Raw genomic sequence first — 72089 nt, forward strand, 5'->3', positions numbered from 1 at the left:
GATCGTAGTTCGTTCCGTGTACGTCTTCCTAGGCGTGATTTGCACAGCAGGAAATTGTGGTGGTCTGTTTTGGGGGGCAACATCGTCACCAGTCAACCGAGAAAACCAAGGCTGCACTTTTGCAGGAGTGATTGTGGAAACTATGTTTGCGTAACGCACTCCATATGACTGAATAATGTCAGTGGCTTTCTTCTGCAACAGTAGCGGTGACAAGTTGCAAGCGTTCCTTTTTTGTGCTGTGAGCGTCGGCTGTGCCTGATGTTGAGCGCTAGGCCTACGTAGCTTGTGCCCGTCTGGCCAGACGCCGTGCCAGATTGTGCTCGCGTGTGTAGGGTGTTGTTTTGGTCGCATACGGGCGGCTGGCCGTACAGCGTTACGCGTCACTAAGCGTCGGGTAATACTTCACTAATAACTGTAGAAGGTACCCTTCTTTACTGATTCGTATCGGCTGCGCATGTTGCTCTGGGCCGTAGAGGTACAGCCGGAGCAACAATGTTTTTTTTTTTTTTTTTTTTTTTTAAACCAGAGCGTTTTACCTCTACCTGTCAGCGGATCTTTCGTTGCGTTCGGGACAAGCAAACTCCCAAAGCGACTGGGGATGGGAAGGGCGCTTTTCACTCATGGAGCACAGTGTAGACGGCGGGGCGATAGGCCGCTATTACCCTGCATTCCCCACACCAATACTTCTTTCTCCGTGCCCCGCATGCACGAACGGGCGCGTCGGCGGGACGGCTTTGTCGTCTGTTTTAGCGACACTTGTTTTGTGCCGGTTTTGGCGCTGCTTCGCCTCCAGTGCACCCTTATTTCGCATGGCTTGAATAACTTTTTCGACAGAACCTGCTGGTAACCCGGACCCGACGGAATTGCGTGAGCGTAGCGGAAAGATATGTTAAGGATTGGTTTGCAGGAAGAGAAAACAAAATGTAGAGACCACATACAAGCACCTGGCCGCTAGAGAAACGCTACTGTTTGAGCATTCCTTGCCACGAACGGGACTACGTTTCCTAAATTTGTAAATACCAATTCCGTTGTGTTTTAAGAGGCAATAAAAATGCGGAAGGATCAACTGAATCTGATAAATAGCGATTATAAAAGTTGCTTTAGCTTTCTCGCAATTCTGAAACTTTCTCAATGTATCAATGTGACAGCGGTGCACGTTCCCAGAATTTATTACGTGTCGGGGCATCCGCGTGTTCCCGAAGCGCGATCGAAGCTGTCTTCCTTTTTCTCGGGCTCGCGCAATCGTCGCACAATGTAGCCGGTGTCACAAATGTAGCAATGGTCCAGGCTACCAGGAAATTTTGTACACTACCCGAGGGAACCTTTCTGAGTCACACGTGCCGAAGCCTGCCTTCGTTCTTTTGGCGGTTATTGCACTTCCCACATAAGCGGCAGTACTTTGGGAGAGCCGTTCTGAAAACGTGCGAAAATGCACTCACACAGAAGAGCGAGCATAGAAGCAAAGTGGAGGCTAGAAATCAATCCTTTTCTGTGAAATCGAGCTGCGAATTCTCTATTATAGAGAGGGCAATGTAAATTCTGTCATACTTCCGTGATCCCAGAGTGCATTTTGAATGCCGATACCCTTTTTTCGTATACGCTTACGGTGCAGTGTTGGTGTGTCTTCCAGTATGTATCCGTCTGTCAGTATGCCCCGAGAACTCGTCAATGGCGGTCACCGCATGCACTTTCTGGATTTCAGTTTTACGACGCTCACCAAGCCCATCAAAACACGCTGGTGCTCCTTTCTGAGCCAGAGCCGCCATCCTATGTCTGCCGAGTTTAAGCGAATCATCATCTGCTTGACAGCCACCACCTCGTTCCTTAGCTTGGGCGTTCCCTAGCTTGGGCGGAGGGACGTGAAGGACGTGCACAACGAAGGAGCGCAGAAACCGAACCAAAGATTCGCTTACATTCGGCACACATAGGACGGCAGCTGTGGCTCAGAAAGGAGGACAAACGTGTTATGATGGACGTGATGAGCGTCGCAGGAATGAAATCCGGAAAGGGCATGGGGTAACCGATATTGACGAGTTCTCGGGGGATACTGGCAGACGGAGACATACTGGAAGACACCAACACTTCACCGTCAGCGTGGACGAAAAAAGGCTATCGGCCTTCGAAATGCACTCTGTGATCACGAAAGTATGACAGAATTTACATTGCCCTCTTTATAATAGTTAATTCGTTGCTCGATTTTATAGAAAAAGATTAATTTCTAGCCTCCACTTTGCTTCTATGCTCGCTCTCTGTGTGCATGCATTTTCACACGTTTTCACAACGGCTCTTCCAGAGTACTGCCGGTTAAGTGGGAAGTGCAATAACTGCCAGAAGAACGAAGGCAGACTTCCGCACGTGTGATCAGAAAGGCGGGGCCACGATTCTTCAAACTGAAATTGCGTCTTTAAAAAGCACAAAAATATAGGTTTCGCCTTTATCCCGTGAAGCATAAGAAGCGTACGAGAGCAACGATGCGGCCGTCCCTGGGTAGCGGGTAATCAATCTATTCGCGTATCGGGTTTCCGCGGCTCCCCCTTCACCATGGGATTAACCTTTCCAACCCACGTGGATGGGCCAGAAACAAGCTCCCTTCTGTTCTGCTCTATATTGCTGTCCGTAAATTTAACCTCGCCTGTCTCCCTCTCTTTCTAACAGCTAGTCCCGTATGACCCCACGCTTTAGCACACACAAGGCGTTATGAACAGAGGCTCTAAAGAGTGCGATGGGAGCTGCATAAAGCAGCTGGCCTGATAAGCTACGCAGGACGTTTTCAATAAACTTCAATGTTTCACCTGCTGTTACGGCTCCTCGCATGAAGCGATAAACGGCTCCGTTTAAAGACGATTAACACCAGTAAGTGTCTGAACAAGCAAATATCCGCAAGTATGCAATGCCTTCTGGTTTTGGAATTGCATTTTCCTCCATAAACTGGTTTGCAATGTTTCAAGCATTTACATGCTCATGGTCTAACTTATGTTTACACAATTGCAGTGATTTTTGTGCAACTGAAAGGTGCTCGGCCATTTTCGCATATAAACCATAAAAAAGAAAAGCCCATCAGCTAGCCCATCCGCAGCACTCGCTGGTACCAGTTAACCACAATGGTGTATATGTTCAGTACCAAGTTGGCAACCACGAAAGTCATGTTGAACTTGCAGCAGCACGTGCACCAGCAGCGACTGTCGGGGTAATTGCATCTTTGTTTAGCTTGTGGATGCTCTTCGGAATAAGACATATTCCACGGCGCAAGTCTGCCCACGATGAGCCGTAACGAACGAAGAGAAAATGTTTCCTTCACAAAAGGCAGCTTTGACCTTTCCCGTTGTTAACCAACTGAAGCGCATGTTTACATAAGAGCCAGTGCACTTCATTTTGATCGTTCAATCACTAACAATATTTTTGGCCAACCAATGGGCGAGGTTCTTTTCTTGAAAGCTTCCTTTAAAGATTCCTTTCTTTAAAGCTTCCTTTAAACTGAACTGGTGGGGTAAACAGAACAAACTTCCACACTTCCCTCAGTTCGATTTCAAGTCTGCCGTTTATGAGAGAGAAAGAGTTGAAGTTAAAATATATGTACCTAACGAAGGGCTGTCACGTACAAGCGAACGGTAACTTCGTTGGAAATAGCCAGCATCATACCCAAGCCTTCCCTCGGCTAAATTCTATCAGTTTCGTGGCATCTTTTCTCTTGGGGTTGGCGACGTGCCGGGTCTCCTTTCCTTTTCAGAAAAAAGCAAAAGAGACGCAACCGAATTTTCAACAAAATGTGTCTCTCTTCAGACCTGCTGCGTGTACACGTACCGTTGAACTAAAAACAACATCATCGGAGCGGGCGGAACGGTTTCGGGTTAGCAGAAAAAGACCTTTGCACTGTACTGACACAAACTAGCACCCGCCCACTTCTTTCCCAGATACGTTTTGCCGGAATTGAACAAACTATACCGGGAGCACCGCAAACGCCTTCTTTAGGTTCTAAAGCGACTCGTGTGTGTTGCGTTCACAGAGTAAAAAAATTGTGTTGTTAGTGAAGACAAGAATTGAAAATAATAACTGCTTAACGGTGCGGACCCCAGACAAGAAGAGATAGCATGAAAGACGGAGTACTCAGATAGACATATCCAGTGAGTGCAAACAAGCCGCACCGTTTTGTCTTTCAAGCACAGAAGTTAAGAATATTTGGCAAAGACTCTTAATGTGGGGATTTTCGATAAAAACAGGATTCCACTAGTATTAGTGGCATCTTCACCGTTGCCCCTATTCTTAAACCCCCCGTCCACTTCACTGGCCTTGGTCTTGTTTGCACAACCGTGGCAGCGTCAAAAATAGAAAATGAAAGCATTAATACGCGGAAAGGCAAGCGCAATCGGGGAGCAGAGAAGAAACCCCAGAGACATGACCACGAAGAATCGGCAGGCTTTCCCACGTGGGTCAGCTCGGAGTTCGATACAATGACACCAGCGCGCATTCCCATTTTTATGAGCAGGTGTTGTTGTTGTCCCGGATGCGTTGTTCAGGGCCTCCATTTGCCGCTGTAAATAAGATGACCGACCAAGATTCGGTCTCGGTGACTGTAGATACGACCTTGCGGGAAAGAGAGGTGATTCATGGGGAAGGGAAGAAGCCGAGTTCCCTGAATCGAGCTTCTGGGGATAGTTGCGCGGTTCGAAATGGGTAACCTGCATACTTTGACCTGGGCCAGTTAGGGATAAATATGGGGAACTACCACTTTTCGTAACTTAACTACGTGCTCAAAAAATATCATTGCCCGCATTATATGAACCAGTCCGTACACCTGCACAAGCGAAATGGAAGCACTAACGAAACGCCGGTGCTTTCTTAAGAAGATCGTAAATAAGTCTCCCTAAGTACCGGTGACTGTATCCTAATTTCTCTATTTTGTGGCAGATACGCTTTGTGTCTATCGGCTTTATCCCCACATCCGCATCATGGGAGGAAGAGCTGTAATGTAGTGAGGCATGCATTGTCAATCATGTTTATTTCTTGTGTAAGGCGCTCCTTCTTTTCCGTTTCCACCGAGGAAAAAGGCCTCTACCATTCACTAACCTGGTTCTCAAGAAAGGTAGCCCTATGTTCACGTAAAAATGGAACCGGAAATGCGTCTTCCTGTGACCAAGTGTGCACTCTTATTCACGTGGTTCTGGCATTCCACCAACGCGACAAATTTTGTAGCGCGAGCTACACTGAGCAGTTTCGCGTGACTATTGGAGAGCCGTGTTGCGCATGCGCGAGGAGCAGTGACGTCACACGGTGCACAGAACTTTTCTCGCCGTCCCGCGTCTCTCATACACCTCTCACGCCCAGCATCTTCGCCGACCTCTGGTCTGCACGTAGCGGTCCGGTCCACTTCATGATCGTGTGTAAGGTGGCCGGGTGTGAAACCGATGGCTCGTGCGTCGCAGCAACACCTGTGTGCGCCTGTGGAACCCGCTTAGCTCTGGAGCGATTGGTGACTCTGAGCCGGAGCCGCTTCATAAATATACATGTGTCACATAAGGCGTATACCGCGTGTTGGGTCATTCAAGCAGCAGTAAGCATGATAATCAAGCTAATCCTAGACAACCAGGAAGCTAAGAATAACCAGCTAAACTTTAGCTGACGCTCCGTATACCATGGCATAGCCCAGATAAGCCACTGCTGATTTTTAAACGTCACAATGGAGGTTCCTTTAGAACCTGAAAGCGACACCGTTTTTGATTGTGACTTCGCTTATTTTGTAATTAATTTTTATTGTAACAACATTTACTGTTCTTTATTCCTTCCCTTAGGTTAAATTTCTCTAATAAAACTTCTCGCTTGGCTTACCCTCACTCACGTTTTGTTCTCACTTGCATCATTGTTTCTTGCTTTCTTCGTTTGTTCGTATTTTATTTCTTACAATTTATCTTTTATCATTTCCACGGGGAATTACTTCTTCTTTCTTCCTTCGTCAGATCCTTCCACCACACTACGGTTGCTTTTTCGTTAATTCGTATTATTCCGCCGAGACGTTTGTACAGAACAGCGCAGGTCCCACTAAAAGATCCTGGGAACGATGATGCTGATGATGATAATGACAGTAAATAATATACGTATGTAAGTATGATTTTTGACGTAAATCAGTCGCATTGATAACAGGCTCTAACTTGCTTTGGGTCAAAGCTGGCTACTACGCCTACTCCAAGCGAATACGAAGAAGGTTGAATGGCGTCTTGGTTCGCTGCATGCATGTTTTCGTTACCGCTGCTTCTCCTGACTTGTTAGCCGCCGTCTTCGGACACATTTACAATTGTCCCTGCGCGATGGGTATATCCATCCGGAAGCAGGCTTTCCATCGCGGCTCCACACTGCCGCCGCAGCGGACAAGAGATCATTAACCCCAAGCCAGCCTGATCTCCGAGGCGTAGGGTTTCGCACTAGTCGGCCCAGGTATGCACACTCGGTAATGAGTTCCACAAATTGCATCGAGCAAGGTAGACCTGCAAGCAGTATTACATTTTTAAAAGCGGAAGTGTTTCATTCCCGGATACACAAAAATTTCACCGACGTCGCATCCGTCACGGAAATGCCGTCAGTACAGCGTAGCAAGGTGCCTGTAGAGGGTGCACAAATCCACACAGTGTCGTCTTGCGGGGAAGCAACCTTTAGTACTAATGAGTACGTTGTACTTAGGCTTACTCGTTTTTTGGCTTTATATTTTAACACGAAAGCGTTTTGTACCGGTATACACCAAGATTTCGCTGACGTCATATCCGTCACGGAAATGACGCCAGCACACCTTTCCCGAAGCGACCCGCCAATAGGACGTAGGTAATCAACCACACCCACAAGGCAGCCGCCGACCCGCAAATCTTGCTCATTAGCAGATTTCGCTGCACATTTCATTGATTGATTGTAGGGTTTAACGCACGGACGCAATGCAGGCGATGAGGCGCGCCGTAGTAGATGGCTCCGGAATAATTTTGACCACCTGGGTATGTTTAACGTTCGGCGAAATCTCGTACACAGGGGCGTTTTTGCTTTTCGCCTCCATCAGAAAAGCAGCCGCCGCGGCCGGGAATCGAACCCGCGACGTCGTGCTCGGCGGCGAAAATTTCACTTTCGTGTTTCACCGATTCCTAAGAGCGAGAAATCAACCAAGGTATTTTTTTCTTTTTATGCAGTAATTGGACCGTGAGAACGTTGTTAGTGTTTCTGTTAAACTTTGATTCAGATGAAAAGAAAGGGGGAGCAGGCGAGAGAAAGAGAGAGCTAGGAGCGGTCGGTGGCCAGAGGCGTAAAGAAATGTCGAACACTGAAACGATTATTTCTGCTGTCCGTTTTTTCACCATTCATACGTAAGGACATGCGTCCATGGTCCTGTGTTGCCATCAATGCAGAAAAAAACAATAGTTGTTAAGCAGATCATTGACTTGTGAAAGCAACATTACATTCTCGGTAAGAAGTGGAACTAAGGACGTTTCAGCGCATGCCCTCCACCAGTATTGTAAAATGAGGTTCCCGTGTATAAATTTAAAGGTCATCCAAGCACCATTTGAAATGAACTATGTTTTGTAAAGCATCATCTTGCTACCAGATCACATGCTGTGCTGACCGGTGTGGCACGACATCTACTCTATGAAAAAAAACAATGCGTTCCCGATGCACTTTAATGAAGACTGGGCCATCGCCACTTTCCATTACTTCGGCCTTGAGGAAGGAAGTTTATAGGCAACTCGCGTGTAACACAAGGACGTCACGGCACGTTTTGTACAGCAAAACTGAAGGCGCAACTTTGTTTGCGCCTTGGCAAGCGGTCATTGAAGCTGCCTGCGCCACTTCTGTGATGTAGCAGTGATGTAGTTAGGACGACCCAGCTGAAGTGAGTCGTGGATGAAGAAGTATTTGTTTTGGCTTAGTTGGTTTGATTAAAGGTGTGTCGATTGCATGTCCAGGGAAGTCATTGTGGCTCGTGGCTAGCCGCGGATAAAGATATTAGGCCAGACACCACTGCAAAATAAGGATTTTGCACAATTCGCACGTGCGCTGTAGCCTGCTCTTTTTTGTAAGAGTAAGAAAATCCATTTATATTGTTACAGCGCAGTTTCTACGACGGATGTCTTCCGGGTTTCTAACCCGGACCACGACACGGTCTTGATTGATGAAATGGGTTTATTTACAGTGATGTGACTCAGGAACAGCCAAGCGAACAGATCGGGAAGCGGCCGGCACAGTCGCCACCTGAACCTCCTTTTCTACCAACAACCACAGCGCGCTTGACCAATCCCTTTCCTTTAGAAACCCGGAAGACATCCCTGGTAGAAACTGCGCTGTAACACTATCATGCGGTTGCTTGATTTCGGGGTTTACCGCGTCGAAGCCGCACGGAGGTGTGCCGTGGTGGAGGTCTGCGTATCGAATGTTGATAACTTGGGAACCTATAACGTGAGCCGAAATCTGTACTCACGGGGGTTTTTTTTCTTTTCCTCCCCACTAGAAAAGCAGCCACGGCAGCCGTGACTGAACACGCGTTTCTGGGCTCAAACGCAGAGCGCCTTACCCACTGAGCCACCACCCAGGTCATATCCTACGGTCGTCCTGTGTCGTCTTTTATTCAAATGCCTTTGAAATAGAAGGCACACATCGGCAAAAGTTCACGCTGTGAATTTACGGAACCAAAGTATTTGAACAAAAAGAGAACAACAAAGCATGCTCACAGGGGCACAAGAGCGAGAGAGAGATGGAGACCCAGAGAGAGAGAGAGGGAGAGAGAAAATAAACTTTACTTCGAGCATCAACATATTGGGTGTGGTCCTCAGTCTAGGACATCATTGCAGAGTCCGGCTGCAACGGCCCTTTCAACAAGCCGAAGCTGGGAGTCGGGGCCACTGCTGACGCCTCCTTTGCCCACTGTTAAGGAGAAGAATAATGTTCGATCCTTAGAACCTTGGAGTTTGCCGAGCACTCGCATGAATTGTGGTACAGGGTGACCAAGGGCGCGCAGAATTTGCACAGTAGGAAGTGTTGCGTAGGAAACCGCAAGTGGAGTTTGCTCGCGTGAGGAAAAGTTTTAGGTGGCATTAGGGTGAGCTGCAAGCGGTGGTGCAACGCCGGAAGCCAGAAGAATTCACGAAATTATCACAAAGGTTGCAGTGCAATATTACTACAGTTTAGGGCAATAAATTACTAACTGGGTGAAACAGCTGTTACTGGTTTTTGCATAGTACACTGCGCCGAAATGTATCGGACCCGAAACCAAACTTTTTGGAGTTCATATGGGCAACACAAAAATTTTCAGGTTTTCATTTGTAATATTGAAATGTGATATATAATCCACTTGTTTCCCAGAATAGCACACGAAACACACTCCATTATTATTTTTGAAGGAAGAAAACAAACAAATTTGATGTCACGTGCACACAGTTTGACGAGCTAAACACCCGCTAAAGAAAATCGACCTAGAAGTACGGTCACTCGTGCATTATATGAAGCAGAAATAGTGTCAATGTAAATGGAAAGTTTAAGAAACCTCCGCTGCAGTTGTGAGAAGTCTTCAACTCCCAGGAGCTTCGAAATAAAGCAGGTTCCGTGCGCCAAAGCTCCGGGCCTTCCGGGTAGAATAGATTCGAAGACTTCGTCCAGCAAAATTTTCGCGATACCCCTTTTCTCCTGCGAACAGTTCGGAGCCTAGGTTTAGCCCTCCCGCATTGATTGTTTTTTTTTTATCTTTCCCTGTGCGCTTTTGGTACAAGGAGAAAGCCGCGAATTATTGGCGGAAACTGCAGGTGTTGAAAAGGAACCGTGCACAAAGGGATCTTTGGCAAACCGGAAGAAATGCGGAAAATAAAACGGTGAAGAAAATATAGAAAGTATGAGACGAATTCCGAGCAGCTCTAAAGCGACTGGGGTACGCACTGGCTGGGAAAGAAGTCAAAAGAAGGCGCTTCGTTTACACCTCAAGCGCAAGTTCTTGGCTGGAAAGTAAGGTCTTCAATTTGCAGAAAATGGGTATTATACGTACTATGGTGTTCAACATGACTTGCGACGCTCATTAGTGTTCACCCCTTTGTATAACCTTCGTCTACTGGCCGGGTTTACAGATAAAGTACGCATTAGGTACAAAACGGCCTAGTTAATCACGCCTCATACTCTCGTTTATGCCAATAGTAATTCTCTTGGCGATATAACCGCCTGAGTATGGATGAGCGTTGCAGGTCTAGAGAACGCGATAGCACGCGCGGGAGGCGTAGTAACCACGAAATAAAAATAATACAAACAAGTAACGAGATTTGGTGCATTTGATATTCCAGGTGACAGCTGCAAGCCATGTTTTTCTTGTCTGTGCTTGTAGAAAAACATCCATCTGAGACTAAGAACCCCACGCATTATGTATCGGCAAAAAGAAGCCTAAACGTTTCCTGATTTTCTGACGTAAATTTAGTTTCCTATGATGAATAAAAAAGCAGTTTGTGTGTTCTGGCCTCCTTCGAAGAACAAAACCATGGTAGCTAAAGAATTGCAAGTTATGCCGAAGTTTGTAATAAATTTTTAATATTTCCGCTAGTTTGTCAAGATTATAATATTTTTTACTAAAAAAGGAAGCGCCCGCCTTGAAGGTTTTGAAAATAATTCCAAACAAAAAAGGGTAAGTTGAAGGAGGCGGCCACTGGACGTTGCGGAAGTACGAACGAGCACCGACTTCGGTCTCCTCTCCGGCTATCCAGCACCACTTGACACATACCCCTTCAAGGGGATTGATTCTTATACTTCAGGACATGACATTTCCCCGGTGTCAGCCGATTTGTGACCATATGAATGTACGGACGGCAAAGTAGGGATTGTACACAGTTAAAGGGTGAAAGGAGCCTGAATAAGATTATTGGGTGTTAGAACCCATCAAACAGCCTCAAGGGCCCTGCTAAAACATTTATTCAAATTACTAATCAGTACGCATGGCACCAGTAAGAAGTTTTGTTGTTATCATCGTTCCAAACTGCTACAGTGGTGCCGCGAGGAACTACATATTGAACGATTCAGGATCGACGTGACAAACGTTTCTACTTCGAATAGTTTGTTGGCGATATCTCTTCATTCTATCTTGAAGCCACTGATGTCGGCAGTGCGTAGACGCCGTATATCTCCACGAGATTGTTTTTCTCGTTGTCCTAAAGCGTTAATAAACGACCCCTTTGATTCACTTCCTTTGTTTAAGAATGCAAGGTCTGTTTATGATGCACAAAGTGCCTTTAGTGTAATCGATAATGCTCTCCTGTGCCTTAACCGGATTGCAATAAATAAAACATGTTCTCGGTCCCTCATCGGTGCAAAGCCGGTACCAACCTTCAATATTCCGCACAGAAGGCGAGCATAGCGACAGACCCGCCAGCAGCGGCGATTTTATTGACGGCCGGAGGTAAAATACAGAAGGATGTTTCTGGTTTCAGAATATAAGGGTTGATGGTGTCGAAGAACGGAGGTGAAAGCCAGCCAAATGATGTTTATCGTCCTTGTTTTGTGCGCTATTCTCAATTTTTCAAACTCACAGCTTATCCCCTTGTCCTCGATGTAATGGAAAACCTCAAGGACCAGGACTATGTTGCAATAGCAGCTTTTGGAAACGCTTCAAAGCTTCTTGCACCCCACATTCCTGACCTCCCTAAGCCCATGTGGCTGTGGACGCGTTTGCACCACGGACCTGTCAAGCTATCGGACGTTGTCTTGGGTCAGGAAAGGCAGTTTTCCAAAGTTATCGTTTTTCTCCCTTGGCTGTCCAAAGAGTTCCCCAGTTTTGTAGAGAATATTGCTGCTCAGGCCATTCAAACACACTGGGTAATCTCGAAGGACGTAAATAAGTCGTTCGACTGGATTCCTAAATCGTCAAAGGAGGCATGTCAGGTTGTTTATGTTTCTCCTACGTACATTGAAGAGCCGGTAAATGGATTTACCGATTGCAACCTTGCCCGCAGAAAAACTTCGGTTCCCTCGGAAGTATTCAGGCTTCGTGATGCAGATGCCACAAAGTACCCCAGGAACCTGATGCTTACAATTGTTGGACCGAATGGACGCCTTGACGCAGCTCCGGAGGTGGCTGCACTAATGGAGGCGTACGCCGCTCTGAACACGTCTATAACCGAGACTTACCACAGTTTCCTACCCCTCGGTGAGTACGCGATCCGGTCCAGAAGTGCTGACCTTGACGTGGAACCAAAGCCATTCTTTAAGAAACAAGAGTACAATTTCTATTTTCACGCAAAGTACCCACCTTGTCATATATGCTTGTTTACACGCTTTGTAACTCGAAAGGGATCTTCGCTTGTGCAAGACAACGCAAATCTTGTCAAGCTTATTTTCATCTTCTTCGTGCTCGCACTTGCAATTGTTTTTGTTAGTCGTTGTGTCCACAGCCGCGATTGTCCCACACGAGTGTCGACTATCATCACCTTCTTAGCGTCAACTTTCGTGGGAAGGTCTCCCCAAACACTTCGTACTGCAGGGCCTACTTTGAAAGCATTGCTTAGTTTATGGATGTTTGGGACTCTCATTGTTGGTTTCTATATTCAGTCACACATCACCGCTGATATATATGCACCAAGCTTAAGTCGTGAAGTGGAAGACATTCAAGAATTCGAAAAACTTCTCGAAGCAAGGCGGGTTCTCCCATGTGTGGAATTCAGGTTTTTCATGAATGATCTCCAGCATTTCGAAACCCCTCTTCTGAAGAAGGTGGCGTCTATTATCCATACGCGCCCTAATGATTGCGTTCCTAATCATGAGGACAATGCGTGCTATGGGGTGGTCCACCAAGGAACGCATGTTTACGTCCGTCCATGCTGCAGCTATGATGAGTACGTTGCCCTTCTTCAGGGCGTTGCAAAGGTCCGTGGAAGTTTACAAATGTATCACCGGGTGGTTTCAATGCTCTCTAATTTGCCCCAACGGCGGCAGCACCGCCGTGTTCTATTGGCTATTTCCGAGTCCGGAATGGACTTTCAGCACACCAGGAAAGTGGGTCCTGTGCCCTAAAAGAAGCTAAAGTTCTCATTCCACACCCGTTTTCAAATTATATGTGGGTATTCGCTACCGGATGCCTCAGCGCTATGCTGGTGTTGTGTTTTGAATGGGTTAGTTTTCGAGTATTTCGTAATGTCAGCTTGGGATGTGTCCGTAAAGTTGTAATGTGATTAGCAGAAACCGATCCGCGAAACGCTAGAAAACAATACAGCCATCCTTAACAAACATACTTATTTTGAAACATCAGGCAGGAAGTTTAAAAATCCCCACCGCGTGTCAACATACACCACATTACAGTTTCGTACAAATGACGAGAGCAACCACGTTGTTGCAGACAAGCTGTAGTCGACCATCCTCAAAAAATTCCGCATGTGATTGTTTTGAGAGGCCACCGCACAGTTCTAATTATTGCAGCTGCAGAGGCTGCACCAGATACCACATCAAATTCTAGTGAGGGATGAGAATGGGATGAACATTTTGAAAAAGCTATTATAACACGCATACTACAATATTATTAGGTAAAGGAAGAATGCTCTGTCCGGTTATGGCAATTGACTAATTTCCTATAATGATACCGAGAAAAATTCACGTCTTTGTACTCTGTGAAGAATTCTAACCTGCGAAGCTATAACCAGTCCACGAGATGCACAAAACGCAACACGTTTGTTAGTAATTTGTGATAGAGTACTCAGCACTTCTCCCAATGAAACTTGGATGGACTAGAGATTTACTCTACCATTCTAACTTGCCGCTGTCTGTTCTCTAGCCGCGTCGTAGACATCTTAGTATCTGCGTCACAAACCAACACACTCCGCTCGGCCACTGAGAACACCGGACAGTTAGCATTGGGTTCGGTGGGCGTACACGTTTAAACCTCCCGCCAGCACAATGGACATGCCAGTCAGTGGAGAATGAAACCTATGGCGGTGCGTCCACGCCCCGCCTTCCCTTTCCTCCACTCTGAACCCTTGCCTGCGTAAGCCGGTAACTGGTTATGTGCACGTGCTTAGAAGTGACAGGCAGCGCCAAAATTGCCGCTCCAAAAGCCCTTCTAGGTGAACAAGAAATAATGGCTAAGGCTGAAAGTTGGGCTAGTTGGTGTTGACTTAGATGCATATTACCAGCGAAAAAACAGACAGGGACGAAGAAAGAAGCAGACGGGACACTCGCTGTCCCGTAATGGCTCGTGTTGAATGGCTCGTGTCGAAATTGCTGTTCATCCCGGAGAAATGGACAGCTGCTAGACGAGTTGAAACTTGGGGAGGCAACAGTGGCGGCAGCGGCTTTCAGTTGTTTGCGCAGGCATTCGCTCTGCTGTTCCGGCGAACGCTCACTCAATTCCCACTGTTTTTCCTCGGAGCGAGCGACACGCGTCTGCACTATAGTGACTTAAAACCTGGAAGGACTCGAGCTTTACTATAGTGGACAGACATATGGTTGTCCGTTTCCCTCCCACGTCTTAGGCATCTCACTTTTCGTGTAACACAGCAACCCGAACCCAAAGTGGTCGGCCATTGAGGACAGCTGGCAGGTCGCATTGAGCCTCGAGACTTCCACACTTAAATTTCCCGCCTGCTCCACGCGCACATCATCGATGGCAGCGTAAAGCCCAGCTGTGCATGCCTGACCCCCTGTTTCCAGTGCGCTCATGAACCGACAACCAGTGATGGTCGTGTGCTTATGCATGAAATACACGGGCGAAAATGCCGCGCGCAAAGCCTTTCGTGCTGAACAATTTGGGGCTAGTTGCTGTGGGCAAGGTGCTTTGTTAACGCTTGATAAGAGCGCTACTGCAGTTGAAAGCCAATTGCGCAACTTGTGAAAGAGGCACCGGTTGTGGCGAGGAGAATATCACTAGTGAAAGCGGGCCCGGCGGTTGTGAGGAGAAGCCCCGCAGCGGCGCCGAGTAATTCGGCTTCACCGGAATGACAACTGCGGGAGTTAGAGATACACTAGTTCGCAGTAAAAACGAAATGGAAACGGAAGTGTAGAAGGCAGGTAAAAGCTGGGCAAAATATAGCAAAGGGTATTCCCGTACAAATAGAGCGGCCCTGATATATGTGGTTTTAAGGAATATTCTTACCAAAAAAAGTGGTTACTGTTATGTGTGAATAAACCCTTACTTGTCAAGAGAACAATTAAGGGCATCCAGCAACTGCGGGCGGCCAAAAGCGGAAGCATTTTAAAACCACTTCATCAATTTCTGTTTCTCGAGATCAAAATTGGTTGGAGTGAGCTGTTGTAATCTAGATGCAGCTTTTTACCGAGGCCGATTGCTGGAGTTTGTGGCTATGCACATTGTTGTCTAGATAGAACATCGATATTGTGGTGGGATGCGCCTACCTCCAGAGCACTATCACCTACATGCGGTCAAATCATTCGTTGTCCAGGTTGTGCAGATCATATATAGCTGAATATTTCCATTGGACACAAAATCTGAAAACCGAACATTATCTATAAAGAGAGATAAAGGAAGCATTGGGAAGACGTCGATATTATATCAGCATGTGTCGCTTTTAACGCACTTGCTTTACTTGCATTTTGAGTTACCCTTCGCAGCCTTCTCTTTACGCGGGATCTTGAAGTCAATATTAGTGTACGTCTCATTCGTGCTACGTCCACATCTTACGTGTTTTAGCGCAATTTTTTCAGTGTAACACATCTGAAAGACTTTCGATTTTCGCTCATGTTTACGCCCAATCACCGACAATCATAGATATTTGTAATTATCGACCATGATACCACCTGTGAACTAATCAATGTATAATGCATCATCAACGGCTCACTTTTCAGAGAAATGTTCATGGCTATCAGACAGACCCAACTCTTCCCTCCGTAACAATGCGTGTATGCAAAACCACATTAAGGAGAAAGTAACTAGCATAGTTGGTGAAAAACACATACGTGTTTGTACCTACCTTGTGCGAAGTCTTGCCAGTTCCACTTGCCCTCAGAAATGTCACTTCGATGTCAATTGAGGACGAGGAAACGGAGCGCTTAGTGTAAAAATATGTAACAAACAGAAATATTGTACTCTATTTCGAAAGAAATAGAAATTGTACTTTCTTCATCTTTATCTCGAAAGCTCACATCTTTTGCAAGATAAACACATGTTAACACAAAGCAAGCTATAGTGTACTCTTTAGATAGTTCCCAGCCCAGACAAGGGACGCTACTCCAGAAGGCCCGAGATAGCTCGGTCCCGAGTTTCCAGCTGCTCCAGTTAAAAAAATAGGGATAGTACAGCATCCAACCAATTCATTTCCCTCCTTATCAAATAACTTTGTATTTGGCGCTCTTTGCCCATGTCGGCCTTGCGCCATTAAACTTAAACCATCATCATCATCATCCAACCAATTCAAGCGACACCGGCGCAATCGCGCGAAGCACGCTTAGCATTATCAGCGCGCCCAGTTTAGGCCGCTTACGCTGAAAAAGCACAGCTTGCACGATCATCCGCGCGCAGCGCCGTCTAGAATAGAGTTGCAATGTGCACTCCTTTATGCAAAGTAGACAACCCAGCTATTCCAGTTAAAACTCCGACCTGGCCCCAGCCTTCTTTTAAAGCTCCGCCCTCTAAAAGCGGCGCGCGGCGGCTCCGATTTTTTCGTTGTTCAGTTCTTCCACTGAAATGCGTTTGCTACGCGGTTTGAGGGCGGCTCCAGTGCAGCTCAGCGCAAGCCCAAACCAAGTAAGCGAAGCAGTTCTGTAGCGAAAGGAACGCGCCCTTCGACTACCAAACGCGACTGGATTTGTTTGCGTGCGGACGGCGGGCATCAGACATCGCCCCAGTTTAGCGTGTCATGAGCGTGTTTCAATATTTTCAGACTGCGTTTTACACGTTGAAGGTGTGTCATCTATCTTCGATTGTGTTTTTGCTGTGTATGGATACGGCTACCATGGGAAATATTGTCTTCTTGGTCGCTCCTATCATCCGGACTAGAGCGAGCAGCACTCCGTTCGGACCGAACCCCCCTCCCCCCTCCGAGGACTGTGGCAGCATTTCAATGACGGTGGCCTGGGGACGTCATTCATCCATTGTTTTCTGCAAAGCTTTGCTACCGGAGCATCAAATGCAAGGGACTTCGTGGCTGCGCCGCTACCCCATCGGCGATGTGAACGCCATTGCAGCCATAGTTGGGTGGGGCTTCGGCCGCTACGCCGCGCCCACGCATGGGTTGGCTGTGTGTGATTGACACGAGAACTCGGAAGAAACCCGGGAGAGATATTGCACGGCCGTTGAACTCGTGACTCTCGTTTTGGTGGCTGCTGCGGCGTGGATCATGGTTCACGGTCGCCGTAGCAGGCATATATCTATCCCGGCATAGTCAGGCATATATCTATCCCGACATAGTTTTTCCTTTAGCGGAGGAGGAACTTCAAGCCTTTTTTCTTCTCTCGAAAGTACTGTGCATTGGCTGTGCAGCCATCTGGCGTCTGATCCCTTTTGCGACGTATTTGAGGCGGCTTTCCCTCCCTTACCGCTGAGGAGCAAGTGTTGCGTGCGCTGCGGTTTCACGCGACGGACACCTTCCACTGAAGCGTTGGTAGCGACCGCACCAGCAACCGCCCTCAGTCGACAGTCAGCTGGTGTGTGTGCGCTATAGGATTACTGCAGACAATTTTTTAACCTATTTTTAGGTGGTTAGCCGGACATGGCTTCCGCAGGTTCTACCATGCGTTTATCCGTCTGCGGCCAGAGCGTACGCTTCAGTCGCGATCACTCGATGGAAAGAAGGCTTCTATCGAGTGAACGTGCTTCAGTTATTGTCTGCTAGCAAAACTTTCTAATGTGGCGTTGCATTACCGTGCGCTTCATTGATCGTCAGCGGGGCAGACGGTTTTCTTGAGGTGTTTCGTGTCACACCATTCTTGAGAAAACTTTACACGCAGGATAGTATGTAATAATCAACGGTGTGTGTCTTTATTGGAGCCGATCTTTACGCATTTCAACGAGTTTTGTCCGGCATCTTCGTCGTCTGGCTGCAAGTGGATCATGCAAACCTTGTGAAGGGAAGATTGATACCGAACGAAACATCGTGACGCCAGAAGGAGAATGAAGGTATAGAGTCCATAAAAAAAACCAACGACTGTGCAGAGCTTCGTCGAGCAAGAGCTCTGAAGAGCAAAGTGAAATAAACAAAACAAATTTGAACAGCTGAGGTTGTTGGTATTGCTTTCTTTGTAGCACATGGACAATTGCGTAACTTACCCGCAATTGAGAGCTTTCAGGAGTGCATGGGCTCCGTATTGAAAATTCACAAAACTTTGAATTGGAAAATAAAAGTTGCAGAATAGTTGGACGAGCATCACTCCGGTTACTGCTCGAATTGGCTCCAGCGAGAAGTGGGAATCAACAGTTAAATGAACCAACGAAGTATTTCTTTTTCGTTATTTCAAAAACATTCGACGACAAAAGAAGTATTCCTACAACGAGTCCAAGGGCTGTCTTCTGGGCCTGCCAATCGCACTAGCGGAGCGACGTCTTTCCTTCTCATGGCAGCGAGGGCGTTCTTCGGGTAGTTCGTCATCACGGCATCGAGTCCGAGTCTGAAAAAAAAACGCAGTATTTGTCATGATATGTAAAGTCAGTTAAAGGCTTTTTTATTCCATAACATCGCAGGAACAGAGACGGCCGAATTTTTATTAACCTGCAGGGGTGGCTCAGTGGCTAAAGCGTTGCGCTGCTGAGCACAAGGTCGCGGGTTGGATTCCCGGCCGCCGCGGCCGCTTTTCAAATGGAGGCGAAAAGCAAAAGCGCCCGTGTGTACGAGATATCGGCGCACGTTAAAGATCCCCAGTTGGTCAAAATTAATCCGAAGCCCTCCGCTACGGTGCGCCTCCGCGCCTGCGTTCCGTGGGCGCGTTAAACCCTACAATCGATCAAATCAATTTTTATTCTGTAGATTCCCATTACCCCACTGGATATACTTACGCATCATTGGCTTGAGACAACAGCAAATGAGCAAATACGTACACTCGCGGTATATTTGAAACTCAGATAATTTACACGTTCGGTTATTTCAGAAATAATAAATAATCGCCGCGGTGGCTCAGTGGCTAAGGCGTTGTGCTGCTGAGCTCGAGGGCGCCATTTCGATTCCCGGCTGCTGTGGCCGCTATTCTGATGGAGGCGAAACCACCCGCGTGTTCGAGATTTCGGGGCACGTTAAAGATCACCAGGTGGTCAAGTTTAATCCGGAGCCTTCCACTACGGTGCCCCTCATCGCGTGCTTTGCGTCGGTGCGTTAAACCCCGCAATAAATCAATCAGAAAGAATAAGTAATAAAAGGATAATAAATATCTGTTAAGATTTTGTTGGCCGGCAATTTCTTTAGTGTACTTAAGAGCCGGTTATTTTCAAACTTCGCCATTCTGTTAAAACGTGCTTTTCCCTTGTTCAGACTTAATATATGTATTCTTTTACCGCGAATATAAAAATTTCAGCTGAGGTAAAAAATAAGTTCGAACGAAAGAACACTCTCAGAACCAACTGGCTGCTCTTCTTGTCATAGAGAAATGTATTGAATACACGTATATGTTGCAAGAAAGGCCACCATCCATTCATATGGCCAATAAACTCATGGGCCTTTCACTTCTTCTATCGGCTCATTTTTTGAACCTTCTTTAACCGCAAACCGGACGCACGACATTTCTCGGCGTACCCCAAAAGATGTCGCCGGAGATGTGAGCACGTGCGGGAGTGCAGGGTACCCCGGACAAGAGAAGGAAATGGAATGTTTCATGCCCAGTGTTCTGGCACTTGGACGCAACGACGACGAGTTAGATGAGGACAGTTGTGTTTGGTGTGCGCCAGGACGGGCAACAGTGGACACGGTCGGTGTTCCAATTGTGGCGCTGAAATTCTGCACGTTTAGAGCGGACCATCTCTGGCACTTTAAGCCAAATAAATCAGCTTTTTGGAGGGAGAAGGGTTGTCTCATAACCATGCGTAATGTGTGCACTTGTGTGTGCACTTGTGTGTGCACGTGCACTTGTGTGTGCACGTGTCGGTAAAGAGCATGTCCTGCAATGTGGGCGAGTGTAGTTCGTGCTTTCGCTTTTAAATGGTACTTACAGCTGGGGTAAAGATCGCGGCGTTTCATTTCCACGAACGAATGTTCTTGTTTGTCTGTTCTGAATTCGTGTATCTATACGCGTGTTTTCTTGCTCCCTCCGGCATAAACCATGTTGAAGTTTCGCGTGTGTTTCCCCTTTTCTTTCCTTCTTACTCCAGTGTCACGTTCGTTAGCAGTATGAGTTCAAATGTGCACGTATCACGGTTCAAGCTTTCCCTGTACCGGTCTTCTAGAACAGTTACGGCCAGGCGACCACCTCCGCCCCGAAGGAAGAGTTGTTGTGAGCACTTAATGCAATGAGACCACGTACATCGAGCATTTATAGTCACTGAGCATCGAGTACTATTATGGTGACCGGCGCTTACTAGTTGGTCTCGGCCCTGGCCTCATCTTTTTCTCCTCATAACAATCCTCATCAATATCTACCTCATCTTCCTCTCATCATCATCAGTGTACGATGGTTCGGGGTTCCGGGATGCCCCTAACATTTACGACGCAACTAAAGGATTTTATTAGAAAACCGCACTGCGCCTTATTCTTGGCATGCCGTAGAGAGCTAGTCAATAAGTTAAGGTACAAAAATCCATGATGATGCGATTCAAACGAAGGCCTAATCTTTATTTGCGCTGCCATTTTCTCCAGAGTAGTATATACGGCAACTTCTGGTAGTTTACACTTCGCGACTATTCAACCAAACGGTGTGGTTCTTTAAACTGTAAGGTTTAAACAAATGGGAGGGGGCTTAATTGGAGTAGATAAATGTCTTGCTTGGGTTAAACACAATTTAAACTCGTAAAGGAGTAAACCCGTAAACGAATACTACATAATGCCTTAATTGATTGCACACACAGCGTCATAGATTCTTTCTCAAAGTTACAATATTATAAAGTTCTAATTAATATAACACCCAGTATTGCGACAGTTTGGGTAAAAAAAAATGCTCCGTAAAATAATATATCTTGAACAAGTAACGCATTAGTACACTTGCGAAAAAATACTGACTTGATATCTCGTGCCATGCTGGACTCCTTGTCGAGTGTCCAAGAAAAGCCTTTGTCAACGTAGCCACAGCCAGATTTTCTACCATCACGGCAAGCGACGATGTCTTCTAGCTGGTATCGTGATGTGTGGAGCAGGCAATTGGTGATTCCGCTCCCTAGCCATCGGTGGCCAAGGATTCCATTTTGAGAAAATGCTCTTCCTACTTCGGCCTGGTCGTCAAACTGGTCAAACCCAAATCCTGTGAAAGAGCATCGACATGTTCTGTTAGTGACCGCCACAACGAAGAAAATCGCGGTGGGAAGTAGGGATGTCCATTAAATAACGCTAATTTTACGTCGTGCCTCGCTGGCACGTTCAATAGCTGATGGTGTCAGAGGAGTTGTTTCAGCTGTTGAATAAATGCAGTCGTAAAATAAAAACGGCGCGCAGCAAGCTCGTTGGGCTGAGTAGGCTCGAGAGAACAGCATACTCGCAAAATAATTCCGTCTAGTTGCATATCGGGCCAGCAATATTATTTAACTGGAGCGCATACCCAGTGCATTTGTGTCATTTCACCTATATTTTATAACACCATGTATCACAACTTGAATTCTCTCCTCCATAATGAATGGCGTTCGCTGGAACTGGCCTTCGCCAATAATTAAAATTGATAAAGGCTTAACTTTAATTACCAATTGATCTTTTAAAGATTCACTTCTTCACACACTTAATTTTGCAATAATAGTGGCTCTTGTTTCCGCTTCTTTCTTGCTCGCGCTTTGATAGGTGTGACTGCGTTTCGTGTTTATTTGGTTTTGTAAATGCATTTTCCAGGCCTTTGTCGTGCCTATAACAATTTTTTTTTGTTCTTCAGCTTCGTCATGTTACGTCATTTTTTTTGTATTATTACTGCACTCTCCGCCAAGGACACTGTACTACGGTGGTAAGCACTGCCTTGTAATTAAATGAATAAATAATCTAATTAATTAATTTATTATAATAAATCCTTATTAATTAAACAATAAAATAAATATCTCAACTGTCGTACTCGACTATCGTGGCGCACGTCGTATTTTGGCGTGGAAACGATCAGCGAAATGTACAATTTCTGTGGCGTTCTTTATGCGGCGCTAAAGCTTATGCACTCACCGATTCGCTTCATCCAATGTTGTGAGTTTGTGTCGTTCCGAATGGCGTCTAGTACCCCTCTGAAAATATCCTTGTCCTTTGGTTTTGTGGTGGACACCAGGACGTCGAGTGTATCATTCGGTGAGACTGCCAGAAAACAAAGACGTACTTAATGCTATGGGGTACAGCAAATAGGGGGAACACATGCAGAAACACGGCAAAACAGCCGCTAGTTTAAAGCGAAGCTTTCTATGCCTGACATGCGCCGTAGATCGCGAAGCCGAAACGCAATGCAAGAAAGCCAACTTTGCATAGGGGTTCCACAAAACGAAGATGATGATAAGCAAAGACACATCAAGCGCCTCCAGTGAAGAACGCTTGCCGTGGTGGTAATCGAACCTCGGTGCCTCGCGTTATGAAGCCGACGTCTGTCCGACTACGCCCTTCCGACACGGTTGAAGCAGTTTGCATTTAGACTTTGCCGTTTGTATTTGGAAGCAGTTTGGACTTTGACTCAGGTTGCATGAGCAAAAGCGCCGTTTAACCATGTTTCTCTTATGGAAGGGGGTTTGGCTTTTTTAAGTAAGATTATCTCACGAACTACAATTTCACTAGGGAAAACATAGGGTACTTAGGAGAATATGCATGAATCTATAAATAGGAAATGATAGACTCACTTTTCGCTTCAGCCATCGTCGTCATCATTGTCATCATAATCAGCGTATCAATGTTCACAGGCCGGCGAAAGCTACTCTCAAAGACTCCGAGCCGCACCTATCCTGCGGTGCCCGAGTACACTAGTTGCCCCCGAATTTTTATTTCTTCCCTCCGACGAGCTGATAGTCATGCCCTATACGTCTAGTCTCGTCTCTCGGTGGCCGCTCTGTTATATAAATAGGCCGCCTGATGTCACTTCACATAAAATAAGTGGCCCAAGTGCACTACTCTTTAATTTCAGGTAGGACGTCTTCCACCCGAGATTGTTCCCTCATACAAGACGCTCGTTTACTGTGCCTAAGCTTTGCTCCTATCATCGTTTTTCCACAGCTGATTGGGCTGACCCTCCTGTACTTGAATTGAATGTGTTTAGTAAGCAGCCAAGTTTTATTCCCGCAAGTCATCACCCGAGTACGCATTCGTTGCACGCCATTATGTTCAGTGACAAAGTATAAGCGTTGAACAGATACATTACGAAGCTTGGGGAATGCAATCCAACTCTACAGTGCTGATGCATTCCCAGAAGAAGTTTTCAAGCTCCTCGAGTACGATGCTTCCTCCAACTTTTGCGTTAAGCACGGTTGTGGCGTTGTCCCCTGCCGCTATCGTATCTCTTCATACCTTATGCACCGCTTCCATTCCGTACTTATTTGCTAGTTGCAGCAATGCGTGGCGTGCCTCGAGTGAACTTGACTGCACGTGAGTAAGACAGGTGCACTGCAGCCGTAGAGACCTCTGATTCGGGAGAAGAAGCGGTGTGGGCAGGCAGTGTCGCTGTTAAAGCATCACGCACACAAAGATGGAGAAACGAAGGCGAATAGAGGCAAACACCGCGTCGCAGTAAAATAGCTTCTGAAAGCGACTCGCGGCAAGAAGACGGAGAAACGAAGGCGAATCAACAGGCGGATGTGCAATGTTTCAATAAAGAAGCTGTTATTAAGTATCTATAGGGTTTCGCCTTCAAGGCTGATAAGCAGACTCACGTGAGTGCACGCGTTCCCATTCGTGTGTCCTTCTTATCGCCTTCACCTTTCTTTATTTCATGAACCCCACTTCCCCAGTGCAGGGTAGAAAACCAGGCTCTACACATCGTTGAACTCTCGGTCTTTAAATTTGCCTTTATCCTATCCTCTCCCAGTATTTTGTTTTCATATAAATTTGTCCATCCCCTTCGTTTTCCCTTTCGGGAAGAAATAAAGTTTATTTAGTTCAAATATGAAATTATTCGGCTGTTTTTGTTGTTCTTCGCTCTTAAATGACTGATTGTAGCCATGGAAATCGAGGATTAGGCTCATAAGAGATTTAGAATCCATACCAGTTGCGCGTCAATTGAGCCAACTGCGAGAACAACGAACTTTTGCTCTATTTTAGTGCAGTTATTTTGAAATGCACCAGCTCACCATTTTTCCAGAGATGCCCAATCAGCTTCTTGCCGATGTCGACCCCAGCTTCGTACTGATTGCCTTTATTTATTCCTGAAGTCTTCAGATCCAGAACAAGCAGTGTAATCTTTCCTTTAAGTTTGCCTCCATCTGCAGCGGAAGGGGAGAGCAAGTTTTGTAAGGCGTATTTCTGTAGACTTACAAAGAAGTGCCAAATAAAATTGTATTCAGCACAATGGCACATTGCTAGGAGAATTTTCTTTCACACAACACCTTAATTTTTGGCAAACAATGTTTGTGAACGCCAAATTTTCTGCCCGACATTACTTTTAGCCAACATTTAGACAGTGTTGTTCAGGGGCATGAAAGGGAAGGGGGAATTTGAGCAATGCGCAGATCATATAACAACGGCAAATCTACACCTCGAATATTTCCCTTACAATGTACTTAGAATATAATTTAGCTGTTCATTTATATGTAAAATAATCACAAAGGCATTATTATTAGTAATACAAGCAGTACATGTATTACTTACCAGAAACTCTGAATAATATTCCTGCAAATGGGCTAGCATCATTTGAGGAAATCTGCAACGGCCAACTTCAGAATGCTTACTTAGACCCGTAACGGCGCGCATGTAGTCCAGGTATTCCGTGAATGGAGTACGGCGTGTGCATATTCGGAAGCAGTCACAGGGAACTCCGTGGTACATCTCCGTTGCTCTTCCGCTGCCCGCAAACTGTACGTCGACTTCCAGAGCGTTGGCACCACTTTTTACAAAGGACTCCACATCGCTTATCGAGTTCACCATGTGACCAATCACGTAAAATGGGCGTTGCGTCGCTGCTGAGCTCTACATATAGAAATGGAAAGCCAGTAAGACGTAAGTTGATTCATTTTCCCTCTGTAGCTGCGGTTGGGAAAAGTGAAACTGGGTGGTTTAGTATATTTACGTGACGACGAAGCACAATGCAATATAAAATCCCGCCTGAAACAAATTGGCTAATAAACGCTTTTTCGCAGCGCGAATTTTGCAGAACTAGCCACAAAAATTTAAAGCGCTAACCACATGAAGCGATTTTGCAAGTGATTAGGAAGTGACGCGACTAGCGACGAACTACTTTTCGCCGCGGACCAAATCGCTCATCAAATCGCTTGGTTCTGGATCGCCAGAAAACCTCGCTCACCTCCCGGAAGTGTCCCCAGCGACTAGACAACAGGAGAGTCTTAAGGGGCGAAACTTCCGACTTAGGAAGAGAACGAGGGGAAGGGGTGAGTGGCGGCACACTGTATCCTAGAAAAGTACGACCTTCTGCTGTACGACTGAACTGCGTTTATTTCCAGTATTTTATGACAACTGATTACATAAAAAACCTTACTGCCGTGCGTACTTCAATAATCGTATTGGGCGCTGGGCGGCAACATTAGTAGAGAGTTTTAGCATAGCGTGCTCCGTCCGCTAACGCTACGGCGGCGGGTAGCGGGGCTCGACTGGGGAGAGCAAATTCGTCACGGTGGGGTGGATTAGTTCCGCGCGGCCTGCCTTCGCCAGGCCCGCTCTTTCCCTCCGCTAAGGGGCAACCTCCTCGCACTCCCCGCGCGCGCATGCGCAGTCCGGTCCCGCTACCCGCTAACCTTAGCGTAGCGTACGGGAGCCGCTATGCTAAAACTCTCTAGTATCCCACGTCGCGTCGCTCGCGCGATCGCTCTCGTGTGGCTGCCATAACGAGCGATTGGGACGAGCGATTGCTGATCCCTGTCGCATCGCTCGCCGCGTCACTCGCAAAAGTCGCTGCTTGTGGTTCCTGCTTAACGGTGACACTCAAGGGCCCTGCGAACAAACAGCATCGTATGATTAAATGGACTGATGCCTAAAGATTTCATTTCGCTGTCCCCAGCGTGCAAATGCCTCCACCTTTTCAATCGTGCTCAGATATGCCGCAAGATATACAACATGTTGCAACAAGCTCTTGGAAAGACTGTAGTTAACCTCCACCTTAGTAAACAAGCAGGTGCCCTGCATTCCTTGTTGTCTAACATTATTGCCTTCCTCAGTTGCTCGCGTCATGGTCGTAGTCCCACATACGTGTAGGAGACACCTGCATCGTACAATAGAACGCACTTGATTGATTGATTGATTGATTGATTGATTGATTGATTGATTGATTGATTGATTGATTGATTGATTGATTGATTGATTGATTGATTGATTGATTGATTGATTGATTGATTGATTGATTGATTGATTGCGCCAAAATTACATCTAGGCGCTCGGTCGGGCACTTGTGGACGGCTCCGGAATAATTTTGAACTGGGGATCTTTACCGTGCGCCCAAACATCGACCCACGGATGTTTTCGCTTATTGCCTCAATGGGTTTCGAAAATAATTTCACCACCTTCCCGTAGGGGAACCCTGAGTAGTATTCGAAGCAGCCATGGGGTCAACGGAAGTTCCCATTAGTTTTCAGTTCGTCGTGTCCGTTGACGTTCAGCTTCGCGTGCCTTTGTTGTATCAGTAGCTTCTTGACGTAGTTTGAATGAGTGAAGGACATAAGGCGCGTTCGAAGCACATTCTCCCGTCTCGGTTGGTAACAAAGTGGGAAGAGCGCCACGTACTTCCCGTTGCGGCCAGAGAGTCGTGGGATCGAAACCCGGCGCCGACTAACTATTTCTATTGGACTGCGCTGACGTCACCCCAAACGCTGACGGGTCCGAAGAGACGCGCATGCGCAGTACAGTGCGGACGGCGGACAACGACAACGAGGGAGGGAGGCACACAGCCCCGAGCATGAGATGTTTCGCATTTAATAAATGTTTTCTCTTTCTCTCTCCGTCTCCCTCAGAGAAGTAGCCACAGCGGCCGGGATTGAACGGCTCGGAGGGTTTACCAGAACAACTCCTTAGCCCCTGAGCCACCGCGGCGTGTATAACGCACTTGTGCGGCCATACCGTTACTTGGGCGTTGAAGTTGTCACAACTTGTTGCGATTACGTTACACATGTTCATCATGTCACCGTGCACTGCCCTGGACTAGGTTGCATCGCAGAACAAAGTTTGATACAAAAGAACTGAATGGTTTATTGGCCGATGAAGCTGGCGTCATTTTTCGATGTGGCGTTGGAGTTGGTGCTAAAGGCCTTTGTTTATATAAATTCTGCAACTCTATGTTACACTTGCATAACTACCTCCTGACATCTCCGAAAAGGAAAAAAATTTTATTAGAAAGATATCAACTGTAGCTGCTTTACTTTGAGAAATCGACGTTATATTGAAGGTATAGTTCTTTGTATTTCATTAACGAACTGAACTGTTTTGCGAGTGTTCTTACTTTCCTTTTGAACGGGTTTGCGTGAGTGAGATGATCATGGTTCTCTGAATAGTGCGGTGTTCATTATCCAAATGTGCCCTAATAGAAAATCCAGCGTCGCAACTGAAATATTGAGGAACAACAAGGCTGAAAGTATGGCGCGCGGGAAAGTGGGTTCTAATCCCATGGGATAGAGAGAGAGTTATAGTGAAAAAAAAAAAGAAATTATCTATGCTGGCGCCAACCTAGATTCCGGAATAACGATGAGGCAGTTATTTGGAAAACAACCATGCAAAAGGTCCAGAAATTGAGTATTGGTATTTATGCCTACATAGAAGAGTTCTGTTAAGGGTAAGGCCTTAGATGTGTCATCGAACACGAAAAGTGGCCGTAGTTGCCTTTCGTCATCACATGAATGCTACCAAAATTGAAGCAGGTGCTAAGGTAACATACATAAATAGATAACATTTTCGTTTGCGTGGAATTTGAAACCGGTCGCCAGCGCAGCAACCACCAGGGCTAACCACGGCGCTAACCGAGCAGTGTGGCAGAATGGAACACGAATTAGCCTAATTCGTGTCGCGTGACAGGTGAACGTGACGGCAAGTGCATAAAACAGCTGCGCGCACATGTGAGCTCTTGCTGTGGCGCATCTGCCACTTGAATTGCGATCAGCCTACTTGTCAGGGTAACTCGCATCAAAAGAAGAAACGAAAAGAATAAAGAGTCACAAACACGATGCACCAGTGATGTCTTGGATCATAACTGGTTTTCGCTTTCAAATGACGGAGCAGGCGTAGGTGCGCAAGAAGTTTTTTAACAGCACAGCTGTTAAGGCCAACACAAGTCCGTCCGGAGAACACAGCGCACGTGAGCGCGTGCTTCGCGGTGACCGCCCGGCGTCGCCCAGGCTTCCATGTGGGCTTAATTACGCCATGGATCCGCACCGCCGAAAACCATGACGACGAATTTGTCAAGTCGTCCCTTCACAATGCACACGTTGAACCGGTCCCCGGACCAGCTGACGAAGAAGTTGAGGTCGACCGAGGTGAGGATGCGCCACAAATGGATTTGCCCTCCGCGGCTGTGCCGTCAGAAGATCACGACGAAGGAGGTGACGATGATTGCTACTTAATAAAACACGCTACGTATTTTACTGGTCTTTGCTTTGCAGTGCCGCACAAAACGGCTTTGCACTGGTGGGGTCCGGCTGCTCCATCTCTCACTGGATCCATGGTCAGTGTGGGGAGAAGGTAGGTCGACCCCAGATCTGCTTTTTCTCCAGCCATGAGCACCACTAGTTCAAGCTGCGCCAATTTTATAAACTTCCTTGGGCTACTTATACGCAGTCATTTTGGTCTGTGACTCGATTCAGCACTCCGGCCAAAGTTAAACTGAAATTGCGGAATAGTCTTATATACCCACAGCCAAATCAAATGGTCTAAGTCCGGTGTTAATGTTCATACTTGTCAACATCGTTGAACAAGATGAAGACATTACGCAAATATAAGCCAGGAAATCAATACAGCAGTGATATTTGCAGTGTTCCTTTACAAAAAATCCACGGATGCTTGACGTTTGCGATAGAAAATAAAATACTACATATACTGCAGAAAACCACCGCCTGCTGTTGCCCGCGCTACCTGGCGGCATTTAAAAAAATCAATCGGGATTACCAACGAAAGGTTCCACTAGATAGGTTCCACGTTCCGCTTGGAACGCTGGTGGAGTGTGGCAACGTGGTTCTATAAACATTGTAGTCGGGTGCCTCGATTCACGCGCGTCTCCCCCGGACGGCAGCGCTGGAATCGAGGCACTCGACTTGGAGCAGTGGAACGCGGTAAATTTAAATTGGCTTCAGCAAAGCTCTAGCGTGTTATCTTGGGAGGAACTAGACGGGAGAAGAACCGTCGACTATCGTCTTTCGTCGAGATTTGCAACGAAAAGAGTAGATACGCGGCCAATTTTTTTCTTCGGGTAATCGGTAGTTATATTCCAAGGCAAAATATTTATTTAATCATACTGGAAGAAAGCTGCCACTGACCAGCCACGTTTTACCACATCATGCGTTGTTTATGTGTTTGCAAACCGAGTTAAACAATTTATGACATATGTAGAAGATTGCCATGAACATAGTGAACATCGCAAACATTTGTGCGCGGAAACCAGACACACGAACAGTACTGAAATGCTCACAATTTGTTCAATTTTCCAGATAACACTTCTCTCAGTGATCGATACACTCCACACTCACATGCCGCATTGTGGCCACCGTTGCCAAAACCCCCGAAAAGCGATTAGATCATTAGTAATGGGTTAATTTGTTCAAAGAAAATTAATAAGGCACAAGCCTCTGACAACTGAGATATTGCCGTGGATTGAACATCTATATGCGTGGATCCCCTCCGTTTTTTAACTATAGTATGGCAGAAAATGTCGATAATGCAGCAGATGTATCTTAGTTCCTTCGGTAGGACGAATAATGACCTCCTCTGCTTCGTTTCTTTTGAATGATCAGTATTTTGCAAATTTACAGTTGTCCGTAGTATTTAAACGATACTACTTCTGGTGGGGTAGTTTCCTGTACCACACAAAAAGTAATATCACGCACGATGGCAACAAGTGGGGTAAATCCATGTGTCTGTAATCCATGACATGTTTGAAACCATTAAATGTACGAATCCACAAAAACAAGCTCATTCACACCATACCTATTTACATTTTATAATAACAATTAGGACGCAACTACTTCTGAAATGCAAAAAGAAAGCTTCGCCTTGTTGCGGCATCAAGCGAAAACCAGCACTCTAATAGCACGCGTATAAAGCAAGTAGAAACCGTTGACAGCAGCTACTCACCATTCTGGGCACAAATACAAAAAGGGCAAGGCATGGTAAAACAAAGCGGAAACAGCCACCAGCTGTTTGAGAGGAGTCCATTGCTGAGGGGTATATGTACCTGTCGGTAGCACAGAATTACGGAAAAGTAGCAGCGCTGAAATGCAGTCGCTACACCAAGTAGTTTGATTGCAAAAGAATGGGCGTCACCTTTGGATGCGGCGAACTTGATGCGGCTGCATGCTCTATATGTGCATACAGTGTACGGCTTTTACAACTAATCTATTCAGGTTAAGCTGACAAAGTACCGTCCCAACCATATCTCTAATAGGTGTTTTTTACAGATGCACTTCCTTCTCTGCAGCTGTTGTCGTTTAAGAGCAATAACGACATCCAGGTGTTACCAATGTTCTGAATTACAGGAGTGCTTCTTGTTATCGCGTTATTGAGGAGAAGGAATAGCTTTATTGCCAGAGGGGGCATGATTGCCCTGATGGAAATGAGAGGGACACGAAGGGAGGGAGGTAATAATCGAAAAGATATCAATGTACAAGGATGAATCGCTTAAATTGGAAGAGAGCATTTTATTTAATTTATTGATTGATTGATTGATTGATTGATTGATTGTGGGGTTTAACGCGCCGACACAATGCAGGCGATGAGGAGCGCTGTAGTGCAGGGCTCCGGATCAACTTTGACCACGTGGGGATCCTTGGCGTGCGCCGAAATCTCGTACACACCGGCGTTTTCGCTTTTCCCCTCCACCGAAAAGCGGCCGCCGGGACGGGGAATCGAACCCGCGTCCTCGTGCTCAGCAGGGCAACGCCTTAGGCACTGAACCACCACGGCGGGTAAGAGAGCATTTTAAAGTTTGTGGTTCCGTGTATGTAGATATAATTCGTAGATTTCGTGAAGATATAGGTGCTCAAAAACATTTATGACAGGCGTCGGTCTAGGTTATGAGGTTGTAGAGGCCACTGGTTAGTGAGAATTCAGCTATTTTCACTAGCGCTGAGGGGTCTTCTCGAACGCACGGCAAGGGCGCTTCTTCATCTGCGGGTGGAGAGCCGAGTTCCAATAATAAGTCGCGACCAGCCGTGCCCACAGTGCCATATCAAATGATATAGTTTAAAGGTGCACGGCTCGTCACAATAGTGGCAGCGTTGGATGTCCGAGCTGGCTCCGTGGGTCCATTTATGTACTACAAGAGGGGCTAGTGCCGTGCTAGCGCCGATTTTATTAACTATCACTTCCCCCGAGCGGGTGAGCGTCAGGAGCGGGCCTAGTACACCCACTGGGGTGTTATCGTGACCCCTCTTGCGACTCTCAGCCTTGAATTTCCACAGGTAAAATTGCTAATCAACAATAGTATGCAACACTATCTCGATTACGTAGAGCCCTGGCTCCACCCTTCTCATTTCGCCGCGTGATAAAGGTGTCCAGATGGTCAGAATCAATCCGTAGGCGCGCATCACTACGGCGCCCATCGTTGCCCAGGTGCAACATCGGTGCGTAAAACTTCCCAATTTCGAATTTAAGAAATACTCTCGCAGTTACGTTCTAGTCTTCTACACGCTTTGCGTTTCTTTCTAAGACGCCGAGTACAAGTGCGCGCCCCCTACTCGTTCTTTACACCTTCCCCGTCCAGCGTTGCCGCACCGGCGTCCTTCAAATCTTGTGAAGTCCTCTCGCGGTCGCCCTCTTTCATGAGCCTTGGCCTCGCAACCCTCGTGCGACCTTCAGCTCGTGGCTCCACTCTTCGAGAGTTTCATTGCGGATCGCATCTTTTCTCCTCTCCTCCTCCCCAAAGCGGGTGGCGAGGCCATCGCCGCCCAGGTAGAAAGGCCCGTCTCATGCGTCCTCACCCTTCGTTTTACCTCCTACAATTGCACGTATGAGAAGGCGAGTTCCACAAGCGTCAGTGACACCAGGCGTTAAGTTATCCCTGCGGCAGCAACGGAAATCCTGCGATAACAGAACGCGCAGACTTTGCTATGCTATCACTGGGGTGAAGAGGGGCCAAGAGGGTTTAATCGCCTATGGCACGCACGCACTCGGCATCCGGTGCTGCATTACTTCACTCCAGATTGTGAGAGCGTGGCTCCGCTCTTGACGCCATGGCAATTATACTGCCATCTACGATGAATCAGCAGCATACTTTCAAGGGGAGTGAATTGCGTTGTTTGGTGTTCGCAGATTATCCTTGTGCTTTCTTTTGATTCTATTTGTGTGACCGTGCGTGCGCGGTGTTTGTGTGGGCCCACTAAGCCTTTTGCCTTGACAAGTGACTAATTTAACGCTTTACATAGACTTTATGCTTCCTTTCCTAATAATACTTATAAACTACAATCATTGTTCAAAAATGATATATAAATTGCGCCCTACTGGGGTACTTAGAGTATATTTTTTGTTGTGATGTTATTGTGCCACCTTTTGAGATTTGGATAGACGCACAGACGGATGTGCTTAATAATTTGGTTACCTATTTATTTACGCGTGGTATTAGAAAATGTTTCGGTGTGTTGTCATCGGCCTCAGCGCACCAACGAACTTTCGTAATAAAAAAAGCGCGAAGACAAAATAACTGTTCAACGAACATGGCAAACACAACTATAATAATGCATAACCGAGCCGCAACATAAACAAAGAACATAGTGGTAAAAAGGTTCTTGATAAATTAACCCGGCGTTAGAGCGGAGATACTGCTAAAAACTTCTAGTTTCGCCTCTCAGTATCCGCTCTGTTTCTACCCCGGTTTTCCAATAGTTGCCAATCTCCCACATTACATGGCCAGCCAAGCTCCACTTTAGCTAAATTTGTACTTAGATGTCTTGCAGGAGACCTTCTTCACTAATCCTCGACGATCGTCTCTTACCCCTAAGGGTTACTTCTAATGCCACGTCGGGGCGACTACAGCCTTCTTTGAAGATCTTTAGTAAGGACTCATGTTTCTGACGTATAAGCCATCGCTAGACATTGAAGGAAGGATGAACGGCTATACAAAAAACGTAGGAAAACAAGCTGGCTTTTGTAGTTTTTGGTTTGAAGTTAATCATTATCAACAACCAGTTTACGTGAGCAGCAGCACAAACACCTCCTTGAAGGAAGGCCTTGCCAAGCAGCGTTCACGGAATAATTCAAGGTGCATTTAACCCGCCGTGGTGGCTCTGTGGTTGAGGCGTTGTACTACTGAGCCTAAGAACGCGGGTTCTATCTCAGCCACGGTGGCTGCATTTCTGATGCAGCTGAAAGGCGGAAACGCCAGTGCGTTGAGATGTCGGCGCATTTTAAAGATCTCCAGGTAGTCAAAATTAATCTGGAGCTCTCTACGGTGTGCCTCAAACCCCAGGTGTAGCTTCGGCGAGTTAAACCCCACAATCGAATTAGCATCAAAATGCATTTATTGAGATGCAACGTTAATGTTAATTTTGAAGCATCTTAATTATCCCTTAAGTGCGAATACACAAGGTGAGAAACGGACGCAAAAAATACAACAGAAGCGCAGCAACAAACCACAGAGGGTACTTTCAGTTTTTTTTTAAGTTTGAATTTACTTCATTTTGTCGTACAAGAAGAATGTGTACAATACAAGATTTCAGAAGGACGTCCCAGAGTCAGAGACTGAAGGGGGGACCTCATGTTATTTATTAAACAGACAGAAGCATATGTTATAAGCAGAAATATATCAATCACAGAAACGCAAAATACGGTCAGCACGATAAATTACGATATATATGCAACAACGTAATAAGCAAGAAACATATTTGCAATGGAAGGAAAAAAGAAACAAAACAAGTATCAGCAAGATAAATTACTGTATATATGCAAGAACATCGTAAGCAAGAAACATGTTAGTAATGCAAGGAATAAAGAAACAAAACTCAACATGATACAACCACGTCAAATTATTCAGGTTGGAATAAGAACGGCCGCACAGTATTTTTCGATGTATAGGCGGTACCGGATGTTTTATTACAGAGCGGTAGCGTCTTCCAAAAGTGTATAGCCGAAAGGTTATTTGAAAACTTTCAGTAGTTCGTAGTTACTTTCGGCAATAAATATTTCATGGTTAAAGAAAACAGAGAGGAGTTACCACGAGAAAATTGGTCAGTACTAAGTAATTGAAAGGGGAGGTTTCCATCAATGAAATTATAAACTAATAGGCCACTGGAATAGTTAAATTCTGAAACCGACAAGACATTATGGGTACGAAGGGAGGAAAATGCGTTCGATTGGAAGTGGCTAAAGGTTATATTTCGAATAGCTTCATTTTAAATATGTTGCAGTGGAGATCAATCAGTTTTTTATGTATTTCCCCAGCATGATATGCAATATGCTATGTGACTGTGTAAGAATGCGTAGTAAAGTAAGATAAGGATGCGTTCACTAAAAAATAACCAACTTTATAGAGCACTCAATACCGTAAGCTGTTTTTCTTGCTATTGATGCGATATGGTTATTGAATTTCAAGTTCTTGTCAATTTCTACACCAAGAAATGTCACACAGTCACACGGAAAGAGTAGATTGGAATCAAGGGTAGTGTGAGGACGTCCGGAAACGGCCCTTTCATGCGACGTGAAGATCAGGAATTTTGATTTGGCAGCCTTAATGCTCAGCAAGTTATTTTTACACTATGTCACTAAATTAAATGAATCGGTATTGAGTTTATCTACTAATGAACCAAGACACTTAACTGACGTAAAACTGTTGTGTCGTGAGCGTTAATTATGCTGTTAGAATAATTAACACACAGAGGAAGATCATTAATATGAATTAGAAACAATAATGGGCCAAGGGTTGACCACTGAGGGACACTAATATTTTTACCTTATTTCGAGAGTAACAATTTGACACACATACGACTTGTTCTCTATTAAGCAGGTAACTTTGTATTATATTGAGGGTAGGGTCGGTTATACCAATCGAGTTTAGTTTGTTAAACAATATCTTACGGTTAATGGAATCAAATGCCTTTGAAAAGTCAATAAACAAAGGGCCGAAAAATTCTCCCGTGTCTATTGCAGCTTTGATTTCACCGATTAAAGAAACTAGGGCGAGGTCCGTTGAGCAACCAGCTCTGAAACGAAACTGATACGGCGGCAGGATATTAACTTTGTTTAAGTACTTCATTAGCCGTTCAACTAAGAGCTTTTCTATTATATTACTAAAAAATGACAAAATGGAAACTGGGCGATAGAAGCATGGCATTTATCACCTTTCTTGAAAACAGGAACTAGTTCAGATTTTTTCAAAACTGTCGGAAATAAGCCTGTTTTGAAGATGAGGTTAACGAGGTATGAAAAAATACCCGAAATATATTTTGCGATAAGTTTGACATGGCAAGAGTGAGAGTTGTCAAGGCCGGGCCCAGTGTTCTTCAGTGTGCGTATGACAGCACAAACTTCCTTGGGCGTTGTAGGAAAAAGAAAAAAAAAAGACTGTGGGGAAGGTGGGGGTAATTGGTCTAAAAGATTACATCAGAATGAGCTTGCTCGAACACAAAAGCATCTGCAAAGCCGTTTGCCATGTCCTGTGGGTCCTTGTAAGTGACGTTTTCAGTGTTAACCACGGTTACTGGAGCGTTAGAGCGATTTAAGCCGGAGAAGATAGTTATAACTTGCCATTGTCTTTTGACGTTGTTCTCAAACGGTCGATTGCATTTTCAAAGTACTTCATTTTGGCTTACTTAAGTAGTGCTCTTAACACGTTGCAGTACAGTTTGTAACGTTTTTTAAGTCGTTAGTTATAGGTTTGCTTTTTTTGTCTTTTTATACATGTTTTATTTTTTCCGCATGCATTTAGGAAAACCGTTCGTCATCCAGTCGTTCCGAGGACCAGATAACCTATCCTGGCGGGTAGTGACGTTTCTGAGTCTAGTGCACGAGCTATATTATCAGAAAAGGTATTAAATGCATCATCAGGGTTAAAGAAGTTACTACTTCGCAGTTCAAATTACGGATGAGTTCAACAATAATAGATGAATCTACCTTGCTATTCGTTACCTGCAAGTGATCTTCATTGACAGAGGAATTGATTCGGACAAAAACAGGGTAATGATCAGTTGTGGAAACTTCAAGTACGCCAGCATTGGGGGGAGTTATCAAGTTCGATAATGCGTGTTCTATGAGCGTGCCCTGTCCGTTATCGACACAGCGGGTTGGAATGTCAACGATACATTCGAACCCATGACCATTCAGACAATTTTTATATTCATTGCAAGGGCCGTTATTTTCGAATAGGGTAATGTTTATAACTCCCAAGATGATCGCATTTTTGCGTTCTGATGTTAGTGTAGGCAACGTATCACTTAAAGCCAAGGAAAACTCGGCAATGAAAGATGACGGCGAACGGTAAATGCATCCGAAGATAAGTTTTTTGTATCCAGCAAGAATATTTGTTCATCGAATTCAATTCAAATATACTCGCAGTTGGCTTGCGTAATTTGACTCGCAGTTGGCTTGCGTACTGTAGTGATTGCAAAACAAATATGCCTGCGCCACAATGGCTGCTATTGCCTCGATGACAATATTTAGAATAATACGAAGGGAAACCGTACAAGTCTATCGTTTGGGGTTAACCATGTTACACTGATGCAGACTACCGAGAATGGGTATTTTATGGACGATAGAAGGTTGGTGATATCGTCAGCATGCTTGTGTAGGCTTCGCGCATTAAAATGAATAAGTGATCTGCAGGGAACCGAGAAATATGAAGCAAGTTCGGAGGGTGAAAGGTTGGATGCGACTTTGAAGCGATCCAATTGTAAGCTAGGCCCAGAGCAAGAGGCTAGGAAAAGATCCCTAGGTCAGAATCGGACATGATGGTTTTTCTCGTTTTTGAGTGCCACAGCTTTCCCAAACAACCGTTTGTTATAGGGTGATAAGTGCTCACTTATGTACACGGGTGCTGGGATACATCAAGACTTCGCGTATCCCGCCGGACCATACGAGCCGTCTTCACAAATTCGTTCTTCTTTGCTCGGGAGCAAAAGTGGGCAATTATGTTGCACTGTTCTGATGTGGCCAGCACGCGATGAACGATGTCCAGATCCGAAGGCGAGATCGGGCACTTGGCCAGGTTGCCTATCGAAACAACAATCGCGCTACAATCCTCGCCTTGCGCTGTTGGAATCCCCGTGATTTCCACGTTGTTCAAGCGGGTGTATTGTCCCAAGTCGGCAACTCTTTCCGCGAGCGCATCGCTTTCAATCTTTAGTATTTCGTTTGCGGCGAAAAGTTCCCGCTGCCTGTGTACTAGGTTTTTTTTCAGTGATTTCATTAATCATTGAGAGGATTTCGTGCGTATTCGTGATATTAGTATTCAGCGTGCCAACGTGGACGCCTGCCTCTTGCAGTTTAGCTATCACACCTGCAACGAGCTTAGCCACAAGATTGTTCAGCATGGCGTCAAAATTCGCTTCGACCTCTTCAACTTTTCTCGCCAGTTCAGCATTGGTAACCGTTGTTGTACCGAAAGTTGTGACAGCTGGGCAAACACAAACAGGGGAAAGTTGCTCTTAATAGCAGCAGCTTTTTCGGCAATAGCACTTCTAACATCCAGCGTTACGAGTACACAGTGAAGGGAACTAACCTGAAGAAAGCAGGGAACACAATTAGGCGGTGCGCAGATACCCGCAACCACTAGTGCTATGAGTGAGACGCTGTGGTGATGCGCCACTTATGAAGGAGCATGCGGACAGGCAGCGAAGGCGCCGTGGGAGGGGCCCAGTAACAGTCGCCACACAGCGGGATCCGGGAGCAGTCCAGGACGTTGTCACGGCACTTGAGGGTACGTGCGGAAGCGGCCGATTGTCGACGTTGATACAGCCCGCAGAAAACAAGGAACACAATTAGGCGGTGCGCAGATACTCGCAACCACTGCTGCTATCATGCCCTTGGTTATGATGTGGTGTTTGCATGTGCTGTTGCTGTCTGGCTGCCATATAATAGATTTGTTCGTTCTCGGGAATAAAACTATTTATAATTTATACATTCACACATTTTGCACCCACTGAGCGATATTGCCGATATTGCAGTATTGTTATAAGGCTCAACTAAACGGCAACAGTGGCAATAATACAGAATAAAAACAAGAATAAGAACTGAAGTTAAAAGGATAGACAACCGATTTTTTTGCGTGCCTGTCCTTTTAGCTCGTACGAATGCCAGCATTTTACTTACTAGGGTGACCGCACTAAATTTCCTAATAAACAGGCGGAAATAACTTTAGCTTGGGGCGAAACTTTCTGAAGTCTGAAAGGTGGTGACATTTGGTGTCTAAACGTGATCCTACCTTATGTGTCCAAACAATTCCGTTGATTTAAACACGTGATTCACAAACCGCTAGAAGTAATAGGAAAGCTTGCACATTATCGGTGCTTTAGCCCAGGACATGTATTTAACACCTCTCTTTTTCGAACGTTCAGTTAAAAGTATGTAGCAGCATGGCTCACTGCCATGGGGGTCAGAATTTCTTTTGCCAAGACACGTGTGGCTGGTAGATCTAAAGATTGCGATTTTAAAAGTTCTAGACCACTATCACCAAAATTGTTTTGTGTTAAGGTGTTTTAGGTAATTACCTTTCACTTGGAACCAAAAAAATACTCCACAAAAATTGGTAGTCTGTCCCTTCGAACGAAGCATAGAAGCGCGAAATGTTATCGAAGGCTTGCATGAACAAAGAAGACAAGCGATTATCCTCTGTGTTTTCGTGATTCTTCGTCCACCGTTTCAGCTGTTATCTCTAATGCGTGCACGTTCCCGGGTTTTTGAACCGGAGAAAGGGCATCCTAGGCGAAAGTGCTCTAAGTGTGTGTAAAACGTCCGGGAAGCCGTAAAACAGGATGTTTTACGGGTCGAGCTTGCGACTACTGGTTAATTGTTCGCTTTAGTACGTTGCTGTGGAGCCTCCACAGAGTCTCCCCGATTTACAGCGATTTTCTTTAGTTCCTTTGCATGTGGGCGAGATTTTTCGACAAAGCTCATATTACTGACTCACGGGCTCAGTTACGCGTTCTTGTAACGTAGAGAGTAACATGTGGTAAAACGTTTTAGCACTGAATCGGGGTTATCCAAACAGCGCATCGCCACCTGTACCCGAGCATGAAATTGCTGCAGGAAAGACTTCTGAGATTTTAGTTTCAACCAAACCTGCTCCAGTATTTTCTCAGCTCCGTTGGGGTGGCCAAAATATGGAGGAAACTATTAAAAAAAACGGTACAATCAATGGGAGTGTGCAAATAGGAATTTTTGGTTCCGCAGGAAATTCGAGGTGAATAAGGATTTTGTCGCGATTAGCTGTTAATCAAAGCTAATATGTATCAATTTCACGATAAAAACTTAAATATGCAATTTTTTCAAGCATGTATTCAGTAAGTACATCGTGTAGAAAAATAAAAGGCGCCTTTAAATGAGTTTGCCAAATTTCTCTACCGAATAAAACAAACATATAGATGCTATCCAGGAGCATTTAGCCTATTTATGATGCTGAATATTATACGGGTCAACTTCAATCTCACCTGGTGACTTCAACCACACTTGTGTTTCAGTATTAATGTAATGAGGGTATCTCGGCTCAGAAGCAGATATTAACTCATTTCTCTTTTCAAAACCTGAACAGCAGTTTCTTCTGTGTTCATGTCATTTATAGGAAGGAAATTGAGTGTATAGGACAAGGCAAGACATGAAAAATTAACCTTATTTTAAAACCCTCCCCTGCATGTCCCCATGGAGTGGTCGTATTGTCCCCGCCTTGCACTTGCTTGTCAGGTTCTTTTCCCAGTATTCACAATTAAAAAACTTTATTCTCAAAACGTACGCGCGCTGTAAATGTCCCGGCACACCAGCACATGACAGAATCTTAAATATGGGTTATGAATAGTACTAGTTTTGGGGGAAAGACCAGTGCAAGGCCGGATGTAAACGGTAGGAAGAATCAGTGCAAGTACCTTATAACAAACCCGAGCTTATGTGAGATGTACAGGCTCGGCGGGAACGCTATGGAGTGCCTTGCAGGTCCGCGCTGGGGCAGTGATTGCCAGTCAATGGTTATGCCGCACAAGAGCTTTGTGGACGGAGGGCTGCGTTAAAGCCTCCCTATCCTGCATAAAATATCTCACAAGCAATAAAAGCCTCGAGGCGGCAAGAAACAACAGCCTACGCACCTGTCTTGAACTTCCGAAGGGATCTTCGAGTGTTGGAACCGTAGCAAAGGCACGTTGCTTGCCTTTTGAAGTGATTGGACAACAGGAGACCCTTCGAGTTCACTTGAGGAATCCTCTACACATCAAAAAATCGTTTCCTAAGTTGTGTCAGCTCAAGAGCAGTAGCTCCGAATTCGCCCAGACGATTCATAGCATACCACTGTCTGTGGCAAGCCAGTCCTCACCAATGATGCCCCCGCATTTCTCTCCATGGAACGTTGCTCCACAACAAATTGAATGTGGCATTCCAGGAATTGGCTCCGAAAAGACTATGCCCCAGTCAAAAATGCTCCACATCGTTCTAGACTACATCTAAAGAGCACATCCAGCAAGAACATTCATGTTTACCGAAGGTTCATCAACCATGCAAAGCTCTTACTCGGGACTATACACTAACTGGTCAAATGGTTCTGTTTCGTCTGGAGCTACAAACATCTTCGGCAGCCGCTGAGCTCTATGCTCTGAAGGAGGCAATCATTTACATCCTGCGCCATGGACCATGCTAATGGAGCATCTTCACGGACTCCAAGGCCGCTCTGCCAAGGAGAAGTAGATTTTTTCTCCACCAAACCGCAGCCTCTGATATCTCATACCTTCACCACCTTGCCTGCTCTACCGGACACAACATTAAATTGCAGTGGATATCTGGAAGCAGCGGCATCAAAGGGAACAACAAAGCCGAGGAAGCGGCCCGTAAAGGCCTTCTGTACCGGAAAATACCGCTAAGTGTATTTCACGAAAACAGAAGCTTCGACCATGGCTCACCTTTTTGCGGTGACTGAAAGAAGCCCTCTACGGAGTAACTTACAAAATACTCGCGGCTTTTTGCACACTATTGACCCTGAATTAAAGTCGAAACATTCGAGACAGCTTCGTGGTTTACACATGGCTTCCTGAACTTGGGATCCACTCTTACCTTTACAGCTCAATAAATGCTTCATCTCTCTCTTGGCAGTTTATAAAGTGGCAAATACTGGATGCTTTACTCAAAAGGGTTCACGAAACAGGTTTACGAATTTACAGCGAAACCAGCAGAAGGAGTTGCTCCTACTAAACAATATTACAAGTCATTCAATCCCCTGAAACTGGATGACCAGTGGAGCTATGTAGAACACGACATGAGGTCACGCAGAATTCAGCCGAAAGGTGTGAGAAAATTTTATTATCACCGAAGCTGTTCACCAAACCATAATTTTTTGTGTCCGCAGTTAAAATGAAAACAAAACTTCGAGCACGCACGCGTGAGCGCGTGCCTCACTGCGACCGCCCGGCAGTTAAAAAAATACAAAGAAAATGCCGAGCGTGCATGTGTGCGTGACTCGCGGTGGTATCCCAGTGTCCCCGGCACATGTTTGTCAATTGTCAAGCCAAGCCTACCCAGATAGAGAGATTGGCCAAGAATGCCCCCCCCCCCTCCCTCCGCAAATAAGCACTCCAGCGTTCGCTGTAATCGTGGCAACACTTGCTCGGAAGGAGAAAGACCCGTCATAGCGTGCGCGCCTCCAAGGTGATGTGCAATGATTCTCACTTTTAAAAAAATTACACCTTCTTCCCGTGGGGAACCCTGATGAAGATGCGAAGCATCATTGGGGTTCCGTGTGCTTCCATTGTGTTGCCGTTATGTTGAGTGATCAGGTGTTTAGTAGCGCCAGAGGGAATTCCGCGTCCGGGTCCACACCGGTGGCAAAGGCACGCAAGTACTGTTGTGTGACGGTGAGTAGGCGGTGGTTCTCGAGGCGCCGAAACTTGTCCATCATGTTATTGTCGATGTTGTCGTCTCTGTGGTAGAATCGGTAGTCTCCGTCAGCGTTGGTGAGGTAAAGGTTGTTGAAGTTGGTGCACCGGCTGAGGAAAACGTACACGCCCTCCTCTGCGCAGGTTTGTCTTCTTCTCCTTCTTCTGCTTCAGCGGTTCCCCTACGGGAAGATGAGGACGGTGGTTAAACGCGAAGCTATCTCGTGATGGCTTAGTAACGTACATGCCCTCCTCTTCGCACCTTTGTGTTCTTCTCCTTCTTTTTCAGCGGTTCCCCTGCGGGAAGAAGACGACGGTGGTGGAACGCGAAGCTGTCTCGTGATGGATTTTTCGGTTTGCCAATCTCTAGGGGCGCCACATTCATCATCAGACGCGCTGCGAACGGGGTACGGACAAGTGACATCCCCCCAAGCAATAGATGCTCCGCATCTAAAAAATGAAAGAAGCTCACACTTATAACACCAAAGATATAGTAATGGTCCTTACTGTAGCGAAGAAGCAACAGGGCTGCAATCGTAGACAAACGTTCATGATGGTCGTGAAGGTTGCATGCAGCTTCGCTAGCTTCAAGCTCTACGTGTTAGTGTGACCTCTCTTCTTTTTTTTTCTCTGGAGCGGCCATGGTGGTCGTCCCTAAAAACGAGTCGCGTCTCAAACACAACACGTACACGCAACCGTAACCATAACGTTTGCCCTGTTGAAGGCGGTTAAGCAAATTTGTTGGGTGAAAGCTCGGTAGTCCGGCGAGAGCACTCAGGGAATGCGCAAACAATCAACCTCTTTCACAACTCTACTGCGCATGCGCATGGCCCTGGTGGAGGAGGGTGGAAACACTTTGGCAGGTGTCAGCCAGTCAGCTCCGCGGTGGTTCCACTGTTGTGTGCGGCTGTAAGTGAACCCGTGTAGTGAAAGCATGAGGCTGGGTTCGGCCCCAATCGAGAAAACAAAATGTACGTTTTACAAATGCAACTGTCGAGCAAACCACAACGTGAAGGGTGAAATTTTTGTTTCTATCGACACACGCATACCCCGAAATGAAAGTAAACAAATTGGACCTTTCCGCAACGGCAACATGCATGAACGCCCCATTCTGCGTACCATAGCAGTCACACTAGGCGACAAATTGCGCGCCCGCCAAATCCAGAGATCACTTTGTCATATTACTCCGACGATACGGACACAACGGCCGACCGAAAGTTGCCTTAGTACGACAGGCTCGTTGACCAGGGCAGCCAGTAGACACCGACAAGATTTGAGCCGCGCTGAATGTGCCTCTATTTTGTTAGCTCGTAGAGCGTAAAAAACTTCGTAAGATCAACGAAGCGAGCGTGCCTACCCCCTATGTATGCAATCCGTATGTCGTGGCTAGTGACGCGTCGCAGACTTTGCTTAACAGAAGCTCCATGTGCATTCACGGCTTGGACGCTTGTAGAGAATGTAAGTCATGTTAAGTACAGAAGAAGGGTTACTCAACTTATTCTAACAAGCGAAGAATCAAAATCAACCAATGCTTTTGTCGTAAAGCACAAAACAAAAGTACGAAGAGCACATTTTTTTTCGACTGGTGGACTGGCCATCTGCTTGCGATCTAGAGACACTTAGTGGACAAGCACTATTCGAAGAATGAGGATCAGTTTCTGTGCCAGCAATAATATAAAAAGCTTTTTCAGAGAGGTGCACAAACATAAGCTGAACCTCAGCTTTGTGTCTGTGGCATTCGAAAGCGGTCGCTTGCTGCGCCGTGGCCGAGTGGTCTAGAGTGTCAAAAACACGGGCCTTTTTGAATGTGGAGGTTCGAACCCTCTTGCGGATCTCATTTTTGTGTCCTGGCATGCTTGCGGAAAGTGATGTATGTTTTCTCGTGGTAATCTGCATAGAGCCCTGCACTGCTCGAAAATGTATTCCTCGAAATAACGAGGAGCTTGCGTAGTTCCTGTGCACCACGTTTTTTGGCCGGGACGTTACCGCTGTATATAGGAATAAACCAATACTAACCTTTCAAACTGGCAATTCTTCTAAAGAAGGAAGTGTAATCGTTTGGCTAGGATGAACAAGTGCGCACACGTAAAAAATGCACCACAAAAAGCAATTTTTTGAGATACGTCGGGACATCGGTTGATTTGGACTTCGCCTTCTTCGGTCAAAACGCTCACACAAGTCATCTGCACATACATTTATGCTCCTTACAATAACAAACAGACAAAAAACGAACGACAGAATTGAACAAATTTGCAGCCACGGATAATTTATGCATCGCTGAAATTCACATACCAGCTTCAACCAATGATTTTTCTAAAGGCCACATTAAGAACTTGCGTTTATGTTGCTGTCTGACAGATGCCAGTTTCCCCGTCCCCTCTTCTTTAAGAGATAGAAAAAATGTAATGCTATAAGAACATCGCTTCCACAGCCTCAGATAGCCACCCTCCGGTACTGACACTTGCGAAGCTCTGCAAACAGAAATAAGCGTCGCACGCTTCTTCAGATGTTTCCTACGTTAAAACGTTCGTCTTCCGGCATAGTTATTCCTTTTGCAGCTTTAAGCCACGCTGACGGACCCGTGACGGAGCGTCACGCTGACGGACCCCATAAAGGGGTAGCCTAACCGGTCTTCAGGCGTTTCAGTAGAGGTTTTCTATATGTCTCTCTGAACACCCCCTTCGTGGCTGGTAGTGCGGAGGGTCCCGTACCACGCACCCCTTGGTACGAATAACAGCGTTGAGTTAAGGCCTGCTTGTGACAGCCTAATTAAAAAAAGTCCCCATCTTCACGAAGTGAATGAATGATGAGAGAAGCGGAGCTAAAATGTTTATCGGTGAAATCATGAAACATTCGTCCACACATCATATAAGGACTCGACGCGTCATGCTTTCCACCGCTGCGTTGACAAGCCCGTCGACGACGTCGATGTTTGTGGTGATTATGTGGGGCTTGTTTGGGACGATTAGAATCTCCATGGATAAGTCGGTGAATTCGGTGCGTGACATTTCAGCCACCTTAGGCATCGCATTCTGCAGAGCGTCTTGTGTCGCGTACCCCTGGTACGTGTCTTCAGCTCATAGGCGACAAACGACAACCTTTTCTTCTTCCTCTGCACCTTGTTGGGAAGCAAAGAACGCGTTGAACGTTTTGACCTCTTCGGCCAATTATTGGTCGGCCAATCCCTAGGGGGATCCTGCCACAGTCATCATCACTCCGCCGTGTATGGCAGCTCCGAGGGACCGGACAGGGCCCGAGCAAGAGTCTTGAGCTCACAGGCGATGAACGACAACCTCTTCTTCTTCGTTGCCTCCTTGTTGGGTAGCAACGAACGCGTTTAGCGTTATGACGTCGTCGGCCAATCCCTAGGGGGATCCTGCCACAATCATCATCATTGTGTCGTCTACAATGTGCGGTGTACGGCCGGAACAGGGCCCGAGCAAGAGGAGCTTCGCCCCTCAAAACTTACACCATCTTCCCTAGGGGAACCCTGCTGAGGATGCGAAGTATCATGGGGGTTCCGTGTGGTTCCATTGTGTTGCCGTTATGTTAAGTGGTCTGGCGTTTAGTAGCGCCAGAGGGAATGTTGCGTCCCGGTCTACACCGGTGGCAAAGGCACGCAAGTACTGCTGTGTGACAGTGAGTAGGTGGTTCTCGAGGCGCCGAAACTCGTCCATCATGTTCTTGTCAATGTTGTCGTCTTTGTGGTAGAACCGGTAGTCTCCGTCAGCGTTGGTGAGGCAAAAGTTGTTTACGTTGTTGCACCGGCTGAGAGCAACGTACATGCTCGCCTCTATGCAGCTTTGTCTTGTTCTCCTTCTTCGTCTTCAGCGGTTCCGCTACGGGAAGATGACGACGGTGGTTGAACGAGAAGCTATGTTGTGATAGATTAGCAATGTACACGCCCTCCTCTTGACAGCTTTGTCTTCTCCTTCTTCTTCTTCAACGGTTCCCCTACGGGAAGATGACGATGGTGGTTGAAGGCGAAGCTATCTCGTGATGGATTCTTTGGTTGGCCATTCTCTCGGGGCATCCTGCCACAATCATCATCAGGGGCGCTGCGGACGGGGCACGAATAAGCGACATGCCCCCGAGCAAGAGTTGCTTCGCATCTAAGCGTTCGTGAGGTAAAGGTTGTTTACGTTGATGCACCGGCTTAGAGCAACGTACACGAACCCTCCTCTTCGCTCCTTTGTGTTCTTCTTCTTCTTCTTCAGCGGTTCCCCTACGGGAAGATGACGACAGTGGTTGACCGCGAAGCTATCTCGTGATGGATTTTTTGGTTGGCCAATCCGTAGTGGCATCCTGCCGCAATCATCACCAGAGGCGCTGCGGACGGGGCACGGACGCGGGACATCCCCCCGAGCAAGAAATGCTCCGCATCTAAAAGAGACATCATGCAACCTGTGCGCGTGTCGCTGCGTCATAGGAGGAGGGGCGATAACTGCCGCAAACAGCTTGTCGGGATGAGTAATATTAGGAATAGAGGTCGCATACCCTATCCCCGCTGGCACTGATATTGGTCAGACGCAGAGCGACGGTTCGATGGGGTTTGTAAGCCGGCAAAACACGAACGCAAAAATGATTTGCGATCATCACACACTGAACGCGTTGTATTTGGAGGACTCAGCTGGCTGTTTGAGTACGGCGACCAGTATGAGCAATTACTCGCAGCAGGACAACGTTTTTATGTAATCTCAAACGTACACGTATCCTATAGAAAATAAATTCATTCTCGGTACTCACCATCATACTTAACACATAGTAACCGGAATGCTAAACGAGGCACTAGGTTTTATATTTGGTGATCTGCACCTGAGGTTCGTAAAAAAGGACGAAAGTAGTGTTTAGAAAAAAAGCATGGGTGGGATGTTTACAAGGCCGTCGTCGATATTATATATATCACATTTCGTTGCATAATCGTACAGGGATTAGAAGTGTTAAGTTTAAAGAAAGAGCAGTTGCTAAATGCTTTACTTCGTCGAGACGGCCTATGCCATTACGTCTATCGCCTGTATCCGAAATTATCAACACCGTAATCATATCGCTCTAGCTATGGAATTGGGTCACCTCCTGGAGGTGACCCAATTCTACAGGCTCACCAGACTTATGCTACCCGCTGGCCACCCCTCCCTCAGCAAGGCAGAGGAGCGCTCCTGGCGTCTCCTCCAAACCAACACGTTCCCCCACCCGAGCAAACTCCACTTATTCTGGCCAACAATATACTACCCACAGTGCCAATTCTGCAACGCGCCCTGCACCTTGTATCACATGGTGTGGGAGTGCCAGCTTAACCCCTCACTTTCCCCGATATCTAATCCCTCGATTGAGCAGTGGGAGGAAGTGCTGGCCAGCTCTAGCCTCGAAGAGCAGCTTCGGCTGATCCACCGAGCTGAGGCGGCTGGACGCTCCAACGGGGTCCTGAACTGAGGAAACCGCCCGCTTGACTCGTCTCATTAAATAAAGTTTATTCTCTCTCTCTCTAGCTATGGAATGTCATCGATGCTCTACTAAAGCGGGCTTCCTTTGCAGCTTCGGTGTATGGAGGTGCCGCATCGTGTGTATGCCCCGAATATTCAACGCCAAGCGCCGTGCTGTGTTGGTTCGAAGGAGTCATGAAGACACAATACAAGCTTCCTTCATTAAAGAGACGGTTTTCCTTGATAACAGCGACGTCAATTTAACGCAAACTTAGACCCGTCGCGGTGGCTCAGTGGCTAAGGCGTTAGGCTGCTGAGCACGAGGACGCGGTTTCGATTCCCGGCCACGACAGTCCTTTTCGGGGGAGGGGAAAAGCAAAAATGACCAGTGTTTGAGATTTCGGAGCATGTTAAAGAGCCCCAGGTGGTCAAAATTAATCCGGATCCTCCCACTACGGCGCGCCTCATAACCTGCGTAGTTTCGGCGCCCTAAAACACAGAGTCAATCATAAATCAGTTAAATCCAACTTTTAAAAACAATGTAGATATTAGGCAAAACATGGGAAGCTTTTGCCAGTTCCCCGCATCTTTCCGGTGAAGTCTCTATGACGTCACAGAACCTTGTTTGTGCGATTGGCAGCCGCCGAGCCCTGCCACCGCGAAGTCGCATGACGGGACCGTTGCAGCCGGGCCACTAGTTCAGTTTCATCGTATCACTTGAATTCTAACGTGCAATCAACACATTTGCGCCTAAGTATGCAGTGAGAAAGTTGAGTTTCTTTTATATTTCCTGCGTTTTCTTTTGTTAAAAAACGTCTTTTGTGGTTGTGGTTGGAATGGAGCAGAGTGCATTATCGATTATATGTATGTATATATATATATATATATATATATATATATATATATATATATATATATATATATATATATATATATATATATATATATATATATATATATATATATATATATATATATATATATATATATATATATATATATATATATATATACCCAGGCAGCACATGACTGTTCGGCCTAAAACAGGCCGGTGTACTTCGGCCGGTGATTTTCTGCCCGGCCGTTTTCCGGCAGCCATGTTCGGCCCATGTCCAAATGTGGGCCTTTTGGCCGTATACGGCCGTACTCCCATGGCTGTCCAACGGCCAGTGTCCGTACGCCAGTCGACCGGCTTACGGTCATACGGCCAGATTCCAGCCGTAGGGCTCCGGCCATTCCAAAGGCACCCGTGTACGGCCGAAGTACGGCCGCCGGAGGACAGCCGAGATGCGGTCGTCGGACTCCAGCCGGACTACGGCTACCGTAAATACGGCCGTGCTACGGGCATTGGAGTTCAGCCACAGTACGTTAACTGTACTGAGGCCGGTCACTGCATGTCGCGCAAGCAGATGACTCATTCGCGCAGTGCAGAAGTAGCACAAACCCAGCATTTTGGGTCCAATGCAGCCACATCAAAGTGAGCTCGCGCGCAACCACCAGCCATCAAACTTTCAACGCAGCCTTGCTTAATTACCAGCCTCAGTTGACAGCAAAATTAATTTAATAAACAGTGCTCACCAATTGTCGTTCTTTTAATTGATGTGCCTCATTTACCGCCGAACACAGAAAATATTCAGTTCTTTGTAGAGCTTGAATAGATGTATTGTCCAGGTCCTGATATCCTCTGTGGGGCTGCTTACCTGTAATAAACGGGGAAAGAGGAGGGGGGGAGGGGGCGGTGGAGGGCGCATATTTTAGTGGGTTGAATTTCAGAGAGATAAATTGCGCCGCTTTTAGCCAATTTCTTTTAGGGCAATATTCCCTAAATGCTAAATACTTTCATGCTAAGACTACATAATCTATTTTTATAACAGTTGCTTGACCAATTTTGATGTATATAAAACCGGCGTGAATGCCTTTACGAAGCGTTTTGGTTCTCAACAAAACACTCAGGAGCATTTAATATAACTCCTTCACAAAAAAGTATGTCCCGTTTTTGCCCATTTTTCTTGCAAAGACATTGTCTACTCGATCACCTTTTCTGATGATCTTGTGCAGGGCTGATCCTAAGAAGGAGCAAACAGGTACTTTCATTTTCAATCTATTATAATGTTGTTTTCATGAGTTACGTCCACACCACTTAATAGTCCAAAAGAGCTTAATTTTCTTCTAATGTCATACTACGTTCAAAAAATTCTAGACGCGTTGCGAATAACGCCCTGCTTCAGGTGGCTGCAGTTGTATCCCTTTGTGTTCACGCAAAGAAAGGCGTAAAATTAGAGTTACATAATTTGTTTCAAACCAATAACATAGCAATGGTAGCATGCATACAGGAAACCTTGCATACTGCAACGAATAGGGCAATAAATATTTTATTCGTCAAGGTTGAATGCGTAGGGTTCTCAACCCGTCGGAGGCAAACTTTCGCCTCTTGAAGTTTATTTATTTATTTATTTATTTATTTATTTTTATTCATTTATTTATTCATTGTTTTATTTATTAATTTATTTATTTATTTTATTTATTTATTTGATGCCTGCTTGTCTTTGCATGCATTACAGAAGGGAGATACATAACACTAAGCAATAAATATGAGACAAAATAACAAAATAATTCTACAAAGAGCACTGAAAATCGTCGATATAAACAGTTATTGCAATCATACGTGGAAGATAATTACACCGCAGTATTGATGTAAAATAAAATGAATCGCGCAAGGCGTCACCTTTAAAGGAAAGTTAATAATTTGCTTTAAGCTAGCGGTCCCACTTTGCGATTTGTAGAATGGCGCTTGGACATACTTCTCCCTTTCTACTCCAGTTTTCGAATGATAGATATTACGAAAAAAGTTCAACCTGTCGTTTCTTCTGTGATCTTTCACGTCTGGCCATTTCAGTTTACTTTTACTTTCTCTCATGCTATGTTGAGCGTGCCAATTACCTAATACGAATCGCACTGACATATTCTGTATGTTTTCGAGCGTATCAACCAGCTCTTTGGTGTAGGGATCCACGAAAACACATGCGTACTCCAAGATTGAGCGCACATGAGTGAAATACGGTTGTTCTTTTCAGTTAGATGAAGGTTCACTGAAATTTCGTCTCAGAAAGCCAAAAAACATATGCAGCCGTAACTTTTACGGTGTGAACCTGCCTATTTAACCTCTAACCACTCCCTAAATAAACTCCTAGATATTTATATTCCGCGGCCGTTGTCACAGCAGCGTAATTTACGGTATACGTATTCAATTGGAATGAAGGTTTTTTTGTAAAGGTGCTGTTGACACACTGTTTAACATCCAAAAACGTTTCTGAATCGGCACACCAGAATGTCATTAAATTCGAATAAAGCTGCAGGTATACGGAATCACGTTCATTCGCTATAGTCCGGTAAACTACACAGTACTTTTGAACAAAGCTATAGGGCCAATAGTAATAACAATGCGCAAACCGATTCATTCAGTTCATAGGATGGAATGTACTACGCAGAAGGTGATATAGAACACCATCATTTGCTTTTTTGCAGTCTAAGAATATACAGTCAACCACTTTAAGCTTATCTATTGCAAGAGCCAAATCGTGCGTGAACTCAACATTCTGCGTTGAGCAAGAAAATCCTGACAAAATCTGTGTTTGCTAGGACGCTGGCGATTATGTTTAACCAAATGAGTCATATCCCAGGAGTAGCTAAGCTCACCTTCAAACATCGGAACTAAATTAACAGCTAGGCTTCGTCAGTGACAAGGCTCAGTTGCTATCGCAAATTTAAAATAATTTTTTTAAATAGGCAGTCGTAAAATCCCATGAAGTAACATAGTGCAGGGCATGAAGTTGATCCTACCAATGCACGAGCGAGTCTCTTCTACGTTTATCACCAACAACATAGTGCAACATTGCTTGTCGCAGTTTAATTGTAAGCACAATTGTAACTTGCGCTTTTGCTCGCACTTGCCTTTCTTTGGTGGGGAGTCCTTGACATGGTGGCGGTTTAGCTCGTGCGTGGTGACCGCTTGCTCGACGCCCTTGAAGGCCAGTTATTTCGGTGAACCATCTCCATCTCGGATCGGACATCTCTGCCGGGTCGATGTTTCCAATGCTCTCCATTTCTTGAGGGGGCGAATAGCCTCGAGCTGATGCGTCGACGAAGCCGGCGGCAGAGGCGTGGTAGCGGCGATGACTGGCGAGGCTTAGATCACCCGTCGGTGTGGCACAGTCTTCTTGTGGCAATAAATGACATTTCGATGGCCTAAAAGGTTCCCTGCTATTGTCCAGTGAGTCCTTGCACCTTGCCCGTTCACCGAGAACACTCATTACTGTTTGACAAACGATGTTCGTTCATTTAAAACGTAGAAACACGGAGCGGATGAAAAACGCGTTCCCGTCGTTCGGCTCCCTAACGGCTTTTTGTCCCCCCAGGAAAAAAACCGGTCGGTCTCCTTCCAAACACGTCTGTGCATGAATTCTCGGCGCCCAGGCGCGTGCCGTTGTTCGGCTGTATGCCGTTTGCCGAAAAAATGACGTATAACCAGATACCTTACGTAGGCCGGTCTCCTCTTGAACACCGGTTGCCAAATATTCTGTGGCCATTCGCTTGCCGTAATTCGGCCGAGGACAGCTAACCGAATGAAAAACGTATATTCGGGGGCCGTACGTCGGCCGGTATCCTTCATAACACTGGTTGCCCGAAGAAAACGAATATTCTACCGCCCGACGTGCGGTTCACCGTTGAAACAACGAATGCACGGCAGCCGCGCTCCGGCCGGTCTCCTTTCGAACACCAACTGCCGCAAGAACACGCATATTCTGTGGCCGGTCGCTTGCCGTGCTTCGGCCGATTACCGCTTCGCGAAGAAAAAACGGATGCCCTAAGGCCGAACTTCGGCCGTTCTCTTTCTCAACATCGGCAGCCGTAAGAGAACTGAATATCTGGCAGCCGGTTAGCTGCCGTTGTGCGTCCGGACACGGGCGGACGGAAATATGCCGAAGCGCTGGTTGCCGAATGTTGGCCGTTCAATGCATGATCAGTGGCTGCCAGAACCTGGATGCTGGCCGGACATGCCAGAAAGCGGCCAGAGACGGGCCGGTCATCGGGCAAACTTTCTGTGCCGCCTGGATATATATATATATATATATATATATATATATATATATATATATATATATATATATATATATATACATACATATATATATATATATATATATATATATATACATACATATATATATATATATATATATATATATATATATATATATATATATATATATATATATTTAGAGAAGATAAAACTCACAAAGCGCGCAGAAGTAGTATAAGTAAAGAGTCGGATACACAGCAAGAACAATACCAAAGAAGGTTTATTCACGTTGCGGCAACGAGACTTGCCTTCGTCACAGTACAGTCGCATGATTTTGTTGTCACAAACATTTGGAACACATTTCTTATATAGATTTGCCTAAAAGTGTGAGAAGCGGAAGATATTTCGGAAACGGAGAGTATGAATGCAGTCGGGCTATGCCTATGTTAAAAGAACAAAAAAAAAAACGAGAAATAGAGGGATTGAGAGAGAAAGGGGTCGTATTAACAAGGTGGTTACAATGGCAAATACGGTGATTGTGGGGCGTGCGCCAAGGAATTGCAAGCGATAAGGACCCGACGCTTAACAGTCGAATCTGACCCCTGCAATTCCTAACAGAATACACAAGAATGTGTGGGCTGGAGCCTGCCCTGACCTAACACTTCCCTAATGCCTTACCGACAATAAGTGAAGATGTACCCCCAACAATATCGGATACGACCAGTTAATTATTCCCTCTACGTTGCTACTATGCTCGGCACTCACCTAATAGCTGCGGCGGAGTCAGATATTGAACGGTCCAGTCATGAGGCTCACATGTCAAGAGGAGGCACACCCTAGTGATGATACTCCGTTTCAGAATTGGTTTAACCAACTTCTTGATATTAACAATGCCAAGATTATTCTATGGACCATTATATTTCTTTGGAAACTGTGGACACCCTCCTTCAGCACCTATTGGCGCCACACCAAGGCTTCATGAATGCTGGGGCCGGCAAAAGTACAATTGTCGTCTTGGACTACGCCTGGCTCATCTCCGCATTACTTTTGAGAACTATGCGGCCGAATTGGCTCGTCCGCTACAGTGTCACTTCGGCGACAGCATATGCAGTAGCCTTAGCATGATCCGCATCTGGACCATTCATCGCCACATGAACGATCCCTTCCATCCAAAATCAACTAGTTGCTATCGTCTAACAAACCGTTTTACACAAATTCCAGCTACAAACGATCAGCGTCTAGCCCAAATATTGGAGCTTTACCTTGCCCAGAGGTCACAGAAACCACTGTTTTCGTGCACTGCCGAACCCAATAACACGAAGGATTGTCTTACCTCGACAGCTGAGTCTGTGTAGCGCTGCTATCGACTCGCCTAAACTGAACGCCAGAAGTAGCAGGAACCAGCAACAAGTCCTGTTTAAAAACTCTTAGAGTTTCCAATGTCCAGTCATCGTCTTCGTCTTGCGAAAACATCGACATGACTGGCACTTATGCAGTACCATTTTGGTCAATTTCTCAAACTTAGAAGACAAAATCGGTTTTCTAACTTTTGCCTGGATTCTTCAGTATTCAGCCTCTGCCCTAACATGTGCCACACTCATGACAATGGCATGCTGGCAGCAGATACCAAGAATATATTTGTGAAGAACCCCCACTGTCTTGAACTTCGATGGGCCATCATTACAATCCTCTTCCCTATTTAACCACGGTAACCACCATGGTCAACAAGCGCACTTGCGCCTCATTCACGGTAACATATGGGCAACGAGGCAATTTTACATGGCCCTCGCCTTCACTCAATCTCACGCAACATTTATGATATGAACTGCCGAGATGCCTTTCGTAGCTTCCTAGCTAATAACGTGACCCAAATTACATGGAAGCGCCTCAATAACACGCCCCCACCTATGCATCGACATTGTGAAGACACTGGGACAATTCTCATCAACTGGTAAAACCTTTTCCTATACACAAGCCTGTGAGCTTGCCTTGGAGGTCTCCCAGGAAACACCAATCCTCATTGCCCTGATCTCAATGCAAAAAGTTACACAACATTACTGCTCCATAAGACATTCCGTACTTCCATACAGCGGCTTAGAAAAAGAGAAGTCATACTCCAGAAACTTACATCTTCACTCACCCTGCTGCCCCACATCCCCTATACCGCCGAAAAACGATCATTTTTGCATTTGTCCATTCCATAGGGGCGATTCCCCAGGGAAGCCCGGTCCACTTCCCCAAGCGTCGTAGTCCCGTACAACGTCCGAGTGTCAAGCCAGAGAGTCGCTTGTACCTATTTTACCGGTAGGTGCGGGCGCCACCAAGGCACAACAATACAGATGATGACTTGCACAGCCATGGTGGAAGCTCAAATGGATAACCACGTGTGGCAGTACATGTCATCAGACTCTTTCATTCCCCGGCAATGCGGTATTTTAGAAGACAGTGGGGCCCGCAAGATGGGCAAGGGTCAGGGGCCCCTTGCAAGGGTAAGGGCAGCTTTCTAGGAGTGAATTACCCTTTCGAGGGCACGCACTACACCAGGGACCCCTGTACTCACTAAAGTAACTGGCCAGTGCCTGGCGGTACGTGGATTCGTACTCAGTACCTTCTGCATGTGAGGTGACTGCTGCACCTCTGCGCCATCGCTGCATTTCCCTGTATGTACTGTTTCACCCATTTACCTTAATTCGTAATTCATTGGGAAAATATGAATGTAACTCAGCCCCATCACCTTCGTTTGTCCCCATTCTCCTCCTGATCTGTGAAAGCACCTGAGGTCCAGCGCCGATTTTGATGAACAGCAACTCTGTCCCAAGGGCTTTGGCAGCACCGTGCATGTTATCATAGAATGAGCCTGGGGTCACTTTTGCCCCACAGAGCTCAGGTAAAGGTTTTTCAGCAACAGCAACAGACGCCCATGTAAACCAGTTATTTCGAGACAAGACAAAAAGGGTTAAAACTGACCACTGACCGGGCGGAGACGGGGGGAGAAAAAACGCCCAAGAGAAAAAGGAAACGACCATGCTATTTGAAGTCGCAATACCAATTGCATCGTATCGACAGAGGTATTGGTTAAGCCATATTGTTGAGAACTTGATCCGCTTGTTTCCATATTAATAATAACGACACACCGTGCGATGTGACGAAAACGTTCCCCAGCTGCCGGTTGTTTTGTTTATGGTGACTACTGAATACAAGTAAAAAGGCGATTCAATGGTGACGGTGCTCAATACTCATGGATAATTTATAGCAGCGTTAACATAATAATCAGCCTATTTGTGCCTCCACACAATAAAGCCCTTCCATCGGCTTCCAACAGCTCATCCTCTCCCTTTTCCGAAATCATTCTCGCTTTCCTCTTTTCATCATTATTTTCCCATCGAGTTAATCGTTTTTGTTTAAATTCATTCCGCCACCCTGTAACGGCTGTGATACCTGCAAAGGGCACCTGTTGTCAGTTGTACGCATGAAATTCACTCTGCAAGACAGCTTCTTTGTCTTTATTTGCCCTATAATGCCTGCCAACCGAGTTTGCTCCGTATGCCTGGGCACTCTTTTGAAACCCTTAACGTCGCTGTGTCATAGTACTCTCCTAGCTGGTTTGTCTGCTCAGAGCTTCTTTTCGAAGCGCTTAGCACGGCGCCTTACGGGTATTATGGGAATACCGAAAATAGGGCAACCCACACACAACCTATGCAGCATTTTTCTTTCTTTTTTTGAATCAGGAATGAAATACTATAATTTAAAAAAGTAGCAAGTACCATTAAAGGCAAATAAAATGGTAACTGAGGACTCAAATACTGCGGTCCAGCCAGAAAAGGAGGTGTTCAGTGTTTTGTATGCTTCAAATAGTGCCACAAAATTGGGAACTGCAGTAACATCCTCGTTTTGGGGCACAATCCTAAGTTTGGAGTTCCTCGGGGATTTGCCTGATCTGTTTTGCTATTCCGAAATACTTGCAAGGTAGTAGAAGAGTAATTGTTGGCGAGGGTACAAGGGGTAAGCCCATTTCGAGGCTCATCAATGTGAATGAGAGACCCTGGAAACCTGTTTCTGTATTCTCAGGTGACATAGCTGGATTTAACTGTCAGTCAAGCAATATCAAGGAACAAATTGGAAACTGTTGAGGAATTTTTTAAAAGCCAAGGCAGAAAAGCGACAACTTTTGAAAGCCGCCTTTTTCTCCGAAGGCAACGTCTGCTAGCCGAACGATTCTTGTTGAAAACGAGTTCATAACCGAAAAGGCTTTGGGAGCTCAGAAATGTATGCAGCAAGCCGTTTTGAGGTGTTTGAAAGGGCTGCAATCGCAGTGAACTTATTTTTGACGTTAAACTTGACATCGAGCACCAAGGGCAAATATATGCTTCTGACAACTTGAACTGCGCGTAAAAAAGCAAAACCGCAAAGATTTTTTTCACTTTGGCTTGCTACTTTAAAAAAACCAAAAGTTTAAATGTGGCCGTCGGAAACAATTCTCTGTTCTACACCACCCTTACTTTATACCAGCCACAGACACCAGTGGCATTCCTCACCCGTGCTGCGTCGCGTCTCAAAACTGAAGCTTTGGAGACATTTACCAAAACTATGATAAAAAAATATGTGTTCGAATGTGCTCAGATATGCTCACACAGCACCACAGCCTTGCATACGAATAGAAATGATCAACTTCACGCCCTGGCCAGTCTGAAAGGCTCATAATTGAAATAATGTCGCACGGAAATGCACGACCATCAAGCAATTACGGCACAGCGCTTGAAGACACCGGGAAAGAATTTCCGCACCACCTTAATCCATATGAGAAAATTCGCCCCTTCGATCTTGAAATATAAATATTTACCGGGTTGTCCCTGGTAGCATAGCCCCACGAGCATTCGGATGATTGGGGAACTAACCCATTGTGTTGGTGCCATGAATTCTGAGTCACCCATGCAGTAGAAATGTTCTTTTTTGGAGGCAGCAACTTGAGGCTATGTCGCCTTCGACGATAACAGGGAAAATTATGGACTAAACGGGCATAGCCGGCAATAAATCGCAAAATACTTCAACGTATACAACAAACATTAAAATTCTAAATACAGTGTTGACTGTTCTCTTAAATAAAAGGATAAAACACGCTCACACTGCTCGTGGTTTCCGTACACTGGCTAGCACTGTCGCACAGGTAGCTTGCTGGGTGTTAGCTTTTAAGCAAAGTAGCGCGAATCGCTCTTCGCCGAAATGCATCAATGTATGTCTTTTATCAAACTTGTGGCACAGAAATACAACATTGTGTTTGTGATTACGTTTTTTTGCTATATCATGTGAGCGTAGGACAAAAATATTGATGCTTTTTATTTTTACCTATGGGGAGCCAGTTCAAAACTGTCGCGTGACTTCACTGCACTAAACTCTGACAGACAGCTTTAGAGCGGAATAAAAGAAAATATGCACGAACTTCAAGAGCCTTCTTGTGCCGCCTGTCAGATTGTGAGTTGTTTACTGCCACATTTGGGAATGAGTACCCCAGTACTTTGGCTAATTTCATTGTTTCCACACTTTTATGTATTTCTTCAATCCTGTCAACTTAAACAAATAAAGCGAATAAGTGCTTTTAAAGACACAGTTATTCATTTTTACTCGGTTGAAATGCAAAATGCAGGGCTAGTTTGTTTTCGATATTATTTCAATGGTATTTTGTCAATTTGTTTCCAGGTTATTTTTCTGTCTTGCATTTTTGGAGATGCAAAATATGGATATTTTTGATTTATTCAAATCATTCCCTACAACGTTTTTTTATTTTTTTGCTTTTTCAAAACTCTGCTTGAATAATGATTGCTATTGACGCGATTTTAGTGATAACATGCGTTCCTTCCGCCAAATATCCATTTTAGAGGGAAGAGAGGGCGTGACATGGTTGACTCAGTTTTTGTATTTCGTCATTACTATACGCCACGTACTCTCCCGAGCTTTCTGGAGTAATGTTCGTTTTATGGAGCTGATGCAGAAGATATATATTTTTGGTTTGGTCAGTTCTCGTTTGTTAAATTATTGCAGTAGCACTTTAAGTATTTTTCATAATTCCATTGGACCAATTATCTCCATTTCCGCTACTATAGATATTACCTGTGTTAGTTCCGCCAATTTAATATTTTTTAAAATGCATTTTATGCTCATTTTATGCCCCTTTGTCCTTTGTGTATCCAATGTTCTTTAAAGGCATTTTTAATTTAGCATTCCTTTCTTGGGGGAAGATATATGGGATGCATATATTGAGTTGCCCAGTTTGTGTCTGTAAAATTTTGTTTTCTATTTTTGTATTTTTGGTTTTTAAAATTTCCATTTTACCAATTAGCTATGCTTATACTATTAAAGCAATTAAATCTGTAGCTTTTGCCAACTGCGCATTCTTGTGTAAATGGCAGGCTTTACACGATGGACGCCTTTTTGGTATTTGTTATTTAGTATTTCCAATATTCTTTTGCAGGAATTTTTGTTTACTATTGTGTTTTTGGAGAAAATCGATAAGACATAACTTTTTATTCCGTCTGTTTGCTTTGCTAAAATTTTTATTTCTCTTCCATTTTATAATACCTGTTTATTCAAATTCTGTGTGACTAGTTGACTTCATTTAGGTTGATATAACAAATAAATGTGTTAATTCTGCGAATTTTTTGGAAAGGCAGGGAGTTTGACGGCCTGCTTGTTTTCGCTACTTTCATATTGTTTTTCCAATGGCCACTTGTGGGACTTTCAGCAGGGGTTCATTCTTTCCAGGAGATGCATAAGATTCATACCTTAAATTTCATCAGTTTGTGTTGCAAACTTTTGTTTTAAGTTTAATTCCTTGGGTTTTTAAAATTTGTTCATGTTACTGCCATTTATACCACTATAGCGATTAAATGTGTCACTTCGCCCCATAATGCATTTTCCTGGAAATCGAGGGATTTACAAAAATAGATTAATTTTACAATATTTTTGTACTTCCCGCGCTCTTTTGAGAAGCTTCTTTTCGTTTTGTAATGGTTTTTTGCGGGAGACATATTAGATAATCAATATTTATAACAATCAATCAATCAATCATTTGTTTTCGTGCACAGGAACAGCCGGGGTGGGGGGGGGGGCTTTGTTCTGGAGCACTGAAATAAAAACACATAAAATATGCTGTACATATCCTGCAAAGAAAAATAATTAGGGTAATAGCAATGGCTAAACACGAACAAAACTGATCATTTTGACATAAACACACAGACAAGCACTTGCAAGCACCCACTCATACACACAAGCAATGTCTAACAGTGTGGCATATGTGACTGAAGTAACACGAGACAATTAAAAAGTGATTAAAAAGCAAAGAACCAAATGGTGGGTTATGCTAAAGTCAAAGAGTGCAAGTCAATCTAGTTCAAGAATTCAAGGATAACCGACAAATAAAGAATAAGCAGAGTTGACTGTTAAGACAATATAAACACACAAACGTGTTGGCGAAACACAGTCGGGCAGTCATTAAATATATCCGAGCAATCCGGGTACCGATTGTACCTGCACTGCCGTGGAACGTAGGGCACGAGGCACTCAGACATTTGGAATTGTAAATGCTATCGCGTTTCCTGGTCAACTTGTGCGCCACGTACACAAGAACATGTTGTAGCAGGCCACCACAAGAAACTGTGTCGTGTATACTTTTAAAGAGGACAAGAATATCAGCCTTATACCGCCTGGAGGTTAAGCAAGATAGCGTCAATGAAGTGGGTGTACGAAGGTTATAATTACTACTGTCGCCGAAGCGGCGGTTGGAGATAAATATAAAGTTTTTTTTAACCCTTTCGATAAACATACGGTTTGTTTTGGATTGGACGTGCTATTCCATATTTAGGATGCATACTCAAGCAGAGGACGACGAATAGTTATGTGTAGTTTGAGAAGAGAACTCAATTCCTTGTACTCCTTCGACCCGAGACACACAACGCCCAGCGATCCATTAGCTCTACGAGTAATTACCTGGTTTTGTGAATAGCTCAGTTTTCTGTCGAAATTGACGCCTAGGCCATTAACCTATAACACACGTGGTAATAATTTAGCGTGGATGCTATAGGAGAACAAGATGTAAATATTTCTGGTGTATGTATTTACCTTTGTTTTAGACGGGTGTATTTAGACTTTGTTGCATAAACACCTATGTGAAAAGGACGAGATTGCTCTCGGGAGAGCGGAAAAGCTTTCAGTGTTCTAAGCAGATTTAAATATTTTTAAATCATCGGTATATAAAAGAAAATTAATATCAATAAATACAAGTGCGACTTTATTTATAAATATGAACGGAAGCAGCCCGAGAAGTGAGCAACGACGGAAAGCATTGGTGACCTAATATGGAAGAGAACTCTGCCCATTTACACGCAACGACCTGTCACAGGAATATTTGCATATAAGGGATATGAGGAATGGTTGTATATAAAGCTGAGACAGTTTCTTAAATGAGAGCTGGTTGCAGGCGACATCAAATGCCTTGCTCAAATTAAAGTAGACGACGTCAATTTCACCTCTCCCTTGCACAGCTTCCGAAGCATGCCCCAAACAAGTTGACGAGATTGGGATTGGTTGATCGCCTCGCGAAAAAGCAGTGCTGTTCTGGTATTAAAATGGTTTTTATACTGAACGCCAGTATTTTATGCATTATGGACTCAAATAGTGTAGAAGCAGCACATAGAAGAGACACCGGTTGGTAGTTTCTGGGGCCAAATTTTTAACCTGACCTAAATACAGGAACAACCCTCGCAATCTTCGAACGAGTGCGGAACTTGTCAGTCTTGAGAAAAGTTTAAAACACACACATTTAATGTGGAACAAGGATATCACCGAAGGCTTTGAGTACTGCAGAAGGAATGCCGCCAAAGCCGCATAAAAATGACGATTTATTTATTTTAGAGCTTGTAATTGTTCTGCACAGGCATTGGCAGTGCACGATATGGTCTCTCCCCCTTCATCGAAGAGGTTTTATCTTCCCGGGTAAAGTTCTAGAGATTGATGAACGGACGTGGCCCCAGAAAACTTTGGCATTGTCTTTTGCATCAACCTCAACTGCGGCAATGTAACTCGGAATATTTCCCTGAACCAGACATCCACAAAGAGATCTGAGTTGGCCAAAATAATTCTGCCGCGTTTCTTGCCCCGTTTTCACAGCTGGTTTGTGCGCTTGATTTTCCCCGAAAGCTCGTTTCAGTTCAGCAAAAAACCAACGCGGAAAATTGTTTTTCCTTTCAATTTGTTTGGGAACAAAGCTATTCAAGCTATCGTCAGAACTCCAGTAAAAAGGAAGGTCTGTTCTTCAAAGTTGTTGCGGCTACCTATTGGCGACCAGCCAGTGCTATTAAGAAAGGGAAGTAAACCAATGTAGTCCTCACGAGCAAAGGCGTAACTGATGTTTCCTGGTGTGCAAACAGGGGATGGTGACGAAGAAGAGATACGTTGTGTAATGAAATCTGTAATGAAAGCTGAAACATTTGAGGTTTTACAAGGTTAGTATTACTGCGCAAGACCTCGACAGCTTGCAAGGCATTCCCACATGAATTCCTAATGAAGTTGCACTAATGCAACGATGTAAAGGAATTGAAATATAGTAGAAGTCACACTTGTGAGATATTGGATAGGACGCCTGAGTTACCAACTGAGTCTTCCGTGAAATTCCCGGTGCGTTAAAATTGCAGTGACAAGAAAATGGGGATCACTGTGAGATATTACACTAGTTTAGATTGTGTAGGATATTTAGGAACTCAGTGGCATGTGTCTCGGGTCAAATGAAACAAGTACACACTAGGAAAAGTTTACCCCGAGCACAGAGTACCTCTGACCAAATACACTCACTCTCTAATTCAAGGTAAAGGTGTCTTTACACTTAATTCAGACTTTAGGGCAACAAACACACCACCGCCCCATTGTTTACGGCGCACAGGATCACGTTCATGCGGGAAGTATTGTTATTGTGAAAGGAACAAGGTATTGGAACTACGTCCGCCTGCAACGATGTTTCGGACATAATAATAACAGACCAGCAAGAATGATGACCTTCCAGAAAAATTCCCCTGACTTAGTGTGAATTCCACTGACGTTCTCAGAAACGAAAGGAGAGCTCTTATTACTTATCATCACCAAATCCCTGCTGGTCAGCATGAATCATTTTCCCATGCAAATCTCCAAGGAGCACAAGGTTCAAGCCTCGTCAGTAGACGTTTACACACAATCGGGGCGGCCCCCACTGCGGGAAATTGTTCGAAAACTTGATATGAAGTTGTAGACAGCCTGTTTTGTGACAAACTCAGCCTTTGGAGGCCGGTGACGGCTGACAGCCACCAGTCCATATCCCTCAGAGACACCAAAAGGTAGGGGACGCGGTACAGATTTCTTGCAAGTGCGCTGCTTCAGGGGTAGGTCCGAGCGAGGATGGTCCAGGCGATGGGCTTCCGAAGAAACCACCTTCCAGCTTATATTGACTGAGAGAGGTTTGTATTGGCTGAGGAGAGTAATGACTCAGAGAGGGCAGGTTTGTATCCAGCACGTCTTCACGCTATTATGTTAATTTAAAAGAGAACTTTAACTGGGACTCCAACAACGTCGTATACCTGCTGGAACGCACCCTCCGCGGCAAAAAATACATCGGTCTGGCTGAAGTCACCGCTGTCACGCAAAACCCTGCCCCTCTTCACCTCTATCAAGGCATGTGAACACTCCTGGTCTATATTTTGAACAGATGAAGGACACAATTCTCGAATCTAGTTTTAAAACGCTTCAAGATCACGAGGTTCGAGAGTCCTGGCTTATCTATAAGTTTTAGTCAGTGTCGTTTGGCTTCAATGAAAGGTTAGGGAAACTAATGTGTCGTTCCTCCGACCAAAATTTCTGCTTTTGCCTTCTGCTCCTCTTGTCTCCTTCTTATTCATATGCTGGACATCTGCATATGGCAGGGCAGTGTTATGCGCGTTCATTTATTTCGCTCGACAATATTCTGCCATCAATTGGCGACCCCTGCCTCTTGGCTGCCCACATTGGAACTACTTGTGCACCTCCACCAAGCCCACCCCGTCGGAGGACCGTGGGACACCCCCTTCCTCCGAGGAATGATAGCTCAGCGACTCGGACTTAAGCTTAAGAATAAAGTTTGATCTCTCTAGGTAAACGGTTATTGTTGCGTGCTAGCACCGGGTTTATAGCACAGTGGCTTCACTAAACTAAATCTGACCAGCAAGACTGATGTTCTGGGTAGATTGCTACGGTGTCATTGTTAGCTTTCATACTCTCCCCTTGCAATCTATTTGAGCACGCGAGCGTGTGTGATTGCTTTGCTCTCCCCTTTCTTTTGTTATTGCTGTTTTATAACATTCATTTCTGACCGCTTCTGGATTCCCTGAGGAAACCATTTGCCGACCAGATGTGTACCTCCAAGTGCCCGTCATGTGCGCGCACTTGCTTTCTGTTCTTTGTTTTCATGACTTGTTTGACCCTGCCTTCTTTCCTCCTGTTTGCTGCTGTTTGTATAGGAATGTACGCTCATTTCCTGTCGACACTTTCTGTTTGACTGCTTTTGTGCGTGCTACCCTTTCGTCCCACCACCAGAAGCCAAGTATAGCACTCCTCATGTTTCAATCACGCCACTCTGATTCTTAGAACATGTGTATGGGCAGATACGCCTCATATGCGTGTTTGGTCATATCTTCTTTTGACCTCTTTCTTGCCCTCTGTTGCCACGGGACACTGAAAAGAGCGATGACCTTTTTACAGATTTTTATTTTTTTCTCATGTTCGAACCACATGGTCGTGATTTTTTATCTTTTTCCCCTTGCTAACACTTATTTCATCTTTTTGGTGCGCTCCAACCAATATTCGATTGTACGATTTCTCCCTTCCCTTGACCTGCCCTGATCCTTGCTACATTCTCTCTACATATAACACTAACACCAACTTACCCTGTGCTCTGAAGAAAGTAAATCCTCTTCCTGAAACGTCAGTAAACATCTATATTTTAAGGCTTTTCTCGCGTGGTATTGTAAGTAGAGACAGAGATACATGAGAAAAACAGAAAATAAAAATGAAAGTTTTGTGACGTTTTAGGAAGAGGACTTCCTTTCTTCACAGAACAAAACAAGTTGGTTTCGGGGTCATATTTATACAGAAAGTGTAGCAGGGGCGAGGGCAGGGCAAGGGAAGGGAGAGTTTGTACAATGTAATCATGATTGGTGGGGAGAAAAAAGAGAGAAGTCGAAGAAAAAAGAAGGATAACAAGAACCTACCGTCAAGCGGTACTAACATCAGAAAAAAGCTCCGAACAAGAGCTGTATATATATATATATATATATATATATATATATATATATATATATATATATATATATATATACATACATATATATATATATATATATATATATATATATATATATATATATATATATATATATATATATATATATATATTTATATATTTATATATATTTATAATGTAGTGTAAATTGGTGTCGTGTTGTGTTGTTTTTGTATTTATTTGCTCCTGTAGTTGTCGTTATGAGCGTTCTTTATTTACGTACATCGTGCCTGCCTGTTTTGGTCTCCACATGGAGTGGCAAGAGTGAGAATAAGGAAATAAATCAACACCGACTAAAATTTGGGTCGTTTCGAACCCACCCCGTTCAATTTTCCGGACTTTTTCTTTCAATAGAGATTCAATATATAAGGAAAAAGAAAGCAACAGGCTACCATTGTGTGCTTCTACAGCCTCGAACCTGCGTTTCATGTGTGTCGCCAGCCAATCTCGCATACAGCCACGGTAGCAAGCAACGCTTGCTGCACCGTCCTGCGAGCCGCATGGTGGAAGAAAGTCAGTCGTCAGTCGCGATGTTGTCCACTTACTCGTTTGTTGTTGGTTGTGCTGTTTACATCTCCGCTTCAACTACCTATTTTGGTCTCATCACCGAAGTAGAAGCTGATCTATTGGTACGGCAACGTGGCGTTCCGCAGAAACAGGTTTTTCCTCTTTTTACTTCTTAATACCCAAGCTATTTACCTCTACCCCCCAAGGGTTTTGTCGCGACCGTTGGCGTGAACAGAACACTCCCGCGAACAAATGAATGAAGTTACTCGTACAGCGAGGCAGCGAACCTGGAACTAGTGCAGAAATCGAGCGAGAGCTTGTCATTTTACCATATGAGCTAGGAGCCCAAGCCGAGACCGAGGAGAGAGACTCTGCAATCACCGACCACATCCGCAAGTTCACACCCTGCCCCCCTTCCTCCCCCCACCTTTCACGCTGAATGCCCAGTGATAGCGTCACGCGACCTCTCGCGCGCTGTGCGCTCCGCCCATGGCACGTGAAGCGGCTGTGTGCGCGCCGAGAGTATGCGCTAAAGGTTAGTAAAAATTAAACGAAGCTCACAACAATGCACGGCATCTCACTTCTCCTCCGTCTCAGCCGCCGATCTCGCCGCCTCCGTCGAAGGCGGCAGATTAGGAGGAGAAGTGGGATCTTCTAACGCAGGGTTTGAGCTTCCAATAATTTCATAAAACAAGAGTTTCAACTCATGTGCTCCCCATATACAACTCAACCAACCACCATTCGTGGATAATGTACTGATTTAAGCTTCGAAAAAAATATATGTTTGATGTAATAACGGTAGTGGTTAAGTGCATTTCACTTGTCTCTGGTTTCACTCTCTGTAGAGCCACATGTGTGAATTCAAGTGACGTCGCATGCGTAATCGTTGTGGGTGTCGTTTGCACCTTAAGTTTCCAACCAACTTCACAGGGTGCATGGGCACGCTTTTTATATTTATTTGTACCATCAAGGCCTAGATGCATTTCAGAGGAGAGTGGGATACGAAGCTATACATAAAACTAGTAAGCAGAAACAAAAGTATTAGGCACATAAGTACAAACTTACGAGACCCTAATAATACAATGTTAGCTAGTGCTGCAGGAAACTGACGCTTGCCTTCTCTTGCGGCGGTCAGTCCGGGAAGGCGGTTTCAATCTAGTGACGTCCAAGGAATAAATGACCGAAAGAAGGCGGGGTGTTGCATGATATTGCTCGTTCTTTGTGTCGGTAGTCAACGCGAGAAGAAAATAGAAAGGAGTAGGAATTAGCTCATTGCATAAGTGAGAATTATGGTACTAAATTGTGTGAAAGAGATAGAGGCGAAAGTGTTTGCGGCGTGAAGATAGAGAGGGCAATTGAAGCAAGTTTTTCATGAACGTGACTCTCGCCTACCATATTGTCAAGCGAATTGGCAACTCAGTGACTTTGCTTTGCCTGAATGCGTTTTTTCGGACTTCCCGATTTTCCCGATGGCATCTCGTCCCTTTAACGGTCTAAAAAATCGGTTGGCAACTGTAACCGCATTTAGGCTATTAAATAAATTAAAGGTGTCACTTCCGCGAATTGTGCATTTTTTTGCAAATGCAGTGCTTTACAGAGTCCAAGCTGTGTGTGTAAGAGGCAAAAATGCTGCGTAATGAAACCTCAGGGTTTACGAGGATGGGTTATAGTGAACATACATTTATTGTGGTTTTGCGAGCACAAGAACACATATCTTTGTAGGATGAGGGTGTCACGTGCCCTTAATAAACAGTAATGCCCAGGGATGAATAACGATGGTGATTTATTGAAGAACTGTACACAACGAATAACACAATTAGCATTCTGCCGAAAAAAGAAACAAATTTAGTAGTTGCTCAATTTTGCGGGCGGATGTTTGCACACGACACAGATTGTATTTCACTAGGAAAAAGACTCTACTTTAACGTTCAGAGGCAAATAATGGGTACTTTCTGGCACAAAAACGGAGCGCGGGCGCAAGAAAGGCAGAATTGTGAGAAGTTGTGCATTTTTCTAATAGGTAGTCGGCGCAGTACTTAAAAGAACTGCTGCGTTGCTACATCATTATATAATTTATGGGCAAAGTGAAAGCAATTTGCAGCCATACGCTGAAAACTGCGGCGCAGCTGTTTTAAATAATTGATTCGCAGGCGAGATAAATAGCCACCCACCGTTGAACGCAAGGTGCGGTGATTACGTAAATTGTGGCTTCCCGAAAATAACCCTTCACAAAAAGGATGAAAAATAAACGCCAAACGTCGACTCGGGTGTGTTCCAGTTTAAAGTAGCGTGTGGTTAGGACGTCCTAAATATCAGAGTTTAGTAAAAATTATGCGAACACAAACTTGTAAAATCCTCAATTACTGAAGCAGCCATCTTAAAAACTATTCTTACAATGGTGCGCTGTTATCGTTTGGAGGTTGGAAATACTACTGTGTTAGCTGCCTTAATACGAAAAATAATTGCCATACGTGGAAAGACTCAAGGTCCCGGAATATCGGGGATCTTGTGTGGTGTTTTATGAGCTTAATGTGCCGCGCAGAAGCCGGAAGTTCCAACGGCGATTTAAATGCAAGTAGAAAGCGTATTCATACCGATGTGTTTGCAATATCACGAAGGATATATTGCAATCCGCCGCATGCAACCAATTCATAAATACTGCATAGGCCAGACTTCCCAGTTGGTGAGCAGGAGTCCAGAAACACGGCGGGCCACTAATATCCTAATAATGTTACTGATTTCGGTCTTATCTCCAAATGAAAACACAGTATTATATTACAGCTGCGATATACAAAAATGAAAGATATGCCCGAACTATTATGTACGCTTTTCTAGGCACTCCTAACAAAATAGCCAATAGGGGGTTTACCATCCGTCCAACTGAGAACAACAGAAGTTCTTCTTAGGAACAATGTCAACTAATCGATTTTTCTTGCTGGTATCGCTTGTTTTTTTGTGTTATCGTGCCTAATATTTGCATCGGAGATTGTACAGTGCTACCTCATGGCACAAGAACTGAGCCCACAACAGAGAAACAACTACTTGATGAAACACTTCGTGGGTGCGCGCTTTCACACAATAAATAGTTCACGCGAAACAACAGGACATTATTTCTCTTAAGTTGTATTCAAACCATCACAGTTTTTCCTTTCTTCTCCACAGGTATCCACGCAACCTTTCTGAAGACAAATGTAGCCGGCAAAGCAATACGAGGGTTGCTATTGCTGGCTGTGCGATCCTAGAAGAACAGAGTAGTCCAAAAGACAAAGGCCCTCATTTTTTGCGAAGTGCCCATAATTTGTGCTAGAATAACAAAAACCGCCAATATACCTGCTTGAGAGCAGAAGACCTTTCCTCTGCGAAAATAGACCAGATAAGAGAAATTCTACAGTCGTTGAGAGGTCCATTGTCCCGATTGCCAAATGTTATGGGCCGGGGATCGCACAGTAAGTGGACAAAGAGTGCGCTAATGTAGGAGTTTTTACAAGTGATGAAAACCATACCATACAGCGGGAAACATGCGCATTTTCGAAATATCCCGCGTGGAAATTGTTCTAGGGGAATACCCTACCTGCCTAGCTACGCGTGTGCTATAAAACCAACGAAAGCATGGAATATACAACTAAGCCTAAAGATTCTAAGCTTACACTCCCAACCCGAGAATGCTCGCCCCTTCCTGCTAATGAGATGGTATTTGCTTCATCGTGTTCTGGACATGCAAAATTTTATTTAAGCAGACTGCAATGGGTACAGCTTTCACGAACAGTCAGATAAACAAATGTCCTCAAAACTATTTTGTGCCTGTGGTAAGCCGAAGGTGGTCTTGTTTAAGCATCCCTCTGAACCCAGAACCCCCCCTGCCGAACAAGACTCTGGCATAGCCGTGATACCATACATGCTGAGCCCGAACACCATCAAACACCATAACAAAAAGAGGCATACCTCACTAAACCTCCAGAACCATATCACCATCCGCCGTACACTTCTTTCCTACGGCAAAACAAAAAATAATTATCAAGAGAGTACCCTCCGCACCAATCGGACGTTGGGGAAGCATTACGCCGCCCCACGCTACAGTTCCTCGGGTTAAATGTGGACCCATAATTATTTCACATTCCTGACTTGTAAAGATGCCTTCCTCTCCTCCTTGCATATAGTTGTAATGTAGACTTTAGCTAGCCGCGAGCATATCCAGGCATACTGACTGAAGGGACATTAGCCACAACCATTCATTCACCTTTAGTGGGCCGCCTCGCGGGTGCTTCAATCGTGTCGAGACACCGCCCGTTGCCTCAGCTGCTCTTCCAAGTGGGATCTTCCCCACGACTCTTGGTTTTTGGTATGTCTCCGCAGCTCAGAATAAAACCTCGTTAAAGGCTCGCCAGACCAACCCTTTTGCTTGTCATTGAGAGAGCACCTGCACCTGCTGCGACGTCGTTGGCCATCACAACTCGGTGCATCAAACAGCAATTTCTATCCTCCCTGCCTCACATACCCACCAACAGGCCACCACACACCTGGACTTCAAACTGAATCCTCCTCGCTTTTAGTATGGTTGCCATTTTAAACTTCAAATCCAACGTGATGCATGTTCATATTGCACCATTCCATTGGGCACACTCTAACGCATCATATGGCCATGCGCATTTGTATTCTTGAAGCGCAAGAGCCTACACCAAGAATGTGCTCACGCTTGCCATGGGACTTTGTCCAGTCTGATCCAGCAGCCTTAATGCAAAAAGACCTGTCAACCTGGCGACGAAGCGCACATTGCTCCCGTGCAATGCGCTGAACGCGTAAGCCGTAAGGGGAGACTTTTCCGTAGTAAGTCGTTTGAGAATAGAGTTCCTGCTGTCTATCTCTCTCTGCCCGTGCACGTCAATAAACGTAACCCAAATTTCACCGCGAGAGAAGTCGGCGGAAACATCGGAGCTGTGGTTATGTTGTTGCTGCTCAAAAGTCAACGGGAGCTCGGTCAAGAACGGCAGCACCATCCCGGCGGAACTCTGCGGTTTGCGAAATGACAGTGGTGAATAAACGTCAGCGGTGAGAGGCTCCCTCTCTTCTCCTTCCCCGAGCGGGAAAGAGGGGAATTGCCACTGTGAAACCACCGCGCCCTCTATTGGTGCGTTTAGAAACCGGTTTTGCCGAGACCACCCGTGAGTCTGGCAACCTACTCCTACCCCCGTGTGACACACGGCCTTCAGAGTAGTGACGAAAAGACTGGGCCTGCAACAGCTCAGCTATTATAAGTGGGAATGTGAATCAAAACAACTTGCTAAAGATTATCTCTTAACACTAGCACAAAAATTGTTAGCATAGCTCAAGATAAAAAGGGCTTCGGGCAGCGCACAATGCTTTAGATGCGCTTTAATAATTGTTTGCAAAGCACAGCTCTGGCCAGACTTTCCAGAAAAACTAATGCCATAATATCCATTTTATTGTAATGATACATCTCTGAGTGGCGCACTTTTGAGATGGGAACGATCCGTACTGAATAGAGCCCGTTCTGGGGACTTACCACGTACATCTATTTATTTAATTTTTAGACCAATAATATTTAAATCATTTATTTATTATTGTTACAGTGCAACAGGTGTTATGTGTCACAGATAAATAGCATTCTTGCTTTTGCACCGAAAAGTATGTCGCAATCATTTATTTGCGGTGTTGTTGCATTTTTCAGCCCATGTTTGCTGAAATCTCTTAAAAATTACTTTAGGGTTCGCTCTTCAATCAATAACCATGTGGCGTGACATCACCCAGCTATCGAATTATAACTCTTTAAAATGGTACAAAAGGTGAACTGCAGCAACATGGACGCCGGTAACGCCTTCAAACCGTTTGGGGTGCGTGATGACATGCGGTTAATATTTGTTAGCCACTCTCTTTGACATCGCTGTTAGTAATAGGGCCGATCAGGAGGGCTGAATTTTCGCTTGCTATTCCTCGAAAACTAGCGTGGCATCGCAGGAGCCGGGACACGGAAGGCTCAACACCTTCGCTTTCCCTCAACTGGGTTAAAATATTTAACCACCACAGCAAAGCTCATTCTACTTTTAACATCAGCATACCACGCCATGCTTAGGTATAGTTACACGAAAACTTAATAACTTCAGCAAAAAACACCATTATAGAACAGGCGCACCCGATAGCAAAAACCATCATATAGTGAGAAAACGGGTGGGGAATAAGAATGTTACCTCCGTCGAAGTGCATGCCACCATCTTTTCTTTCGTGATGAACGTCCATCCCAGATTCAAAAATACCCAAAAGAAGACGGCGGTGCTGCCTTCTGTGGGGAAGATTCGGAAGCATTCTAGCTACCCGGTGATACATTTGCAAATTTCCACGGCCCTTTACAAGGCCGCGGCGAAAGGCAATGTGCTCGTCGTA

General features: G+C 45.2%; 1 protein-coding gene across 2 annotated transcripts; it reads right to left on the reverse strand.

The window, feature by feature from the left end:
* Positions 1-17905: 17905 nt before the first annotated feature.
* On the reverse strand, positions 17906-38135 carry LOC144177853 (dermonecrotic toxin StSicTox-betaIC1-like). Of its 2 annotated transcripts, XM_077705434.1 has the most exons (7): positions 38011-38135; positions 30441-30540; positions 24890-25127; positions 24293-24424; positions 22197-22322; positions 21069-21306; positions 17906-18537 (listed from the first exon to the last, which is right to left on the reverse strand). In XM_077705434.1, exons 2-7 carry the CDS (start codon positions 30519-30521, stop codon positions 18384-18386), a joined length of 969 nt encoding a protein of 322 aa, XP_077561560.1. In that variant the 5' UTR covers positions 30522-30540; positions 38011-38135; the 3' UTR covers positions 17906-18383. The 2 variants fall into 2 exon arrangements, with proteins under 2 accessions (XP_077561560.1, XP_077561561.1); XM_077705435.1 differs by lacking the exon at positions 30441-30540 and having other exon boundaries at positions 38011-38105.
* Positions 38136-72089: the final 33954 nt, after the last annotated feature.

The sequence above is a fragment of the Haemaphysalis longicornis genome, unplaced genomic scaffold (assembly GCF_048455015.1).
Source record: "Haemaphysalis longicornis isolate Haplotype H1 unplaced genomic scaffold, Haemaphysalis longicornis Haplotype H1 scaffold_33, whole genome shotgun sequence".
Lineage (NCBI taxonomy): Eukaryota > Metazoa > Arthropoda > Arachnida > Ixodida > Ixodidae > Haemaphysalis > Haemaphysalis longicornis.

Coding starts and splice junctions, on each gene's coding strand:
- LOC144177853 (XM_077705434.1), bottom strand. CDS start 30,521: ATGGACTCCTCTCAAACAGCTGGTGGCTGTTTCCGCTTTGTTTTACCA. Junction 22,323..24,292: donor TGGGCATCTCTGGAAAAATG/GTGAGCTGGTGC, acceptor GTTTTCTGGCAG/TCTCACCGAATGATACACTC. Junction 18,538..21,068: donor AGCATGGCACGAGATATCAA/GTCAGTATTTTT, acceptor TTTTTTTTTCAG/ACTCGGACTCGATGCCGTGA.